This window comes from Thermobia domestica, chromosome 7 (assembly GCF_964235325.1).
Source record: "Thermobia domestica chromosome 7, izTheDome1.hap1.1, whole genome shotgun sequence".
NCBI classification, from domain to species: domain Eukaryota; kingdom Metazoa; phylum Arthropoda; class Insecta; order Zygentoma; family Lepismatidae; genus Thermobia; species Thermobia domestica.
Window position 1 is genome coordinate 31,609,872 of NC_137460.1, and position 72,089 is coordinate 31,681,960.

The following is a 72,089-nucleotide window of genomic DNA, read 5'->3' on the forward strand; positions in this document are numbered from 1 at the left end:
TGATGTAGTGTTTACTATTAAGACCAATGACGTTAAAAGAGGATGCTTCAGATCAATGAAGTTTTGAACTACAATGGTAATCCCCGTAGATGTTTGTCTTTTCTCAACCAACATTAGTAAATCGTCCCCATGATACCTTCCTTCCACCTTCTTAATAATTGCTCATATAATATGAGAAATCATTCTCCGATTCTTCACCATCACTTTGTCAAAAAATCTTAGACTTGAAAAGGATTTGAAACTACGTTAATCAGCTGTACTACTTACAAGTCCAATACGTTACCTCTACACTACTTTACCACGTAAATTCGTAAGTCGAATATTGTTATGTTCAACCCTGATATTTGGAATAAACCGGTAATGTTCTTCATGTAATTATAGTTCCACCAAAGTCCATGCGAAAACTCATTTATTCGACGACCTGGACAGAAACTAGTGTCCACTACTAAACTAAATAATATATAATACAGGAAAAACTACAGAAATGACAACGTATTATACAGTAATTTTGAAGTGCATATTTAAAAGTACCTTAATAATAATAACAATAACAATAATAAATATAATAATAATAATAATAATAATAATAATAATAATAATAATAATAATAATAATAATAATAATAATATAATTACATTCACTGTATCATTTTAACTACAACAAACTACTTACTTCTTCGTGCGAGTGGAGATTGGTTCGAGTCTGTTGGGGACTATTGTACACAATGGTTCTTAACTTAGTTTGGCTACAATTGTAAGTCTCGTCGTTAGAAGTTCAGCTGTTTGCTTTAGTCTTTCGTGGCAATTATTATTCGTAATGTTTAGTACTGGTAATATTTTTTGTCTTTGAGTATTGCTTTTATTCCTCTCTTCATTTCGAAAGAGAAGAATATCCGAACAAATGCCACCATAGTTCATCATATTTTGGATATGAACACTACTTGGAATTAGTTAAGAATAAACAATGAATGTTCCGACTTAGCTGCAAAGAGTAAAAATGGAAGGGGAGGGGTTCGAACCCGTACTCATGGTCATTAAAAATAAAATCACTACATGTCCTAAACTTATCGACTACGATTTCTACGTTGGATTCTAGGGGCGGTATTCAGAGAGAATTCGTTAATCGAAGGTTAGTCTCAGACTAGTTAGTAAGCATACTAACTCTTTCCTTAGGAAGGTGCATTTTTTGGTATTCAGAGTCTACTTTTAATACAACTAAAATGATGATTTAGGTTTGATTAACTTATAGAACCCCAATGCATCGGTGAGTAAAATAAATGTGGCAACTACGGAAAAGTAGATGAGCGCATGCGTAATCTGTAAAAATGAAAATACATGTATTACGAAATACGAAATGTTGTGTCGCACTCTAAAGCGTGGGTAAAATATTACACACTGCTCTAGATTAATTAGTCACATGTGATTAACTTCGCCCAATACTACGTCCTAATCAGAGACTCTGAATACAATGTTGATAACCATCCGTTAGTCAATTCCGTAGTAAGGTTTTAATCAGACGTCAAAACGACTCTGCATAAGGCTCTAGAAGACTTGTGTTTGGTTAGGGCTGGTCAATACGTTTTGCAAGGAGGTCTGGTTTAGCTTTGAAGCAGCACAGGTGAGAGAAGGAAGAATGTGTATAAAAGAGAGAAGTAATCAGTAAGATATAAAGATTAATAGAGAGAGAAGAAAAAGAAACAAAGACATGATAAAGAAATGTCAAGAAAGACATGAACAGAGAAAGACGAATGAAGATATAACCCTATATTCACATTATAGTAAAGAACGCACACAATGTTTACTCGGATTTTTGTCAGTGATCGCGTAGTATCAGAACTATTTCCATATCTTCAACTCATTTGTAATAAGGAAAGGGAAACATTCGTATAAACTTGATCTAATTAAAGCAGTATAGAAGTCGAATAAGTTATATTTTACTCATCGTAGAAATCGTAATCAACGGATTAAAGGCGTGTGGTTATTGTACTTTTAATGACCATGAATATGGGTTCGAACTCCACCACTTCTATATTTTTACATTTTGCAGCTACGTTGGAACGTTCAATTTTTGTTCTTTACTAATTGATGGAGTTTACATTAAAAAAAAAAAAAATATGGTAGCATTTGTTCGGATATTCTTCTCTTTCGAAATGAAGACAAAAATAAAAGCAATACGCAAAGACAAACGTAATATAAGTGCTAACCATTAACAATAATAATTGTTACGAAATACGAAACGAACGGCTGAGCTCGTAACGACGGGACTTACAGTTGTGGCCAAACAATGTTAAGAACCACCGTGTTCAATAGTCCCCAACCGATTCGAACCAGTGTCCACTCGCACGAAAACGTAAGTAGTTTGTAGAAGTTAAAACTATACAATGAAGGTAAATTATTATTATTATTATTATTATTATTATTATTATTATTATTATTATTATTATTATTATTATTATTATCGTACTTTTAAATATGCACGGCGAAATTACTGTATAATATTTCTGTGATGTTCCTGCATTGTACGTTATTTAGTTTAGCCCAGGGATGTAATGGAGGGTACATGCGGGTATACGGCGTATACCCACCTCTAAGTTTTGGAAATTATCGCGTAGCCACCTAAAATTTAGGAAGTACGAGGGTATATTCTACATTCGATTCATAGTATACTGACTTGATTGGAAAATACAACTACTACTTTTCATGACTGTGTTTCAACACAAAACAAACAAACAAACAAACAAAAATCACTGAACAGCTGGTCGTCAGGCTCTGGTAGCGAATGATATTTATTTTTTAAAAAATGTTTGTGTTTTAGGGCTGTGGGAATCCAGTTTTCTGAGAACCTCTTCTATAATGGAAAACACCGCTCTGAACCTGCAGTGTTTTTTCCTTAAGATGTCACATGCGCTGTCCTTACCTTCTAAAAGATGACCTCTGGTACTATAATAAAATAATGCCAAGCTGTTTCTAATTTTTTTTTTTTTTGTTGGAAACTCATAGAAACTCTTTTATTTCTAAAGATCAGTGGAAGATAGAGTTGAGTGGTGAGCAGGGTAGAAAGTGGGGCCTATATTCAGGTGGTGACATTGAAGTTGTCCTGTTTTGACATAGCAATGGCCGCAATTTTGCACTCTTTGATCCAAATTCAAAGTCTACCTATTGGATGCAATTTGAGCAAGGCAATACGAGATGGAACCAGTTCCTTTCAAATCGTGTAAGGAAGTTCCGAAAAAATGAATCTTTACTTTAGTTCAAGGGTTAAGAGGAAATTAAATGAATATATTTGCGCCAAGAAATCGTTGGCCCTCACAAAAATAACAAAACGTGACCTATCGTCTGTCTAGTTGAAGCTTTCACCGTCGTCCTCAATACCACCAAATACAACAGCGAACCTCGGATTAGTACTGCTCATTTGTAGCTGCAATTGACATAATAGAAAGTGGCGATTGATTTTCATAAATACTCAGCAGTTAGTACTAGTAGTAGTTTTTCCGCAACCAACTGGGCTAAAAAAAAGTGGGGGAAAATAAACATTTTTCTTTGTTGTTTCGGTTTCGTTCAGGTAAAAAATATTTGAAGAAAATTTGTCAACAGGAGAAGGTGGAAAACAAAAGTCAGGAGAGGCCTATCGTATGAGCATGTCACAGCAACCTTTGAACATTTCAGTAGAGCCATCACTTGTAGTAGCCGAACTTCATTTGCTAAGTAGTTAGTAAACTTTCTTTTTGGGTTGACGAACTAAGAGTTGTTTCGCAATTTGCAAGATGTCCAAGAAGGTGTTAGAAAATTGGTTTAAAAGGGAAAGAGGCAATAACTATGTAAATTCCATTGACGAAAATGTAAAAACAAAGATATTGAGAAATAGGGAAGAAAATCCAAAGAACAAGTTCATTTGCCAACTACTACTTCAGAGTAAGACGTAAGAATATTTATTTATTGATTTCACATTGTAAGGGTTGTTACGGCATCTCCGGCTTGAGGACGAAGATGTCAGAAGGATAAGGTCCTTCGTTAAATGCATTGCAAAGGAGACTAATTGGGACCCATAAGTTAGGCACTATTCCGATATTTGCGTGGTGCGAATGAAGAAAAACCTGTCAAGATAGCTGATCTGCAAAGGAGTTTCCACACCTTCTTCACCGATTTATTGTTATTATTATTATTATTATTATTATTATTATTATTATTATTATTATTATTATTATTATTATTATTATTATTATTATTATATGAATTTACACCTGTGAGAACATCCCAAGTTTAAATTAGCTGGAAACAGCTGTGCGAGCAATTCTATTTAAAAAAAATGATAGTCGGCCATCCTCATTGTTCATTCTAAGTTTTTCCTTGATAGATTAAGTGAATGCTGGAATAGTACATCACTTTATGTTCGGACAGCGTTCTTTTCAAATCCTTTTGTCTGACAGTGTCCCAAGGTTTAATAATTTAATAAGCAGTGATGGAACACCTTTCAATGTCTGATCACGAAAACTGTAATCTACCTAGAAGAGCTAGACTTGCGGGTTTTCTTATTTGCTTCCTCGGTTTTTTTCTAAACAAAAAAAAAAAAACTTAAAAATTCAAATTTAAATTTGAAAAGTGGGAAAGCTCCCATTAGTTTACAGCTTTATTTCTTTTAGGAAAGACATTTAGGAGGAGAGCATTTTTTGTCCTTATCTATTTTTCGTTTTTTTCCAGGGTAAATATTTGTTTTATTTTATTCTATTTCATTTATTTAACAATGGTCATAATACGGCAAATTATAGATGCGTTAAAATATCGAATAATACTTTTGATAAAGTGGATACTTTCAAATATCTAGAATCAATATTAACAGATGAAAACCATATTCACGAAGAAATTAAATGTCGACTAAAAGCAGGGAATTCGTGTTATTATTCAGTTCAAAATCTCTTGTAATTTATACGGTTTACCAAACATAGTTAGGGTCATTAAGTCTAGGAGGCTCAGGTGGGCAGGTTATGTAGCCAGAATGGAAGAAAGTAGGAACGCTTTCAAAGTCTTAAGTGGAAGACCTTCCGGAAAACGACCATTAGGAAGACCTAGGCGCAGATGGGAGGACAATATTAAGATGGATCTCGCAGAAATAGGAATACAAAGTAGAAACTGGATACAGTTGGCTAAGGATAGAAGTCAGTGGAGAGCTTTTATGAACGCGGCATTGAACCTCCGGGTTGCAAAGGCCATAGAGTTAATTAGTTAGTTATTTAACCATCACGAGATACAGCTAAGATGCAATTTTATACTGGATACATAACAACAATAATAACATTGGAAAGGATTTGGGAAGGTATCGGCCATGGCCTGTTTAGTAGGTACTATCTCGGGATTTGCCTGACAGGACTGAGGAAAAGCCCAGTCAGGATAGTCGGCAGTGGGAATCGAACCCACGATCTCCCGAATGCGAGGTGAACGCTCTAGCAATTGAGCTACTTCTCTAGGTAAGATTGTCATTTTTTGTGTTTTTTTTTCTTTTTGAATTGCTCCTGCGGGAAACTTGAGTCTCGACCCGAAAGAAACTATTGGACTAAAGTTTTAGATGGGTATATCGATACTACCCGACTATAACTTCGGGGCTGGCATCAGGATTTAATTCAGCCGTAAATTGGCCTCGAATTGGAAGTACTTGTACAACAATTTCTACAGCCTGACTTACTTAACGCAGAGAGTTAAATAAGGTCTTAAATTAACCTGTGGCACTGTAAGTGATCTTTTTCTTAGTCCCTGGTTGATAGATTAAACGGTTATATAACTATTCTCCATAATGTAGCTCTCCATCCAGGTTTTTATTTTTGTTACTTCATATACATATAGCCTGCTTGTTCGAACCTCAATGGCGCAAAGCGTTGTGGTGAATTTCAGAGGAAATCATAACTGTGTTGTCAAGAAATACCAAGTTCAAGAGTATGGAGAAAGTAGATACAGAATGGCACAAATAAAGTCAAGCTCTCATAGATAATTGTGGATTAAATGTAGCAAAGTTTAATTAAGTATTACGTAATTTACCAAGTATCTTGAATGTGACATTTTTCAAAAATACAAGTATGGTTTCCTCTGAAATTCACCATACAATAGCTTCTAACACTATTATTCTTTGAGCAATAATGCTCAAAGTTCAATTTTCTGGACTTTCCGGTGCTCGTAACCCAAAAAGGGCACCGCTTTCGACTTCGGTGTAATAGTTTTTTTTATTGTTTTCGTGTCTAGTTTTAATTTCCAAGCGTTGTAATAGGAATTATGAAGCACCCTATATATATATATATATATATATATATATATATATATATATATATATATATATATATATATATATATATATATATATATATATATATGCGTGTGTGTGTGTCTGACAAAGGATGGAGAGTATACCCACCTAAAATATTAGCATTACATCACTGGTTTAGCCCTTCCATGCATAACGTCCACTGGGTCCACTGGAGTGGACACTGCTGATTGGTTACGATTGTGTTCTGTCGGAACTCTCTACCCGCAACCCAAGTGCATTTTTGTCAATAGAAGTTACCTGGGTGCACTGACGATTTGAAATTTTTCCTGGAATTCTGGAATTTTTCCTGTTTCACTTTCGGGATTCCGGAATTGGCCAACGTTGGTCCCATCTCATTATCACCTACTGTTCTCTCACTATAAATTATTGACATTTTGGCTGTACTTAAGTACATTGCTCTCCCGTGGCTCCATGACTCCCCATGACAATACCTCTTCGTTCCTTTTTCACTGAAATCGCTTATTTTTCTATGAGTCCTATGGTGCATACTGTCCAACGATGCTCCCAGCCCTCCACCACCTCCCATTCTCTCGACATAAATTATTTATATTTTACCTGTAAGGAAGATATGGCGTTTTAATCATTACATTTGGTGACGAATTGAGGCAGATATTGCGTTGCCAGAAACAACACTTTTCCTAATAATGTATATATATATATATATATATATATATATATATATATATATTAGTTATTATTATTATTAATTTACTTTTGCTTAACACTATTTTACTAAAAAGCAATGAAATAATATTCCTTGCCATTTACGCTCTTGAACTAGAAATACATGATTTACAGTTCTCTGTGTTAGGGGAAAGCACATTTATACTATTCTTTCAAATAAAACGTTTCACAAGTTACTTCACTTTCAGCGAGTAATTTAACATCATCATTAAGAAGCCTGACCGTAGCGAAAGGGCGTGAACCGTTTTAGGTGATTAATGCGGTCCAATATTTAGATAAAAGAGAAAAGTTCCTGTACACAAATATTTCAGTAAAAGTTGAAAAGTCACTCAAATATTGTGAATATCCATTTATGAGCAAAGTTTTGTTTCTTTTGAACTTTTTAAGAGTTTAAAAGACCGCCATTTTGAATATTTTCATTTGATTATTCTGGCTAACGAACTCATCCAAGACATTTCAAGAATTAATGTTTGTGCCAAGTCTAATCTCAATCCGCTGAAAGTTATGGCATTCACAAAAGCGTTATATAGATAGTTAGCCACACACACACACAGAGAACTTTCGAATAGAGGGTAGCTTTCGTCTCAGAAGGTAACGATCGGCAAAGTGTCTAGAAATTTTGCGGCATTTCTCACATGATGGTCTCTGCAATAGGCACATTTCTGAAGAAATTTTCCTATTGTAGAGACTTATATGTTCGAAATACGCGAAAATTTCGTTTTTCCGATCACCGCCCTCTGATACATACCACTAAATATACATACCCGCTTCCTCGCTTATATGGTTTCACTTCTATAATAAATGCCACTGAAATTTTTATGTCGTTTTCACTTAACATAGGGATGCAAATAACCAATCGCCCGGGCCGAACGGTTCATCAGTGCGGGTGAGTATTTAATATCATACCGAAGGTAAGTAAATAATATCTATAGTGGTATAGGGCTAGTAGTTTTTTTCTTGGGCTAGTAAAATTTTGTTGCTTATTTTGATTTCTGACATAACATATTAAACGGATAATACGATCTCTTTTACCATCTCTCTAAGGTGTATGCATTATTAACAAAAAATTAAACAAAAAAGTTCTCCTTCGAGTGGATTCGAACTGACGTCTTTGCATTTGTAGTCTACCGCCTTAACCACTATACCAAGACCATCGCTTGGTAGAATTTTAGTTGTCGGCGCAGTTGTCTGTATTTGTATTTTATGTTCCCACTTCGACAACTTTTACTCTATTTTCTCCGTTCAGCAGCTGTTTCTGGCTTTCTATTTGATGTCGTCCTTTATTTACACTGTCCACTATTCGTATGCACACCTTGTGCCTTTCTGCAATGCCTTATAAAAATTAGAGTTTTGTCCTTACCCTTGCTACTTATCTCATTGATATAATTCTCATATTCTTCATGGTTAGAGCGCAGGAATGCTAGAGTAAAAAATTGAAGTACACTTACTTTCTTGAAAGATGGTACAGGAAGTGTATTGTATGATTAGTAATTTAGGATATAGATTTCTGGGCTTTCGGCAGCTATGGCCCTTTAGCCCGTCGCGTTTAAGCGATGATGTCGCTCGGTGAGCACACTGTCCACGGAAAGGAAAGGAGGAAATGATTGGGAAAGGAAGGAAGAAGCTTGTAACCTATAAGTTAAGTACCACACCAACATTTTTCTGGTGTAAATGCACAGGAAAACCTCATTCATTTTGGCTGGCATGAAAAAGAATTTTACACTAGTTCGACCGAATGTTTCTACCCTGAATCGAACCCAGGAATGCTCGCACTGAAGGCGAGAGCGTTAGCGACCACGCTACGCGAGGCCACAAAAGTATAATACGAAAACTGTTACCACTCATACACCATGACAAGAAAGACAGTTCCTATGCTTGGTTGCTTTGAGGGCTCAGCTATGCACCAATTAAAGCGTTTAATTACATAATCTACAACATTGCCAGATTAAATGTTCTACAACAAGTAACTCTAGTCAAGACATAATTGTAAAATTTGTCCACAGACAAGATACGGACGGATTTATTCAAGCGAAAGGTAAAACGTACTCTTTCCTGTCTTGATATTCGATTGAAGGTTATTAATCCTATCCATATTAATCAGAAGTTACTGCTTACAGGCGAAACTTTGTCAAGAAGGCGAAAAAGGTGAAGCTTGGAAATATTTATAAACTTTCTGTGGATAGATTGGGCTTGTAAGATTAAGCTTCGAAAACCACCCAATGACAGAAATATATATTGAATTTAATGCCAGATATACAAGCTCTGTCTCATATGTAGACGTGTTTAGTGAGTACGATCTATCCATTTATTATCAAAATATACCTAGTACTACTAATAATAAATCATGTGACTTGTATTTTGGAGTCTTGGTTTAAAATTATGATTTATTATTATAACAGAAAATGGCTTACAAATAATCTTTATAATAATGATATATTAGATAAAAGGTATATAATTTATAGACAAGATATATTCCGAAATAGAGCAGGTGTAATCTTGGACATTCAAAATAAATAATATACTTCCCCATTAGGAAGTTGCGGTCGGCAAGAGAAATTGACGCCGTCGAAGATGGCAGGCCGCCGGTAGGGAGCCAGCACCCATCTGCGGCGGCACGATGATCTACTTGTTCAAAGTTGCCGACCCTTACCCGAGGCGACAAGCGGCCGAAATTCGTAAAAAAAAAAAAAAAAAAAAAACCTTTGTCAACTGGTGCCGACCGTCAGAGTCGGCAAAACAGTCAGAAAGGCCACTTTCTGAACCTCTGCCGACCTCTTTCCGACGGCGAAGCCAACGCATTTACTGCACCTTTACTGCTGTTTCCCGACTGCTCGGCAAGGCAACTTTCCGACGACGGTGCCGGCGCATTTAATGCTCATTTCCGGTGTTTGGCGACTGTTCAGAAAGGCAACTATTCGGCGGCGACTCCGGCGCATTTTATGCACCTTTCTGCTGTTTGCCGACTGCTCGGAAAGACTACTTTCCACCCACGGCGCCGATACATTTTATTCGTTTTTCCAGCTGTTTGCCGACTGCTCGAGAGGACCTCTTTTCGATGTCGGCTTCCCGATTCTTCCACAGGTGGCATCCGACGTCTTGCCGCCGGCGAAAAGTGGCCCTTTGCCAACTGGAAATCAACCCTTCACGAAGACAAAATTTTCCTCACCTTTTAAATTAGTCTTGCCTAAGTCTTTCCCCATTCTATGATTTCTCGACAGGGAGCACTCTTGCAAGTTCTTCAAGTATAATACTTGCATTTGCTGTGTGTCCAAGTATAAAATTTCTTCCTTTCAAATAAAAGGAAGTAGAAATGCGGCGAAAAGTGATTTTCTAAATTTTGTAAAGTATATGGGTCCCACTCCCTCTGGAAAATGAGATTTGAATACAAATTAATGCAGTAAACTTTATAAATAAAAATATTATAATAAACGAACGTGGTGGCGGAGAGATTCAAACCGGGCCTACCACTCACCGTCTTGACGATTTTCCCCTGAAGTACGGATTTCTGCTTGGAAATAGCGTTCTTTTGATTGTATTATACGGGTGCAGACTGTATACCACCTCGTTTTCATAAGTATTTTTGCCATAATGAAACGTTGAAAGTCACATTTTTACTCCATTATGCAACAACTATTCACAAAAAGACAAAATAAAGTTATCACCTCTAGCATTAAGGTGTTCGGCACCTGCAATCAGACCGCGGCATCTGGTCGGCATGGACAAATTGTTTGACTAGGCGGCAGGATCCTGATGGGGTTATTCTATTGATATTTGTATTGATTGCACTCAAATTGTCTGTATACAAATTATTATTCGAGCTACAAGGATAACGGTTATTGCGCTTTATATACTTCCTGGCACAAGTATTGATATTTACCAAGAATTATGTCCGAAAAAGAAAATTCACTCATTAAGAATAATTGGCGGGTTCCCGGGCAGGATGATGCCAACCTAGAGATACAAGTTTCAACCAAAAGGGAACATGAATAGCGTGCATAGGGATTCGAATCATAGCTCATTAGCATTGGATCAATTTAGTGATTATGATACAGTATATTCCTGTTTCCACGTCAGCTGTATCAACTGATAGTTCTCTATAATGGTAACCCAGTTTCACGGACAGAAGTTCGGGGAACACCGGGCTAAGTATAACTGAGCCCATATCACAGTATGCATTTGTGTACTTTCAAGTAACTTATATGAAAGATTATATTCTTCAAAGCAGCGATCAGGCTCTTGGTAACATAAATTCCACTCCAGACATTTATATGAGACGAATGATATTTCCTTGCACTGTACTGAAACCAAAACATGATTTTAATCTAAAAATAAGTACATATATTTATATGGACATATTACCAGAAAAGAATATATTATTAAACAGAAACAAAACACACTGTATTCACTAAATTACCTATAGACAATGATTACTACCGTATTCACTTTTGATGTATTTTTGATTATTCTTTTATATTTCAATTTTCTTTTTATTAATTTTTATGCACTAGAAAAGGAAAATATTTTAAAATGACCATTATTTGACCCAACAACGGAGACACGGTAAACGTAAGTATATATACACGGAATACGTAAATGTTCATGATCATGAGAAGTTATCCACCATTTCGCATTGGTGCTTGTTCCCTTTTGGTACACTACACAAGCTGCATGCAGTTGTATCACATCACAATGACGTGACAGCGAAGAGTTAACAAATCCACTAACAGCTTCATATTGCTTGATTGATTTATTTTTCTGCTTATATTTAAAAACAGAAGCGGCGTTAGGCATAGGTGAAGTAGGCAACCGCCTAGAGCTCCGCGCTTTAAGGGGCCCCGCATCGACACTTGTAAGAAAAAAATACCATTTTTCTTAAATGAAGATGTGTTAAAGCTCAAGATTCCGCTCTCTTTATAGCGGAAAATAAGTTAGGAAAAGTGTATCCTAATTTAGAGGTGGCTTTGCGGGTTACTCTGACTATGCCTGTGTCGGTACCATCAGCAGAAAGAAGATTTTTGCGTTTGAAACTGATTAAAACATACTTGAGGTCGACAATGAGTCAGGACACACTTTCTTCATTAGCTATATTATCTATCGAAAACGACATATCTAGCAGTATTGATATGACAGAAGCGATCCAGGTGTTCAGCAGTAGGAAATTTCGTAAGGTTCCCATTTAGATAAGTTTAACAATTTTTAAATATCCTTTATGAATCTAATTTGAAGAATCTCTCTGTAGACAGAATCAAAGGTATTCTCCCAACATTTTTTTAACATATTGTCGTTATAATTCAAAGTACACTCAAAAACTGCCGAAGAAATTCTCCGCAAAAGGAAAGTCAAACAAGAAAAATCGAACGATTATGATAACGAGCTCTATGAGGTGAGGTTAACAACCAAATGATGATGCTTGAATGAATAGAAACTGATCTAGTTTTGTTGAAATTACGATGTAAATATTTCTTTGCAATTACTGTGTATATATATATATATATATATATATATATATATATATATATATTTTATTCTGGATTAGTGTCTGTAATATTATTTACTTTTGAATATATAACTGGAAAAACACAACTCCATACATCGTAACCCTAAAGTGCATATTCGAAAGTGATTTTGCCATCTTATTAAAATAATATAGAAAAATCTTCCTTGTTTTATAAAAAAAGTTAATGGGAAATTTTGGAAAACAACAAGAAATGAAAGACTTTTAAGAGAAAACTGTTTTGTATAAATCTTATTCGTATGAAAGGACTAGGAAGATCTAGGCTGAAAACATTTCCCTAGAACAGTAGGAAGAGAGACAACAAGATGTATGATTAAATAGAATAAAGGTTAAATTTCTACTTAAGTGTATTTGTATGTGTAAACAGATGTTAGTGGCTTTATTTAAATATTGCGTGTTATTATTAAGAACATGTTGGGTTTCGCCTAGGACTTATGCAACCCGAGCAGATCCTTCCGAAACAAAACCTTCTGGGTACGCAACTGTTGTTAAACACACGTTCTCCATCGCCTGGCACTTATGTAACCAGTACAGTTTTCGCCTGGAACTTATGCAACGTGGGACGGTATTTTAGGAGGCCTCGCTTTAGGGTCTCGCGAAACCTAACGCCGCCTCTGTTTAAAAACACATTGAAAATATATTGATATGATGGTTTTTCTTAAATATTCAACGTAATGATATATATTGTGGATCCAATGATGCTCTTGCGCTGACTATAAAATCTTATATTAATTGTAGTTTACGATTGTCAGGGAGTGATATATGATTAGCTGTATGTCTGTTACCTCTAAAAGTAGAATTGTTATTGCCCGCTCAACGCGAGCGTTTCTTTCTTGGAGACAATAGATAGGCGGAAGAATAGAAATGTATACGTAAATTTATATATATATATATATATATATATATATATATATATATATATATATATTTGTGTGTGTGTTTGTACATCCTGCATTTAATTCTACAAACTGAGGGAGTTGGCAAGGGTCAAGTGGTGACCCTAATTCAGTCACTACGTAAGTATTCAAAACACTAGTCATGTGGTCCTTAGAAGGATCCTGAAAAAAACATACGTACTTAACCAATTATGGGTATTACCTTCCCTTGCTTGCCATTATCGAGGTTGGTCCCAGACTGTTCCTCTAGGCGAATCTTCCTTAACCCTTATCCGGGCAAAACATTTTTGTAACGTAAACGGCAACCGGGGCCTGTGAGGCCCAGTATATATTTTAAGTGCACAATACAAAAAAACAATGCCTATTGTCACTTACTGTTCAGACTAGTCTAGAATGTACCGGTATATATTTTTGTCAAGTAGCGAAACTTCGTGTCACGCGTTTGTAAGCCGACCAAGCAGAATAGCAAATCCGGTCCAGACATTTTTGTAACGTAAACGGGCAACCGGGGCCTGTCAGGCCCAGTATATATTTTAAGTGCAGAACACTCAAAATTCAATGTCTGTTGCCGCATACTGGTCTGACTAAAGGTTACAATAGTCACGTCATTTTAACTTCGACGAAAGATAGAAGAATTCAGTATTTTATGTCTTCGAAATATGTATGGTTACTGAGAAATTTTAGAAAAATGAAGCTACTGGGCCTGGGAGGTCCCGGTTGCCCGGATAAGGGTTAAACAAGTCATATATTGTTGAGAATGCTTACAGAGTAGGTGTCACGAGAGTAAGTCGCGAGAGTTTCTTTCTTTTTTTTTAACATACGTCGTCTGACGTAAGATTACCCACCCAGGAACTGAGTCGGTAGAAGCCGTTATTGTTTTTTGATCTTGAGATAAAACTGCACAATTTTATCAGACACAGTCATTCCCTTCCTTTGGAAAAATAACGCAAGCCAAGACTTCTAGGATGTGCAGGGACATTGATGAATTTAGAATAATTCTGAGAGTCATACTAGAGGAAAACTAAATTCCGTAATTTTCGTAATTGCATAGAATAGAAATCTCAAAAAAGCTATGACTTCAGTTCGTCACAAACTTCAGGGAATTGTTTGTTGATAATTTAGTATGAGTTTAGCATCGGCTACTTATGTACGCCTATCCTTTCATCTTGGCTTGCTCTGTCACCTTTTCCAAAGGTGTGGGAGAATAATAAACTAAAAGAAAATAATAAATAACAAGTAATCACGTTGACATGGTGCCTACCAAAATCAAAATTCAATAACGATCCTCTACCGATCTTCCCCAAGATTAGGGCCACTTCACGGCAGTAGTGGCCAAAATAAATCAGTGTCGGCTTGAGTCTGGTTCCTAGGCCAGCCTAATGTTACACCGTAATAATATATATATATATATATATATATATATATATATATATATATATATATATATATATATATCCCAGACAACACGTACGTGTACGACACATGTGCACTATCCATGCATAAGCCGTACATTTGCACATGTGCATTTGTGTGGATGATGAACACATACATAACCCGTGCATAAGCCGTACACGTGAATTTGCGTGGATGAAGCACACATACATAACCCGTGTATGTGCACATGTGCATTTACGTAGGTTATGCACAGGTACATAACCAGTGACTAAGTCGTGCATGTGAACATGTGCATTTGCATGGATAAAGTACACATTTACATAACCCGTGCCTAAGCCGTTACATACACATGTGCATTTGCGTGGATGAAGCACAAGTACAGAACCCGTGCTTAAAGCCGCTATGTGCACATGTGCATTTGCATGGATGAAGTACACATTTATATAACCCGTGCTGTAGCCGTTATATACACATGTGCATTTGTGTGGATGCAGCGCACGTACGTAATCCGTGCTTAAGCCGTTATGTACACATGTGCATTTGCGTGGATGCAGCGCACGTACAGAACCCGTACTTAAGCCGTTATGTGCACATGCGCATTTGCATGGATGAAGCACACATTTATATAACCCGTGCTTAAGCCGTTATGTTTACATGTGCATTTGCATGGATACAGCGCACGTACGTAACTCGTGCTTAAGCCGTTATGTGCACATATGCATTTGGATGGATGAAGCACATATTTATATAACCCGTGCTTAAGCCGTTATATACGCATGTGCATTTGCATGGATGCAGCGCACGTACGTAACCCGTGCTTAAGCCGTTATGTGCACATGTGCATTTGCATGGATGAAGCACACATTTATATAACCCGTGCTGTAGCCGTTATGTATACATGTGCTATTGCGTGGATGCAGCGCATGTACATAACCCATGCTTGAGCCGTGCATGTGCACATGTGCATTTGCGTGGATGAAGCACATTTAAATTACCGGTGCTTAAGCCGTTGTGTGCACATGGGTATTTGCACGGCTACTGTACGTGTGTATGAGACGTCCATAATACCGTGCAAGTGTATACTTTTACTTTCATTCTTTTACTCTCATTCTCATCAACAGAAAGTAACCTCCATTCTGTAGTAAAACAGTAGGTGTCGTTTTTCCTCCAGGCGGTGTTATAGAGACTTTTCGACGAATAACAGCTGAATGATTGTAAAATCTCCATAACGTCCACTGAGCTAGGATACAAGATAAACAGGTGGCAGCATTGTACTGATGTAACTATAGTCAGGCAGTTCATAGGTTTACAAAATTATTTTCATGACCGATCAAAGCAGAGTATGTTGCGTTATTTGGTACTTGGCAAACATGTCAAAGATACTACCTAAAGCTTTGCTCGTTGCAAATAATAAACTCCAAACCTAAATTATCACTGACAATTATTAGTTACTTGTTATATACCTTGAAGGTGATGTCTTTGCAGTTATAGATGGTGTTACTGCGTAAGATACCAAATATATAAACTCCTTTTTTCGTTGCATCTCGAATTTGCTTTTACATCAACTCTGTACTACGAGGAAATCACCTGTGCACTACATGTAAATCATCTGGGTACTGCTTCAAATCACCTCTATCGTACATGTAAATCATCTGTGTACTGCGTGTAAATCACCTCTGTCCTACATGTAAATCACCTGTGTGTTACGTGTAAATCATCTCTGTCCTACATGTAAATCATCTGGGTACTGCGTGTAAATCACCTATGTGCTACGTGTAAATCACCTCTGTCCTACATGTAAATCACCTGGGTACTGCGTGTAAATCACCTGTGTGTTGCGTGTAAATCATATCTGTCCTACATGTAAATCACCTGGGTACTGCGTGTAAATCACCTGTGTGTTAACGTGTAAATCATGTCTGTCCTACATGTAAATCACCTGGTTACTACGTGTAAATCACCTGTGTGCTACATGTAAATCACCTGTGTACAACGTGTAAATCACCGCTGTCCTACATGTAAATCACCTGTGAACTACATGTAAATCGAATACGTGCTACTTTAAATCACCTGCACGGTAGGTGTAAATCACTTGTGCATGACGTGTACGTGTGCATTGCACATGTTCTGTGCACGTGAAGATGTTGAATAGAACCTGGCATGTATATGTGCATCACATGTACAGGCGTGCATTTATACAGATGATGCACATGTTGCATCCGTGCAATTGTACATGTATTATACGGATATTGTACGTGCATTGTGCTGTCTGGGATATATATATATATATATATATATATATATATATATATAGATATATTCCCGCTGGAACACACAGTTTATAGGAAAGCAGAACTTTCATAGAAACTAATATATGGACTTTTACACAGTGGAATGATTATCACAGTCACACATAATATGCATGAAATAATATTAATTAATTGTTGATAAAAGCATGGCCAGATCTACGGGGAAACAATTTGGGGCATTTGCCCCGGGGCGCAGCTGCTTGCGAGCATGTAGGGGACGCCATTTCGAGGCAATATTAACGCTGGTAAGTTTGGAAGGCGGTATGGACGATGATGGGATGGTTGGTGGAATATAGAAAGTGGGAGGAAATCTGAGCTGAAAAATGTTCTCGCAGTATTTTATGAAATCATAGTCACTTCCTCTAATTCAGAAGTCAAATTAGTTGCCGAAAACTTAAAAAAATTAATCAAAGATCCTCAATTTGTAATTAATTTGGTATTTTGGGACTCCGTTTTGCATGAAATAAATGGAGTTGACAAAGAAATACAGAATAAGCAGTGTTTCTTTAAAAAAAATATGTTCCTTGGGGGCACACTTAGTATTCGGAGGGGCACATATTATTTTCTCACGGTACTATTATATTTATTATTAGACCTATATTATAAACGTATTATTTTGGTCTCCTCCGCGAGGCAGTGCCCACTAGAGACCAGTCTGGAAGAAACATTGAAAGGAAGGATATGCTTTGCAAAGGTCTTTTGATTTCTTATCTGATCTTTTGAACACCATCTTCAGGTTCAGAATTATGGATTTTATAGATGCATGTCGGAAGCAAAAGCGTTAATTTGATAGATGTGGAATATCAGTTCAGAGAAAAGTATATCTTTAAGGAGAAGAGAATGTCAGGCGAGGATGAAGCAAGACTTTTTATTGAAGATGATCGCCTTAGACAATCTTCCTTCAAAATTCTTGACCTCCTACGGGAAGAACTCTAGTAGAGTGGACAGGCTCAAAGAAGTAAGCAAGAACTTCAGCTTCCTCAAAGGAAGCTCGTTGTGTGAAATGTTTTCGGAGAACCTGAAAAAACCGTGCGCCGATCTCACTTGAAAATATCAAGGGAATTTGAATGATGTAGAGTTACATGTGGAAATTGAGAGTCTTAATGACCAGGCTATTGTATTCTTGCCGGATCTCAAGAAGTCCACCCCAAGAAACATAGTCGATATGATTACCAAAAATGGCCTTCAAAATGTCTGTCCAAACGTCTCAGTGGCTCTTAAAATTATTCTTATTCTTCCATGCAGTGTGGCAACTTGTGAGAAAGTTTCAGTATAGTAAAACTCATTAAAACATACGTACGTTCAACCATGGGACTGGAAAAGATCTCAGATTTGGTATAATTTTAGAGAACAAGGTTGCCCAATCAATATCTTTTCAAAAAATTATTGACAACTTTGCATAAAAGAAAACTAGAAAACTATTTTTCTGAAAGCATGTTACAAAACAAGAAGGAAATTACCTATATATAATACCCTTATTAATAGATAATATAAATAAAAGTACTTGTCCTCTATTATGTTACACATAAATGGATGTGAAACGTGTGTAACTTTCTACCTTAAACTTAAGCATGTTACTAAAAGAATTATTTAGACACAGGTAAAAGACCCATACATAGAGTGAAACCAATATACACATGCGAGGAAAATCAATATAGACACGCAAAGAGCTTATATACACACATGAGAAAAGCTAATATCTATATATACGATAAACGCCAATACAGAATGAGAAAAGTCAATATACATAATCATCTACATGCAGGTAGAAGGACCGCACATAAAGTGAAGCCAGGCATACAACTGAAAAGCCAATATAAACCCATAGGAGGAATCATAAAGTAAGTCATGAAGAATTTTCTGAGCCAACAGAAGACGAGGAAGCTGCAGGTTGTCAAGTTAAGGGTCCGTATTTATAGAAAAATGATTCTAAATATAAAGGTAACAAAGGAGGTTCTGTCGCTTTTTCACTCAGCACTTTCGAACATCAATATGTCACTTAAGACGTACCTAGAAGATCAAAAATAGTACTCATCAGCACCGACGACCTTCACAAAACATTCTAGAAGGCCATGGATTTCATAGCGGTAGGATTTGGTAAGCCGTGAAGCGAACAAGGTATCAAGTGAATTTTGCACCTCTACTGGAGATTTGAATTGCCGTCCTCAAGGAATGGAACAGGTAATAATTAGACTGCGCAATGTCCGGAGAGTATGGCGGATGCAATAGTGTTTCCCATCCAAGGCGTAGAATGGTGTTCCGGGTCATTCTAGCCACGTGGGGTTTAGCGTTGTCCTGTAACAGGAGGACTCCTTAGCGATTTAGAAGTGCTGGCTCCAGAGTTTTGAGTTTTGCTTCAGCACGGCTCAAAGTCTGACAGTACACAGCTGCATTAATTCTCAGACCAGCTGTTAGCAGTTCCCGATGCATGATGCTGCAAGCAGTCCACCAAACACACAGAAGGATCTTCTTCTGATGCAGTGTTGGTTTCGTTTCTTTTTGAACCGGTCCATGACAGGGTTTGAAAAACCCGGGCTTTTTTGAAAAAGCCCAACCCACCTGGGCCCATATGGGCTTTTCCGGGTATTTTCGGGTTTAATTGGGTTTATTCGGTTTTTTTCGAAATATTTCAATGTCTTTGGATTAAAAGTTTTAAAATGTAATTTATATTTCAAGATTGTCATTGTCACAACTTGCAACAATTTTCTATTCACTGCTGTTATGGAAAAGTGGCCGCCATTTTGAAATTTTTCATTGGATCACCGAGAAAATCCACACAGCAAATTTAGCGTATCTCGTGCTTCCACCGTCAAACTTTTAACTTAAAAGACTGCAAATTGCGCTTTGTAGCGTGGATATTTACTATTGTTAAAAAATGCCGCCATTTTGATATTTTACGTTGGTATGCCGCCAAAATCTATACAGGAAATTCAGAGTGTCTCGTGCTTGTACTCTGAAAATTTTAACTTAAAAGACTGACAGTTGTATCCTGTAGTGTGCGTAGCAGAGGCAGACAAACGAGTTGAGTTGATTTTGTGTTTAACGTCCCTTTCAGCAGCGAGGCTATATGAGACGGGACCTACTGAATAACATGTAATCCGAACCACATGAGCTCCCGCCGTGAATCGAACCCGGGTCGCCCACGCCGAAAATGCGTACGCTAACCGCTTAACCATGAAGGAGCTTGGCAGGCAAACGAACAAATGTAGATCAAGTCATCCAGAAGCCTTACTGACTTTCCCCAAATATGAATATCCAAAGGGGTCTATTAATTTAAAACAAAGATACAATCCATGTTGTATAAAATAAATACATATTTCAAATTATCTTATATGAAATAAACATCTTCCAGCGTAAAATAAATGGCTTTCTGTTGAAGTTCACTTCCGATAACTTGTGCGTTCAATTACGGGGATTTGCCGAGCACTTGTTGCAAGACGGTTCTTTCCTGAAAATTAATTTAAAACAATTAACAAAGATATAATTCATATTTTATAAAGTAATTGTTCCAAAACGTTCTAAATGAAATTAAATATCTTCCAGCGTAAAACAAATAGTTTTATTGTCGAAGTATTAATTTCCGATGTTTCTGCGTTCAATTGCGGGAATTTCCCGAGCGCTTTTTTCACCAGGTAGATTTTTTTTTGTTTCGAAAATACAGGTTTCTTTACTGAACATCGAAACTTCCACCAGTAGGGAAATTTGAATTCAGCACTTAAAATAGCAAGCGTTACATAGTCTTTGGAACTTCGAGCATTAAGCTTCTTAAATTTGAGAAGAATTTTCACGCTATTCCTTGTGTTGACTCTACAGAATGCTTATTTGGAGAGTAGCAACAAATTACTGAACTAAACTGTTCTTGTTGGAAAACCAAATTTAACTGAAGAATACTTGTGTTTTACATCAAACGTAAAAAATAATGATAATAGTTTTACCAATCTATTTATATATTTACTATTAGTACCGACACCTATGATCTTAAACCCGTCAAACATATGAGTGATAACGTTCCTCGGTGTTGCCGAGACCACGAGAACACTATTTGCGGAAGTATTTTCTAAAGTATAAAACTGCATATTTTACATCGAATAGGCTGTAAGCATAATCCATACATTAATTTGTTCTATAACTATCTGAGGCTAAGCTTTTTTTAAAAAAAAATCATTCAGTGCATTTGGAACTTTATAAAGGTCTCATGTTAAATGTTGTTGTATACCTTAACGTCAAAGCACCTAATTCTCCCAAAGAAAGTTTAAAATCTGATAAAAATCATTTTCAATGTGATTACCTTAGTTGTACCAATAATACACTAACAAAAAGCTCAAAAACCCAGGTGGGTCCAACCCGAAAAAACCCTCCGGCTTTTTTCGGACTGGGCCCACTTGGGCAAACCCTGGTTCATGGGAAGCTAACCAATGATGACGACAACATGGAGCCTCGAATAAGACCCACTATTCATCACATGTCAATACCCTGTCCAGAAATTGCTCCTTCCTCAGACGAGACAGCAAAAAAACACAGGTGTCTGCTCACGTTGCCTTCTGGCCCGGAGTCAAATCATGTGGGCCTCATCGACCCAACTTGTAGTGCTTCCCAAGTTGATAGAGGTGCTACCGAATTGTTTCTCCAATCACACTGATTGTACTCCCAGTTCCTCACATGCTTGGCCACTCTTCGCCTCAGTTTTAGCCTGAAGATCTTCATTTTGTACATGTGTTGGTCTTCCGGCATGTGGTGAGTCTTCGAGTGTTTCGTCACCGTCCTTAAACTTGTTATACTGCCACTGTGCTGTCCGCGTAGTCACGACACCCTCACACAAAGACCTGACATATATTATTCCCCACTGCAGGGACGTTTATCTCCAGTTTGAACTCGTAGAGGATACACGCCCCTATAACGCTGTATGGAGGTTTTATGTTTACTGTGTCCTTACGCAAGTTGACGGTGTAACTGAAATGTCACAACCATGTAGTATGTTGGATATACCCACACCAACAACCGACCATCGCCTTTTCTCCATTTGCATCCAACTCAGGATGTGAGGGCCAATGGGACACAGACCTCCACAAAAAGCGACTGAACTTTCTTGGTTACTTTTAGAGCTTGTGTGAATTATGTATTTCTCTTTTCCCTCTTACAACACTAATGTCACTTTGCGTTAAAATCCGAAGGACATTTCACAATAGGCCCCAATACATGTATATAACAAAGTTGCATCGTCTACAAGTATATATTTTTTTACGATGAAAATTTTGAGAATTTTGTTTTCAGTATAACAGAGTATTTTATTTTCGAAATAAATAAGCTTGAACATAAGAACCGATTTCAGAATTTATTTAAAAAATATCATAAATAAATAAAACGTAAACATTGCATAATGTGTCGGTTTGTGTTTTGATTAAACTATCAAATTACTTTTAATACTTCTCACTTTGTAGCTATTGGGTACGGTCCGTAATTAGTTTCAAGCTCGTTGTGTACACAAATTTGAGTAAAAGTTATAAATATAGGTGTAAGATGACAAATAGTTTCAATTGTTTAAATATATACTTTAATCTAACATTTGTTCCAATTCCTAACATAAAGTATTAAGACTTAGGAGGAAGCGGGCGCCTGAAAAACTTCTTTGTCCCGGGCGCAATATTTCGTAGATCCGGCCCTGGAGAAAAGTCATAAAATGTAGGCCCAGACTGCATACTTTGAAACGTACGTAGGGGGTATGAAAGCCACACTTCCAAACACTTTACCAAAAGCGGCTATACAAACGGCGTTGTGGGCGTCACACACACAGAGGTACTCTTGAGAGAGAAAATTCCCTAGATCTGCTCTTCTGTGAATTACGTCTGGCAGAGCGTTGCTTATAAGAAAATTTTCTGTATATATGACGGTTGTATAAAATGTTTTGATTCACATCTTTAACGTTATATCATATAATAATGTATAATTTTATATCATTAATAAAATCAAATTAGAGAACACTTGATTTGGTTTTATGCAGCTGTGATTATGCAATTAAAGTTATGTAGCTCATCGCTGATATCACCATTTCTGTACATCACTTATCATTGATGTTTATTATTCCTTGTAATTACTAGGATAGGTATAGCCGAAAGAGATGTGACGTCTCTTATTATTATAATTACCGGTTGCAGAGTTTGGTGCTATCTATAGAGACTTAAAGAATCAATCATGGAATGACTAAAGAATGTTTGCTTTGGATATTTTCTACGATAAATATATAAAATTATGCATTCACGTACCCACGTTCAATAATAGAAATAAAACAAAATTTCCACCCTGGTTTGATGCTGAAATAGGTCATATCTAAAAGTAAAAGGGAATCATAGGTGACGCCGAAAAAATTCAAATTATCATGGTGTGCAATACAATTAATTTCATAGATATTCGAAAAATGTGATTAAAAACTGCTTATAATAACTGTGTTAAATCTTTTCAAGAAATAATCTTTAAAAAATTGGAATTTATTAAATAGTGAAAGAAAAAGATCTAATTTTACTTTAGTGTAATGTATGAATGGCTAATTAGATTAACCTCATGAAATCATGTCCCATATAGTCATGCTGCTGAACGGAACGTTAAACTCAAAATGTACTCAACTCAACTCATCTCAAGAAATTGCAAATGGGTTAGCTAGATATTTCAGAAGAGTTTACGATCCTAGTCCACGTACATATTCTTCGAATGAAACATATGAATCGGTTATAAGTTATAAATAGCAACAATACATATTTTTAAAAATGAAATTAAAGAGTCAATAAAGCAATTAAAATTCAGTAGAACTAGTTCCAGGTAAACTTCCTACACATTTGTTTAAAGGTTGTGCTGAACTTTATTATTTCCACTTTATTTGACATTTAATTTTGAAAATTCAAACGTTTCCCGATAAATGGAAACTGAGTAAGGATATAGTATACGTCACGCCTCGCCACTTCCCGAAGACGCACGAAGTGCAGTCTTTTACAGATTATTTATTAAACATTTAGGAACTTAAAAATGGGGTAAAAAAGCGAGTGTCGTTCACTTTCGTGGTTATACGAATATAAAAAACAACATATGTATTTCACCTTTGTGATCGTACACCTTGTTTATTTTGATCCACGGCGAACTTTCTTCAACTGTTTGAGAGTTGTATGTAGTAAAGTCTTTCCAGCCTTAGAACAAAGTAGACGTAAACAAAGCGAAATGTATTACTCCGCGGCTCACACGTGTTTCGGCAGTGAGAGACGTGAACAACAAGATCGTCTGCTAGCTTACTGTTGTCGCATAATTTCCGAAGTGTAAGGCTACGGTTGGTTGGTAAATAATTAACGCACTGACACTGACTACTGCTATGCTGGAAATATTATTTCCTCAAATCGTTATATAAACGAGATTGTCTTTGTTCCTGTTTTCCTTTTTTGTGTTTTATAGCATGAGACGAAGATGGATTATTGTCACTAATCGTCGCCATGAAACTCTGCATTATACAGTTTCAAATGACCAGAGTCGATGCGCGAACGCATACGCATGCGCAGTAAATACTATATGTCCAAGTTGGTTGAGCTTGAAATAAAGCTACATCTGTTGTTAAATATTGCATTTACTGAGTTTCTTATCACAAAATAAAGGATAAATTCAGATATTTTTATTCAAATTAATATTTTAGTAGGGATTATATTGCGGTAAGATACTAGTGCATTGAGACCAACAACCAATCACTAGTCATCGACCCATTGGTAGTCAGGTGGGTTTGTTTACATCTACTTTTTTCTAAGGCTGGAAAGAGTATAGTAGCATGTCTAGATTGCTCTGATTGCTGTAATTGCTCACCGGTTTTTGTGAAAGGGTTTGAGGGTTTTTTCCGTAGAGGTTTGCGTCAAGGTATACAAAAACCCTCCCTATACGTAAAAAAGGTCCCTCTGTAGAGGTTTTTGTGAGCTGAACGCAACTCGAAGTTTGTTTTTATGTTGTTTACTGGTAATTTGCATTTTCGGGAATTTTCTTCTGGGCTATATAACGTCTTGCAGTTCTAGCTAGAGGTTCCACCTACGTGGAGTTGCCATTTTTTTTTATGGTTTTGCGCACATTGACGTAGCCTGTGTTTTGTTTTCTGAATGTAGATGAAGCACGCTGTGAGGAAGTACGGGAAGTAAAATGGCAGTTGGAACACATGTAAGTAAGATGTACAATTTTTATCTGTATTTATATTCGTGATTTGAAATGTTACTAATAGTATGTTTTATTCTACTTTATGAGTCATTCTTTTCTGTGGATATATATTTCATTAAAATTTCATCACGTGGGCGGTAAGCACTTGTATGTTGCTCTGTAGGACATTGTAGGCACTAACTTTGGCATATATTCCGAAGTTGGGCGTCCGCTTTCGTCAAGTTTTTTCACTGTATCTCCTTTCCACACTTTCTGCAATTTGTTATTAGGTTCATTAATCCGTGCTCTTCACAAACTTTTAAAAGATTTTGCTCTTTATCAATGTATTTCTTCACAAATGTTAAAACTGCTAGTTCATTGCCCTTGTACATTCGCCATGTTGGTAACATAAATGCTCGTTTCTTTCCCACAATTCAACTGTTCGGTTACCTAGCGCCAAGTAGTTCCCTCCGCTCGCCATGTAGTCCCATGTTTAACCGCTTATATATAACAAATAAACAGATTTTTCGAGACTCTTATATATTATCAAGCACACAAACGATCAAATTATTTATATATTTTCTGTAAATTTTAAAAATTTCGCTGGAAACGGACGCACAACTTTGGAATTTAACCCCTAACTTTTAGAGTGATTTATATTTCTTGATAAAGAATAATATGCCCCTTGTACTTAGCCTGTGCGCGTTTTCGCTTGGTACTTCCTCCCTTATTTTTATTGCATTCTTGAAGTGGCCCTTGTACTTAGATGTTTTTCTAGTATTTTTTTTTAAATATGGTATACGAAGAATAATAATGTGCCCTTGTACGTTGTGTATATGTGGGACATTTGAAACACATATTGCATGTCACGTGCACGTGGATGCTTCTTACTGTTGCACTACGTATAAAAATGATTTTATTTGATGTAAAAGTGGTAATGGAACACATAAAAAACGCAGATCACGGTGTATTCACACTTCATGTTGGAGTGTGAATACAACCTGATCTGGGTTTCATGCGTGTTCTATTACCACTTGTAAATGTAATAAAATCATTTTTATACGTAGTGCAACAGTAGGAAGTATCCACGCGCACAGAAGATGATGAGGTCCCGTTGTATACTACTACTCTATGTAAAATAACACCGATATAAAAATAGGAAATTCTAGGAATATAAAAATTACAGATCTGCTGCCCTAATTTCAGCTCCTGTCTTCAGACTTCAGACAACACCGATATAAAAATAGGAAATTCTAGGAATATAAAAATTACAGATCTGCTGCCCTAATTTCAGCTCCTGTCTTCAGACTTCAGACTTTCAAACTTATTTTATTAAATACAACCGTACACATTTTGTTTGGATTGCTCATCGGAAATCTTCATGGAGCATCAAAACAACCAGAGAGGGAGAGAGTCCGGAATACAATCTGTTTGTTTTGTGCTGTTTCTGCATAGATACCTACTCAAGTTTCAAGTACTTTCCGTATCTGAAACTAGTTTCTAATTATCTAATACTAAAATAGAACGCAGCAAAAATTTCCAAAGCGAGTATTACCCCCCCCCCCCTCTGGTATAAATCAATGTGTGCTCACCGTTTTGTTGATACGATAGAAGTTCGGGTACTGAGGTAACATCTGTGCAGGTAAAAAATTAAAAAACTATAAAATTTGATTTCCTAAATGAGCTAGAGATGTGAAATGTAATTTAATTCCATACATGCTAGTTTACTAAAACTGATGTGCTGTTTTCCAGGCACATCGTTTTCTGTCGTTATAACGCTTATTTTTCGTACATTTTACACCACTGTAATCACGTTCCAAGGTTATAATTAACACATTGTCTTTGTGTTAGTAAATTTAAATTCTGATTTTATCAGCAACTTGTACCCAATACCTTTATAGAATCCTTCAATTTACAAAGTGTCCTTCATTTTCATTAATGTCTCGTGTTCTAAATCTGCACGCATATCTTACTGTAACTTATTAATGGAACAGAAGTGTTGATATTGTTTATCTTGAACATCGTTTATGAATATTGTTGAAATCATAGTTCATATGCTTATCTACTGTATATTTTTTTATTTTCAATGTGGTTCATTTTAAGTAACATGTCTTCAGGGATTCCGACAAAACTGTGCAGATTGTGTAGTCTAGAGTGTAACATGTGTAATAATTTACATTGTGGTGCTGAGCAAGTGAAATTGATTGGTGCTTTGGTGTTTATAAATCGTAAGATTTGTACTTACCGTACCATCAGTTGAAACAAAAAAGGCCAACTGCATCTGAATCGATGGATACGATATTCGATTTTCAAAAAGGAAAAAAATTAAAAATTTATTGAATAAGTTTGTATTCAAATCACCAACCAGAACACTTGCTGTGATTGACTTTAATCTGTTAATATTACCAAAGACTGAATAAGAATATGAATAAAGTGAAAATAAAATTGCCCCTAGACCTGAGCCTAAAGGCGGGAAGTTAAGAGCAAGAGATAAAGATATATTGAAAAGGAAAAAAACAAACCTTTTTCTTTGAGTAACTTTCCAGATGCAACATAGTTTTTCTCAATGTACCATCATATTCGTGGTCTTCTGGTATTCCATTTACTTGTTAGCATCCGTGAAATCCTTGACAAAGCCTTAATGGCAGTTCTTAGTGCACAGAAATTCCTGTAACAAAAAATGTTCATACGAAAGTGCTTGTGCCAAATTACGTAAGAATGCTTCTGAAATCACCGGCGTCTTAGCAGTACCATTACGAGGAAGGGAACGTCGAAAATTTAAAGGAAACGGGATGAGTTTTCGTCATAGAAACAATTGCAAAATTGTAAACAGCCTGAGGAGAAACCCTTTGCCATGTCTCTTACAAGTTGGTAGCCACACAAGCTCATGGTAGCTACACAGGCTGAATAAGGATATGGATAATGTGAAAATTAAGTTACCCCAAGACCTGAGCCAGAAGACAGAGAGATGAGAGCAGGAGATAAAGATATTGGAAAGGAAAAAAAAAATCTTCATTAAGTAACTTTCCAGATGCACCATCGTTTTTTCTCAATGTACCACAGTTCGTGGTCTTCTGGTATTCCATTTTCTTGGCTAGCATCCGTGAAATCCTTGACAAAGCCTTAACGCAGTTCTTAGTACTCAGAAATCCTTGTAACAAAAAATGTTCATACGGAAGTACTTGTGCGAAATTACATAATATTGCGGAAGGAATATTTTAGAAGGCCTTAGAAATAAAAAGACGAGGAAGGAAACGTCGAAATTTTAAATGAAACGGGCTGACTTTTCGTCATTGAAACAATTGCTAAATTGTAAACAGCCTGAGGAGAAACCTTTTCCCGTGTCTCTTACCAGTTGGTAGCTACACAGGCTTATTAATAGATCAACGCGAGGATATCCGCATCCAGCGATTCAAAAGAAATAGTAAATAATTGTTTCAAACTAGTGAAGTACAAATTTGTACACATAGAAGTAAACTGGGCAACGTTGGAAAACTGGCTTCTCTGAAAATCCTCTGTTTGGGCTGCCAACTTCAAAGTACCAAACAGAAACAAGAGTTAATTTCGCTTGCGTTGAAAGAAACTCTAAATATTTAATCATATTCACAGACAGTTGCGCATAAAAGTTTGTACCGTGTAGTTGCTAGGGAACCTTAGTAGGTGAACAAAAGCAAAATGATGAGGTAGTATTTACGATGCTAGAACAAACCAAGTAGAAAACAGTTGGTCCAGAAGAAAGAAGTAACGAATGTGCTGTTGTCGATAGGTTGAGCAAAACATGGGGTCATTTTTCTGATTATTTACAATAGAACAATTTCAAAAAACAGCTTAAATAGCTAAAAAAAATGTCTTACCTTCTACATAAGGTAGTAGAAACATCCTTGTCTTCACAAATAAATAACGTAATGTTCACAAATAGCAATACAGCGATGTATTCGCTGTATATAACTGCGAGCCTTGGCTTCAAGGTCGTCCATGTCGATGTTCCGGAATTCGGTTGTAATGCGTTGTTTAATGCAGTTGGTCCATGGAAAAAAGTATTTAATTCGACCTCAGATGAAGTAATCCATTCAACTAAAGTCGGGAGGTATCGAAAAACAACTGATAATAGGAACCTCTCCCTATCTAGCATTGCAGAAATAGGACATTTAATTCTTCCCTACTGATGCAGCATTATGTGCTGGCGAGCTATCTAATTGAAACCACACCATGTGATGTGTAAGGAACGGTACGTTTTTCAATGGATTTTGTAGGTGGTGGTGCAAGAAATCACGAAATATTGCCTGTGTTAAATGACCACCAGATAACCATGGGCTAATCATGTGCTGTTTGATCCAACAACATAGCGGGCCACAGAACATGCTCCTAGCTTTGTGACGGATTGCATATTGGATATATATACAATGTACGTTGTGTCTCAGGTTCATTGTTGGGTCTAGGCTACCTTTGGCCGAGGCTGTAATTTTGTGCGGAAAAGGCGTAGAAAGATGTTTCCAAGGACTTAGAAGGCATCCTCCCACATCCGTCTGGTATAACCGCAAAAACACAGACAAATATCGCAGATGATCGTTCGCTCGGATCGATTCCAGGCGGCCCAAACTCTGCGAGATCTCTGTCTATTTTACGTTTTGAAATTGGCTGCACTCCAATAGAAGTATTCCCGAGACTCCGCTGTTTTCGAAAAGTGCACTATTTGATTACGCACGTGCATTGTTGTACTTCGCTTTAATCTCAAACTATTATTTACTATTCCTTTCGGTTTGCAGCATACGGAAACCCTCGTACTGATCTATTAATGAGGCCTTGTAGCTACTAAATGGCAAGAGATACTGCAAAGTATTTCCTTTTAATTTTGCTCTTAATTTAGTGTATGTTTTACTTAGTGACAGTGCTTATGAACTGCATGAATTATTTATTCCTCCTCTACATAGATAGGCCCAAGATGCGCCCGAAGAATGCTTTATTAGAATAAAAAAAAACAAAGAAAAAGTTCTTTGTTTGCCTTCATTATCTAAAAATAGTGCCCAAACGAAAAAGTTTGCAATATAGTATGAATGTATTGTTTCCAAATTAGAAAAATGATTAAATGACAAATATAACCTTGGTCGGGATTTTCTACGTAAAGAATGTTTGTGGGGCGTAGGTCTAACGCTATTTAATCTGATTACCCCATTACAACGTAAAAGGGTATTTGTATATATGGGTGATTCCACGAAAAAGGGAAATTTTCACTTGGAAAATTTTTGTTCCTTTGATGGTCGCCTATTTCGATAAAAATATCACATGCACTTACTACTACTAAGTACATGTTAATTAAGTGTTCAGCAGGGCTGAATCGTTATTGGCGTAGTAAATAAAAAATATAAACTTTTCAGCACCCACGGAGTTGAGACCATAGGTCACGGAGTTGAGATTAGTTAACACGGAGTTGAAAATTGCTGTGGAGTTGAGAAACGTGATACATCTTGGTGATAAGTTTTGGTTTATAAGTGATTAAGCTTATAATGTACATAAATATTGAAATAATTTTCCAATAGTTTTTATAAGTTAGAATTATTCCCTTATGTTGAATAAAATTCTAACAAACTAGATGACACGTAATTTGTTATAAAAAAATACTCCAGAAGATACTGCAAACACTTATCGAATATAAAAAATACTCCAGAAGATACTGCGAACACTTATCGAAGATACACTTATCGAATATTGAAAAATTATTGCATTTTCAATATGTTGACTTATCATATGGAGAGGACAAACTTTTCACATAAGCTTACGAAACAGACGAAGTAGTCACTAAACCTGTCTATTGTCTACTTCATTTGTTTTCTGAGCTTATGTAAACCGTCTGTCTTCTCTGTGTAATCAAGTCAACACGTCGAAAGTACAATACTTTATCAACATTTGGTAAGTGTATTTGTATATTTGGTGTATATACAAGGTGTTTCAAAACAATACACACATCGTTTGGGAGCTGATTCCTGGCACCAAGATAAGACGAAAAGTATAGACAACTGGGTGCACAAATGCTTCCTTTCGGAGTTATAGGCTGCCGAGAACATGAAAAAAAAAATGAACTTTAAAGGTCCATAGCTCCAAAACTATGAAACCTGCCGTAGTCGGGTCACGACTTCACTTAGGAACTAATATGTGCACTATCCAAAAATATGTTTCAGAATCCTGAGGTACTCACGAAGCAATTTTTATAGAGGGAGTTTGGCTACGGGCGTATAATCTGAAGTACTCACCAACTACTTCTATAAAAGTTGTTGTGGAAGTACCGCAAGATTCTGAAACATGGATATTTGGATAGCGCACATACTAATTCCTAAGTGAAGTCTGACCCAACTACGTTAGGTCCCATAGTTTTATGCTATGGACCTTTAAAGTTCATTTTTTTCATGTTTTCGGTAGCCTATAACTGCGAAAGGAAGCATTTGTGCACCCAGATTAGTCTATACTTTTTATCTTATCTTGGTGTTAGGAATCACCTCCCAAACGTTGTCGGTATTGTTTTGAAACGCCCTGTATAATGCACACTAAATGACAGTGTAAGGCACTCATCATTTCTGTCTTCTTTGGATAATTCGATGTTCTTTGTTAAGTAGCCCTCATTTTCCACTCCAATGAAGGAAATGTCTTGAGGAAACAGGGAAGGGCTATTCTAGTCTACACAGAATGACAACTGCCAACGCTTTTTAAACGTGAGGTTTAGTAAGCCAGGAGAAATTTCTCCCGATCCGCGTCATAAAATTGACTGTCCGTATATGCCCTCAGACTCTTCGACAATCCCTGAAAAGAAAACAATTAGTTGATCATAAGATTGAGACGTCAATAGGTTAAAAACAGATACCATCCATCTTGACTTGACTGAAGTTTTACCTCCGGCTACCTGACAGCCCCAAATCTGAACTTCCGCGAAACACTCCTTAAATGGGCTAGGACCCACCAGCCGGCCTTTGAGTGTGAATGACACGTGGTCAGCGTATCGGCTCCTACGACCGTTGCTATGGTCTGCGAGATCAGGTTTCAGTACATCTCTACTCAAATGAGTTTTTCAATTGCCTCACTGTGCGAAGTAAACACCATTATTTTTTGAGCTTCCGCCGGGAAACAAACCCAGAACCACGCACGAAAGGCGAGCATACTAGTCACTAGACCATAAACGAGCTTTATTTCTATCAATATATTGAAAGAACAAATATTTGGAAGAGCATGAGCATGACAAACACTATAGGATTATCAACTCCGTGAACTTGTCTCAACACCGTGGATTCCTTAGTTTTCAGATGGACATGGAGTTGAGAAAATCTAATATAATTTATCTTTACCGGTCCACTTTTTGACCAGTACATGTGAGTAATTGTGTACGAATTTTCTACGTTAAGGCGTAGGTTCCTCAAGGGAAAGAAGGTATATACCATACAAATACATTCAGTAATAAATACCATGGTGTTGAGTATCAATTAATATACGCACCTGCTTTCCACACACAAAAATATTTTTCCTATAGCTTTTAACACATGCACACAACTTTTTCTGTTCTTCAGTCAAACATGTCTGCCTTGTCTTCTTGTGGGTATTGCCAATGTGGACGACCATGCTATCGGTTGAGAGCAATGACATTTTTTCTCATGCCATGGAGTTGAGACGAAATAGAGGTGACAGAAACGAAGCATAGTCAAGCTTTCGAAAATAATCGTTATAAAGGTTTACTTTCCACAAAACCGAAATATTGAAGTGTTCTCTTCCATTTAATTAACATTAAATGATGTTTGATTTTTGACTTCAGTTGTAATTTATTGATTAAAATCAGTCAACTGTAGTCTGTGACAGCCCACGGTGTTGAGAAATTGGGTAATAACTAATTTTTTACGTATGTTTCGTGTTATATTTGCAAACTGTTATACATGGCATACCAACTTTGTGACGGTTACTACCAAACAAAATAAAAATGAGGTGATTCTTTCTAGTAGTAGTTTGAAGAAATGCCCGTGACAGAAAATTTCCCTTTTTCGTGGAATCACCCATATACATGGGAAATGCGCAACTAGGGTTTCAGTTGTATGCTATCCCAATATGTATTGCCTAGTGCAAATACAAATTGACCTGAAAAAAATATGATAGGCCATGCCTGAATCTACGGTATGTTGTATTAGTAATGGGTATGAAATCGTTTCCCGATGCATTTTTAGTTGGTGACAGCGCTTATGGATTGAAGGAATGGCTTATTCTTCCGCTGCATAGAAATGCACAAGATGCGCAATACTTAGTAAAGCCTACAGGAGTACACTAATAATTATATAAAATAGTCACTCCTTTACAAGAAAAAAGGCTCGGTATACCTCTGGAATACCACATTCGAATGAGTCCACAAGAGGCTGGGAATATAATTCTAGCAGGTGCTATGTTACTAGATCGTGAATGGCTTGGTTGATGGTGATGACCGGAACACTGACATCCAGAAAGAGAACACTGCTCAATCGGCAGCAATTTGACGTTTGATTAAGTTAGTGTCATACTTTTCCTGTTCTCTTAAATGGTTGAAAAGCATGGTTCGCTTTTAGATCCATATGTCAAGAACAAAGTTGTTGCCGTAGATTTTTTTAAATACATAAATGAGTACAAAAGGTTCTTTAGGTTCGCCGTTGCTCTTTAACTTTATACTGACTGCAGAATTAACATTGCACAGGCTTAGTTTTAGAAGCTGTCAATCAAGCTGGCTCTGGCCATTCCCATGTGCAGTTGGTGCTTACAAGCACCCCGTCCCTCCCCCCCCCCCAAAAAAAACTTTCATGATGATTGCAAGTAGTGATTGAAACACGTGCACTTGGTGCTTACAAGCACCCCGCCACTCAAAAAAAAAAAAAAAATCTTTCATGACGATTGCGTGAGAAACCCGGTTTTGATTCCCGGCGGTGGTTCATATATTTCGGATTCCACGTTTATCTGTAAATCTACGTGTCATATAGCCTTGATGCCGAAAACGGGTTGTACAAAACTGAAGTATTTTTCTTATTCGTTTTGTAGAGAAATGAATGTCACTTATTTTATAATTCCCTTGAATATTAATGTTATTTGTGAATAGTAACGGAGACAAGAGACTGCTAGAGGAAAAGATGAAAGATTGGAGTTAGAATGTTAGGAAGGGAAAATCTTCGAATGAAACACTTGAACAATGTATAGTTTTGAAAACGAATAATGGGATGAAACGAGATGTGGTTGCCAAAACAGAGGGAAATCAAGTCATTAAGAAAAATTTATCAGTTGTTCATTCAATAAAAAAAAAAAAAAAAGTGAACGCAGTTTAGGTGAAGGAATCCTGTGATAACAAGAGTAGATTAATTTTAAAGTGTCGGAAAAGCCTGAGGAAAGAATCCTGTGATCAGGAAAAGAGTTACTTCCGAATGAGGTAACGAAAGAGAACCTATTATCTCAATTAGAGACGAAGGGATGAGAATAGAAGAATAAAGATTTAAGACATGAAAGTGCGACAGTCTAACCGGAGTAGAAAAAAATAAGTTGGTAATCTGATGAAAAGAATAAGGAAAACGATTATTATTAGCTAAATGAAAGAGTTGTAAATGTAAGAGAAAGGATGAATACAAAATTATAACATTGAAATACTGGAAAAAGGAATGATATGTGAATAAAATGGCGTGAGGTCATGGGTTATATGAGAAAATGAAGTCTAAAAAATGAGTGTTCGGGATAGAAGGAGACGAAAACAAGAAAAATTCTATACTTTTGATGTAACCTTTCAAAATTTTGTGATGTTTACAAAGTTTCAGAATTTTGTGAAGAGTGTGAACACTTATGATAATTTTATTTTAATCAGTTCTTAATGTTTTTTGTGTTACAGGAAGTTCATATATTTTTTAATAATTAGATATTTCATTTCACCTTGAGGACGAATTAACCTATAACGGACAGTTACAGTTGTATATATTCTTTCATATGTTACTGCGTTGTTGTTTTACTTAATTTATATGTTTCTTGTTTTAACGTCATTTGTTTAAACGAATTATTTATAGAGTGAATAATTAATCTTATGGATTTAGGGTTTTCAAACTATGTAGGTTTGTGCTTAATCAGCAGCATACAACAAGTTAGGAATATTGACGTCAATAATAATAATTTTGCTCTGTCTTTATACATGTACTTATGTGTTGCTTGGTGTTGGATTTTTTTTTTTTTTACCTTAAAATTACATCACAAAAATTGTTTGTCTTAATTCATTTTATTAAAATGAAAAACACAGTTTTAAGACACAAAGTTTATTGTGTGTTAATAGTAGAAATACTTGTTTCTCTAAAACTCGCTATTAAGGTCTGACTTTTCATTAAAATTGTATCAGCTACTATGTACTAAGTATTAGGAGGTCACAAACACATGCAACTTTGCGACAACTAAATTTATCAATGTTTACTGGCAACTAAACTAACTAAATTTATATATTTAAAGAGAATTCTTGAGAAGTTATATCGTAGACATATCTCAGAGGACTAATTCTAATGTATGTAATTATGTCCGTGTGAAATCGTAAGATATGTATTTCTTCGTTGAATGTATTAGCCAACTAATCATAAATTTAAGATGGTAAGATAATCCCGACGTGATTGTATGAATTAAATCAATTTATATTTATGGTAGCCGTCGACGAGTGGTTGTTGAAAAGTTTCAAATACATTCCAAGGTTAAGTTTGAACGCTGTTTCTCACCAAATTTGATTTAGCGTCCTGTTGAATATTGCGATATTATCCACATGGTTGATCTACTATCGACGTTCCTTCAACCGAAAATACAGTTAAATAATTAAATAATACATCCAGACTTCGTTTTAAACCTTTTACTGAGAGAACGTATGTACATTTGTATTTTCAGAGTATATAAACAGACTGGAGACTGACTTGATACAATTGTAATATCTTTTTTTAACTCTTAGGTACCGAAAAGTATTTGCAATATTCCATTCAGTTTTACACTATCTTGACATTGGATGAATCTATAAAGGTCTCTAGCAGAGCTAAATTAGAGGGCAAGGCAAAGTATGAACCCTAGATCCTTGTTTATTATAGACCAAATTAAATGCTTCCTACCATAGTCAATTCTAGATTTACCTTGTGTTTTCCTTCCTGCCGACGTGTCCTTGGTAAGTTCTCTGTTTATTAACAGAACAGTCCAATTGATATATCTATTAGGCCGATGTCTATTTCCTGTTCTAACCTCGTTCTAAATCTTCACAATTGTTTATTAGCCTCCGCAGCTTGAAAACTTGCGGGAACCTTAGTAATAAAGGCAATCAAAAATTTACATAGGTTTCATCACGTAGAACAGGTGCTGAATTCAATAAAATAATATTTTCCCTACGTTTTTGTTGGCCTATTTCGCAAATATAGAAGTTTCTGTATTTGCCGATTAACTTCTATATTTTTCCGTAAAAGATTCTGGACCTTTCAGCCTTCATAAGGTTGCTTCTTATAGACTGTTTGAAAATTCAAATTTTTTATTGGCTATCAACTTTCTTATTTCTATGCACCATATCCTTAAATTTTTGTTTAATACGACCTGCTTTATTGTCTCTATATTACTTTTAATATGTTATCTGTTTACTGGCAATGTCATTTTGTGATTTGTCTAACTGTGTCTTTTCTAGAGTCGATTAGGTATCGTTAGCCTTTCACTTCCTGCACTTCGTTCTACGTATTGTTATGCATTACTTTCCACATTGTTTATAGAATTCGTTATTGTATCTGCTAATACAGAAGGCCATACAAAGTATTGAAAAACCGTGTTCAACCATTATAGCAATTGTAACTGACCATTGTACGTGTGAACAATGGCGCTGACAACACACTCTTGCAAATAATCGCCAAGAATTTAAGTGCTTCCTCTAGTTACTACAAGTCTCCTTCGGGTTATTCGGGATAATCGTGTTATAATAAATACATACTCAAATATATTAGGTGTGGATTTGCGTACATTTAAACTATACAATTGTTAATAAATGCATGTGGTTGGAATTTAATAATGTCGTTGATTGTACATATCACTCGCAATTTATTATTTTGTTTTATCGAGCCAGTATCGTCATGAAATTTTATCCATACATGTCTTTTCCTTTAGGGATTTAGGAAGAATTAACTTTCTTATCTGGAAACACCACTTCGTGTACTTTGGCCTATTAATTAGGCACAAGAAGATGAAGCCTGAAAAACTTCAGATAAATTGTTAACAACTGCTTGTTATCATGACAGAAGATGAAAATAGAATTACTTGTGAATTAATATCTATGTTATCTGAAATTGTCCACAAAGCAGAGAAAGGTAAATCTTTTGATGGAAATCTAGTTGTGGACAAATATTTAGAATTAACAGACGACAACGAAACTAAGCTGATAGTGGTCAAAAAAGAGGACCCAATAATACATGAAAGAGTTACATTATCTTTGGTTTCGGAATTACCATCCTTAATAAAGCCTGAGTCTGAAGTGAAGGACGATGAAACATATTTAATCAATTGCGTTAAAAAATTGGAAGTTCAAAAGTGTGCCATACAATCGTCTGATTCATTTTCAAGTAAGGAAATAGAACATCGAGAAGATGAACCTGAACTCCAAAGGTAATATTTTATTTTAATTTTTTGTGCGTCTTTGTATACTCTGTCTTTATCAGAGGAAAATTCACCATATTTTTTTTAAATTGGTTTTTCAGATTACATTATATATGCCAGTTTAATCAGAGTTCTAAATTGAATAATGTTCATGTTCAGTTTTTGCTGATTCCGAGTTTTGTGGAGAACTAAGTAGGCAGTAGTATCATCTCCGTACCACCTGATCATACAACTGCAAATATAATGTGACATACATGTGGAATTTAACCCATTAACGCCATGAGTGATAATATGATCACAGCAATTAGTACTTATCAAAACAAGTCTTATGTAGCTTGATGTCAGTAGTATTCTTTACATGATATGCATTGCCTACTAGGAGAAGGTTCTGGTAACACATTTCAAACAAATTAAGTTCCATATTTCAGCTTCAATGCAATCTAGAGGCACAGTTGTTGGCATTGCACTAAAAATATCATAAAAACGGCATTGTCTTCACAGTAGATATTACAATATATTCTTATATTTTATCCTTTGCAATTATTTTGTTCTTGGTTATATTTTAGAGATGCCAAATGTTGTAACACTGTATATTTCACTCATCTGAAAATATTTGGGGCATGCTTAATCAAGTTTTTCATCAGTGTGATCGTATGAACACGCAAGGCGTTTAAATAGATTTTTCTCTCTTACGTTTGTATATAAAAGTGTCGATAGTACAGTAAACTTTTGCAGATAAATTAATTTAGAACAGTTTGTACATTCTTATATTTCACTTCCTTTACTCTTTTCACTTTATTATTATTATTATTATTATTATTACAATATGACTTTTGGTACTACTGTTATTGTTTTTTTTTTTTTTTTTGCTTTCATTATAGAGGTGTTTTAGTTCAACAAATCCTTGATATTTTGGAATCGAATGACGTACAAGACATAAAGTCATATATCTTGAACCTCCGAAACATAACAACTTTTCGGATGAAGATTTAGGAGAAGAGAAATGCAATGATTCAAGAGGAAGATTCAGGAGTATCGACAACCTTTCAGGACGCCAATTTACCAATCACGCTGAAGTTGTTTTCACAGATAATACTGTATTTGGTGAAGATGATGTGTCAACAAAGTGGTCACAACTGCGTCTGTATGTCACGGGGCTCAGTCTGTTTATAATGTTGAGCGTTATTTCCATTGTGAGAAGAAGAAAACACGCGTAAATCGTCTATATTTATTAGAAGAATACAACAAGCACATGGAAGATACTGATCAAGTAGACCAGAATATCTCATCGCATTGAAATCAGGTCCAAATGGTGGTTGTGGGCACTTTTCTCTTGGATGATTGAAGAACCGGTGCGAAATACATGGTTTCTGTTGAGCAAACATAGGATAAACATCTCACGTTTATAATTTTGAACTTATTTGCAGAAATATAAAGCCATTCCCTTAGGTGCAGGAGGTCCAACTAAGAAGTTGCGCAGTGAGCAATACTGTGTAAGTGGTTACTTTCATTCTGATGAGATAGGCCACTTAGAGGTTCACTCTAATCGTAAACGTTGTGCATATACCCTGTGTTCAAGCACAGTTCCTGCGAGATGGTTCAAATATAATGAGGGATTGTACGTACAGACAATAACTTTAAAAAACATCTATAGAGTCCATGTACGTCCGAAGGTGGGGCCTGGTTCCTCCATGGCTCACGAAATATATACATAGTATAGCAAACTACTTATATTCAATACCAGACTAATATAGCAACCATGGAATGCACCCCCTAGAATTTTTTCGGGTCCCCTTCAGAAAATCCCTTTGATAATGAAATTCAAAACCTACAACTCCATAATCCCAATACTGTCTTCTAGATTGTAACAGTTTCTAAGAATAAACTTTTTTCTTTTACGTGTGTGTGAATAATTTAACGTGGCATTCATATATTCATGCTATCCGAAGGTGCTTGCTTAAACGCCTAGCGTGTTCATATGATCACGGGGTCCCCCAACGAAACAGCTTACGTCACGAACTTAAAATTTCTCATACGTGGTCTTCACACGCAAATAAGCCAAAATTACCAATTTTACCAAAATTGAAAACAAAAAATAATTCCGGCGTTAATGGGTTAATCATAACACGCCTTTGATATACAGTATTACCAATTTTGTTCAAAGATTCCAGTTCAAAATTGATTGTTTGATTGGTGTTTAAGTGAGACGTCACTAGCGACGTCGTACATTGCTAACATGATGATCAACAAGTGCTTATAAAATTAAATTAATTATATCAAAATAAGTCTTTTAAACGCTTAAGTTAAAAATGTGTTCGTTGAAATAATATAAAACAATATTTTATTTGTGTGAGAAAAAGCAGGTCTTGAAGTGGGTAAAAAGTGAAAAAGAAAAAAAAAGATATAATAAGAAAACGACTCATATTCAAATAGCAATAATATTCAAACATAACATAACAAAAGAAATATTTTAAAACAGAAATTACAGATCGTTAATAATGCCATACAAACAAATGTCAAAATATGATTACTGAAATCAGAATTACCTCTAAAATTCATAATGTTAGATAGTCTTAAACGGTTTGAAGTCGTATTCATATGGACATTTTTTTTTAGATTCGCCGATTTACGACATACTCTTCATTGTACAAACGGAGAGTTAGTTGTGTGTGAGACTATGATACGAGTAGGTTCAGGAATCACGATATCTCAGCGTTTAGTCCGTCAGTTGTTAAAAACATTTTATGAAGTGGAGGTTAGTTTCATGTACCGCATTTAATTCCACTTGCCAATGAGAGCGTATTTATTATTAAAAGAAATTAATGATATCAGGTACCGGAGGAACTGCTCTAATGCAACATCTTCCAATGCCTCGTTCTTGACTTGTGTCAACAAGGAGACAACAATCAAGAGAGAATGCTACTATTGTAATGGTCCTGTTCAATAAGATGAATTCTTTCAAGACAAAGTGTACATATTTAGTTTTCTTAGTAGAAAGTCATACTAAGGAACAGTGAGATTTAATGTCAGCTCAAGCTGCCGGGCTGGCCTTAGATAGGAATATGTCGTTAACGAAAGTCTTAATAGAGAAAGGATCTTCGATCTGCTTCAAAAAATACAAGAATTGAGAAAAACAAAAGTTCGGAATATCCCAATCAATGTGAAAGCTCTGCTCATCCTTGTATTTGACTGGGATGGCGTAATCATAAACTATACCGTCCCCAAGGACACACCATTAGTTCAGAATAATACTGCAATTTTTTGCAAAACAATCTGCGAGCAGCTGTAAGGCGAAAACGACGCCACTTCCTGAAGAACCCACCCTTCATTCTGCATGACAATGCAAGGGCGCATTCAGCAGGTGCGGTCACTAATTTGTTGCATCATTAGGGCTGGAAAGTGCTGTATCAGCTCCCGTATTCCCCGGATTTAAGTCCCTGTGACTACGACCTCTTCCCGAAGACGAAGGAATCACTTCATGGGAGACGCTTTCGTACAGTTGATGATCTCCGGGCGACCGGTCGCTCCATCCGCACTATCCAGATTAGTCACTGCCAGCGGCATTCAGTGGCTTCCGCATCGCTGGGAACGCGTGATTCACAATGCTGGTGATTACATCGAGGGCCTGTAAAACCTCGAACTTTGTAAGTACTCTTCTTCTCAAAATATACCGTTGTTGCCATTACTAAAAATTTAAATCTTGTGTTTGTGGCGATATCAAATAGTGCGACACTAAGAACACTGCTTTCTGAAATACTATATTCTTGTAAAAATTCCTCATGGATTAAACCCAGACACTACCCAAAGAAGTATTCGTAAAAATGTACTGTAGTATTCGCCACATGATCACTCCATGGTATCGTAATCTTGTTTCAAATCAATTAGGATGCGTGCGGTTAGGTAAGTCTCTTTAAATCTAGCTGTCGAGGTGAACAAGATTGGTGAACAAGGTTAGCTGTAGACCACATTGAAATTTCCTCAAACGAGACATTGATTTTGAATGTCTTACCATGTTTTGTTTACCGTGGTCACGAAGGACTTAGAGATAATGCGTAAGAGGACTATTCGCTTAGCTTGTGGTATTAAATACGACTTCCTTTGGTTGTAATATTAGAAGGACAAGAGCCTCAAGCGATCGAGGTTCGGAAATCTCATCTTCCCAGGTACACTTATCAAAATATAATTGCCGGAATAAATTTCTTAAGTCCTTTAAAATTGTCAGTTGGCAACAACGCATTCGATACAATTGGAAAGAAAGTCATAAGAAAACATAACGTGTTTTCGTTATTTGCAATATTTAGTTTATCTCTTGTTGGCTAATGTAATAATACTTTCAAAACAAAATTGAAAGAAGAAAAGTTGTCTGTAGCCAAAACGCACTTTTCGACCAAAAAAATCGTTGAAAAACAAGGTGAGTTGTTAAGATATTCTTTATCAATTCACTCAACTGGAGATACCCTTTGTAGTTGTTTCGATAGTCATTCGTGTTGTTTTATTCATTCAGTATTTGTCAACATGGGTTCAATCCCATTTGGTGATTAGCGTATCAAATAATAGGTCGCCAAAAGTTATACCATATCTTTATATCCCAGTGTGCTCCTGTTTAGTGCAAGACACTTCTTCCATCGATGGAACGTAAACCTGAAAGTAAATCCGAAGTTCTAGTGTTTAGGAAATCACTATCAGCAGTAATAACTCCTTCGTCACTACTAGAACGTAGTTCAGTCATTATTATTATTATTATTATTATTACTACTTTAAGGAGCAGAACTAGGTTTAAGGTACTAAATTTGATGAAACATTTTATTTCTTTGCAGATTGTTGTTACAGCTATGAAGTTTATGTTGCTTTGTGCATCAGACTGATTTTAGACAGCTTTTCTCGGCTATTTAATATTTTACTCTATTTATGTCACTTAAACGGGGTGACACTTCTCAGTCGTTTGCTAGTGGATCCACCATAATAATGCTATCACAGTTCTATAAAACACTTGCCATCACTGTACCCTGAACCATCTCACATGAGTTTTTTTGGTATAATGATGAGGCGTGTTTTCTACTGACATGAAACCTGTTTTATCGCATGTTTAAAGTGATGGATGGATGGATTTCTTATTTTACTAACATCAGCTTGTACCATGTTTCTAACATAAATGAGGGCCGCGGTGGCTCAGTGGTAAAGCGTTCACCTCTGGTACGTGGGGTCCCGTGTTCGATCCCAGCCACCGCCAAGTGAACTTTGTGATGGACAAACACCGTGTGTGGGGGTTTCCTCGGGGTTCTCCCGTTTCCTCCCACTTTCTTCATTCCACCATTTCATTCATTATTCATCATCACCGTCTCCTTCAGCTTAACCGGCATAATCGTGGGACGTAAAACTCAAAGATTTCATTTCATTTTCATTTTCTAACATAAATGATGCACTCGCACGCGAACACTTGCACAATTTTTCCTATAGCAAAAGTTTGTCCGAAAACTTGCTAACATTTTCCTGTAGAGAAGTTTGTCCGAAAAGTTGCTCACGTTTTCCTATAGAAAAGTTTTCCGTAGTGAAATCAAAATGAGTTGGGGGCACTGTTTGATATATTTTAGCTCCGGTGCAAGACGATGTTTCAATTCCGAGGGGTAGATGGGGAAAATGTACCTGAAAAAGACACTGGACTCACTAATGACTGTTCAGCATTGAAACATGTAGGCACCTTCACTGCTACATCAGAGGGTGTTGTATAGGCTCTTATACGGAATTCCAATTGTTTCTATAACATTAAAAGTCTTTGACTCTGCAATATAATCTCATTTGTGACATCCATATTTTCTGAACCAGTGTTTTTGAAAGTGCACCGGAACGAAGTTCATCATCAATGATCATCTGACACGTTTTGAAAATCTGAAACTCACTTTCAGAGTAGCATTAGAAGTTGAACGAATGACACATACCAAGATCGTTTTGTTAGGCTCACATCCTTCTTGTAGAAGTATTCAATAACAGCTCGATTTTTCACCCACTGTTTCTCGATTATACCTAGTCAGAGTGCCATTCAGTTGATTTACGGGCCTTCGGGAAAGTTAAATTTTAGGGCTACTAATGTAAGTTAGAATTCTGTATTGATCATGAATAAATTTGTATGCTAGCTTGAAATATCCATATCAATTACAGTAATATTTGCTATGTATTTGACACCAAAGGATAATAATAATAATAAAACATCCATTGCATAACTTTACAGTTCAGTATTTGGTATGTGTTGAACCCCATTCATAATTTTTTACGCGAGTTTTCTTTTTCACTAATTCGATTTAAAAGAAGCTGGATATTTGGACTCAGTTTCGTAGGAATAAGTTCTTTTTCCGCTCTTTGGACACTGCAAGCTTTACGAATCTGTGACTTCCGTCAATTTTCATCCTCTTCAATCACGAGCAGTAATATATTAAGAAAATACTTTCGTATGGATTCAACGTCTGAAGAATAGGTTTCATCTTTAACCTTGTCCTTCTATTGCAACCGAAGGCTGTCTATCTAGATCTTTCGGTTTTAATATTAGAACCTATAGTTTCGAAGTCTACTCTTGTTTCACAGTACGCCAAGCAATCTACTCCCTCATCAAAATGGAAAAAATGACCAATAACTTATCACTTAATAGTATTGATAGCAGTTGAAAATATTTTATTTTACACGTAAAACTATTACTACTTTTATAATCACAGTGTACTTTTTATTTGACTGAAGACGACAACGCTAAAAGAAAGGAACTTCTCGTCGTATTCGTCTTCTTGTTTTTAAATAAATCCTGCATTGAGTCGTATTTGTGACAGCGGGGTCCGGAAGAAGGCGTACCTCTAATTGGTGTTTTCTGACGGTTTTAGGTTTTACCTACATTTGTTTGGTAACATCGCTTGACACTGTCGGGCAATATTGCTATCCATGCTCATATGTTTCCTGCTGTTTTTTCTGCTTGGTAACAGTTATTTGCACTGAAGTTGGAGTAATCAACAATGTGTGATCAGAGTCCATACAGCATTGAACAAAAATTAGTTGTTGCAATTTGGCTTCACGAAAGGCGTTACACAGGTGACGCCATGGAAAGTGTTAAAGCAAAATTTACAGACCGCTTTAGTATTAATCCACCAAGAAAAGCAACAATGTTGGAGTGGGAAAAACGTGTATTTGCTACGGGCAGTGTGAAAGACCTTCCCCGAGGCGATCGACTGATAAAGCGGTGGGAAACGTGCAGTGAAGTGGAAGCATCAGTGCAGCAGTCGCCTTCAAAAACAACACGTATAAGGTCTTCGGAACTTGGTATTCCTCGGATCGCCATGATGAGGCACATAGAATAATATCTAAAATTGAATGTTTACCGTCCAAAGCATGTGAATAAACTGAGTGACGCCGACATGGATGCGCGGAAAGAAGTATGCAGAACTCTACTTAAGGAGTTCCCCTCCAAACGATTACGTGGTGCAGTCCTCTTCACAGACGAGTGTGCTATCTACAGAGGTATGCATTCTCAGAACGTTGGAATATGGTATTAGGAAAACCCCCGGTTTTACAAAGAGATGGAGAGAAACACACCGCGTGGGCTGGACTGAGACACATTTTGGGCCCTACTTCGAAGACAGTGTTAATGGATATTCTTACCTGGAAATGCTTAATGAGTGGGTGTTACCTTAACTGGAACAAAATGGTATCAAAGACACCGCAGTGAAACAGCAGGATGGTACCTAGATCGGACGTTTCCTGGCCGCTGGATTGGAAGAGGTTGTGCGTCTTCACCAGCTCCCTTTGCCTGGCCTCCAAGAAGGTCCCGAGGTGACAGACACCAGACAATGCTCTCTGGGGTTTCATAAAGCAACAAATAAAAATACTCAGTATCACACAACGCAGGAATTACGAGCATCTGTGGTACACAACTTCACTCACGTGGCTCAGGAGTATCTCCGCAAAACATCTGCGAGAACTTGGCGCAGAATTCAACTGTGTTACGACGTGGATGGTGATAATACCGATGTTTATCATTCTTAAGTCTTCAAGGTGACTATGTGCAGACATTCTACCATAAGTAACACTATACTGTTGAAACTCATGGGGGGGGGGGGGGGTACGGCCACTTCCAGACAACCCTGCATATGTAGATAATGTAGATGATTGTATTGAGTTCTACGAGCAGACATACACTTCTTCAATCTCAACATACCACCACATGAAAAAGTGGTTTTTGTGGGGAATATTTTCTGGTTGAAACCGGAACTACTTATTAGATTTCTACCACTTCTGGTTGTAGTAGAAACATCAGAGTGATGATAAAGTATATTCTTGGGGTTTATAAATAATTGCATAAACAAATTCTTGCTGTCTATTACCGTTTTTACTCTGTAGCCAGCCGCTGTGTCTCGCTCGTAGAGCGTTCACTTCTGGTATGTGGGTTCCTGGTTCGATCCCTAATCGCGACACGTGGACTTTGTGGTAAACAAACAGCTTTTGCATGGTTTATTTGGGTATCTCACGTTTCGTCAACTTTCATCATTACCCCATCTCATTTAATTCTCATCGTCACCGTCTCCTTTAGTCTCGCCAGTTTACTCGTTGGTCGTAAAACTGTTTTATTTTATTTTATTTTTACTCTGCACCAGTCACCGTTAAGACCAAAAATGGTCAATTTTCTCTTACGGCAAACCGCTTCTCGTTATCTATTACAGTTTTATTCTGCAGCTGTCCACATTGAAGTCGATTATGGTTTATATCTCAAATTTCTAGTTTGAATAGAAGGTGAAGACAGAAGATATTTCCTGTTCTTAGAACACTAAATCCATTTTTGTAAAAAATGTTCTTATTGTTATAATTTTTGGTGTGTGTAGATCAATACTTGAACCGAAAATTGTATGGAATTCTATTGTTTCCGATTTTAGTAGAGGGTATAGGATATAGATGAAACATACCTGGTCTGGGGTGCTTAATTCATTGCAGAAAATCGCTTTTTCATTTAATAGCGTTTTTGCTCTATAATGATCAACGTAAAATTCAACAGTTGTTCACTTCTATTATTATCAGTTTGAATTCCGTCTCAATAGTCGAACTCGATTTCTGATGTTTCACCCTCTACATACTAAACAGATTTTGGTAGCTATCCACGAAGCAATCTTTGACATGTTTTCGTCTTGCAGATGGATGGACACATGGACAAACAAAATATAGCGGAGTTTTCGTAAACAACATCTCAGTTTCTAATTGTAAAATTTGCTCCTAATTGTAGTATTTTTATGTACAAAATAAAAGTTGTTACCTGCGTCTATCCTCATGAAGACTTTTTTTTTAAAAAAAGACAAACTTAGAGACCGAGAAGGTATCCCTGTCAAGGATGATTTTTTTTTCTTCAAAAGGGCACCTATATTTATAAGAGAAATCCCTAACATCCATCCACCAATACGCGCACTGGAATTACTGAACGCCTTAACTACCTTTCGTGACAATTCAGGGTCACCTGTGTATTCTAAAAGAAAAGAAAAAATCATCCTCAGAATCATTTCCTTCGTGTTTGGGAAATCTTAGAATATACACGGCAATCAGTTATTGACTTTTTAAAGAATGACTTCTGAAAAAACGAAAAAAAAAAATGAATCATTTACTCAGGAAGTGAACTAAGACCAGTGAATAAGGTTTCTTTTAAAATAGAACCACCCAGCGGAATTCGATCCATGTCTAGAAGTTCTTAATTCCGAAAGGAACAAACAACTAAACACGTAAGGCTATCGAAAGAACGGTAAAGTTACCTTTCAGTTGTATTGATAGCGAGAATTGAATCCTTAAAATCTTTTCCAACGTTTTTCTTTTGGGTGAAAAGCAATTATGTGTTCTGTAACTAAATAATGTTTTCTGCATTTATGAAGGTACTATTTTAATCTGGAACTAACATTACGTTATGTAATGGAAAGGACCTCAATATTTCAAACAGCAAACAACACAGTGCGTTGGGACGCTTTTTCAGATCTTTCTTGTTATGACTTCCTTTTATTACTTCGAATCTGTTGTTGCCAAACCCGCAGTTTTAAATGACAGATAAATTTGGGTAAGCAATTATATTTTGGAGAATTGTACAATTGAACAGGTGCTATAACACAAGCCAAGTATCACTAGAGACATTACGTATCATTTCAGAAGATATGCAATTATTTCCGAAATTAGTACTGCACAACTCACATAAGACAGGATTCAAGGTTGAGGGCAGGAAATTTGACCTTCTATTGCTCAATATTAACGTTTCGGGCTCTAATAAGTTCCTCTCGATAAATATACGAAAATGATGTAACTCACCACAAAGGTTTACAGATACAGATATAGTAAAAGAATATCGGCTGCAAATATTGGCTTCCCTGACGGCTTACACCCGATAGTCCCGTTTATTCATAACGAAACGAAGGCAGTAATCGAACAGTAACCATTCGTTGATGGAATTCTACACTACAGAACAGTCATAATTGCTCAACTGTGGCGAAACAAACAGTTTATTTCAGTTTTCGTACTTTGAGTATTTAATAAGATTTTGTGCACTAGCACTCGTCAGCTATCTCAGCAGTGAGATCTCCAATAAAAGTAACAAGCACGGCAGCAAGTCAAAATAAAATAACGGGTATTAGGCGATAACCACAAGTCTCACCGTGTTGAGCAATCGCCTTCGCATTCTGGAGTTTAACCTCGGGCAACATCTAATAATAATTTTCAAGATCTCATCGGGAGAGTAATACTCATTAACCACCCGAAAAATTTTACACTCAGTATGCTTTAGGTCAAAACGTGTAATAGGATTGAAATCTGCATCAGACAGAGCCTACATGAATTTTAAGAAATGATTACTGTCATAGAGATTTGGATGTGCATTGCATTATATTTAGCCAGTGAAAACCATGTGACATGGAGAAAAGTGAATACACAATATGTTTTATGGCCAGTAGAAATAAGATATACACTGCTGTAGTTTACATTAAGTACCTAACTCCCGTAGAGGAATTAAGGAAATGAACTTAACTCACAGACACACTCTCCCGTAAAAACGGAAACACACAAACAAAGCAACAAATACAGATCTCTAATAATCTTCGTTTTTTGTCGGAATATCACTATGCTCATCATGTTTAAACTATCATAAGAGGGATCAAATAACAACGCCGACTAGAAAGTGTTCATAGAGCGTTTCTCTTATTCCCGAAAGTGACTCTTCGAACCATTAATATACTGTAATAGAAACACAATATTTGGAAATATTACAATTTTAAGACAAAGGTCGCCCTGAAATTCAGTTACCATATTCCCGCAGAACACGAATTCATTTTCCGCGTATCAAATTTCAGGAAAATTAAGCTTTCGAATTGATTTGGGCTTCCTCTGATAGTCGACAAGGTCACTAAAACAACCACATATGCTCTGACTTGATTATATGATGAATACTGATGTGTTAGCGTTAATTTAAAATACCGGCATGTAGAACATGTTTCGGGGAACTTCATTAATAGTGGAACGTGTATAGATCTTATTTTCCATAGAAATTACAGATACCTGAGTTGCTACAGATTTCCGAAAAGTGTCGCCAACAGGAATATTCAAAACAGGAAAGTAGATCAGTATGTTTTCTTTTAAGTGATATTTAACCCCCACAATGAAAATACTGAACAATGACTTCGCGAATACATTCTTCTGTTTGAAAACTTGGTATTTTCTAGTCCAAGCAAAATCATTACACACTTGACACAAAACATCTTGGTCACCCTAAGGCACTCTGCATGATAGCTTCCTTTGTCCCACTTCTCATAAATACAGCCATCACATTATACAATGTTTCATTGGTTTAGAAACGCTGGCAATTGAAATAGAAATGAAGACAGGGAATGAAGTTTCAGATGATAACATCAAGACATTATAAATTTCTGAAACGTGTATGAACTGAAAATAAATAAATAAAATAAAAAAAGAGCTGAAATTCGTTTATTCCTTTTGATCCGTGCTACTTCGACGATACGTTCGTCTTTAATTTTATTCCTTTGTGCCTAACTTTTATGCTAGAGAAGTATTTATCAAATAACTTTTTTCGGTAATTTAATATATAAGATAACCCAAGAACAAATAGTGTATCATAATAGCGGAATAGACAACAAAACTTATATTTCATATATATTTAGTTTATTCTTTATTCCAGCCATTAGCCTGTATTTTAAACATGTTCCTAGATATGTATAAATTTCAACATCACTCGCATATATCACTCGATAACTTATCGAGCAATAACATTTTAGGTTCACTGTTAACTGGGAGATAAATAGTACTACTTTACTGCTTCATTTTATGCTTCTTATCAGCTCTTACGAAAAAAATTAACTGCGTGAAAAATGAAAACATGTCGACCATACGAAGGATGTAGCAATGGTAACCTGCTGTGCCGAAACTTACACTTTCAGGAGTAAACGGTTCAATTTACGAAATCGGCACACAACCGACATTAGATCGGGTTAGTCTTGTAGGTGATATTTAGATCCCAACACAAAATTAATCCGTGGGTAATATTTTGTACATGGTGACTTCTTTTGTGAATTCAGGTGGTCGAGTGCTGTGTAAGTATTTTCCCTATCTACTTCGCTTTGACAGTGTGCATTAACAATACAACATTTTGTAGTTTTTGATGTATTCTTCTTGTGTTGTAATATAAACAGTTACAACTGTAAAAATTACATAAAATGTCTATATCTTAAATCCACCTGGACACTTAAACTGGTTATTGTTACTTCTGTATGTCTGTAGTTACAAAAGTTGGATCCACTGAAGGAGGGGCATATGTTCTCTACTATGTATTTAAGGTCGAAACATTCTGCTTTTAGGCGACTTTCAGATAAATTTCTCCGCACAACTAACCCAAAATTTTACACATGAATTATTTTTGTTTAACGCTTAATTTACACAGATGAAAACAATTACGGGAGCAAAGATAAATGCCGAGATAAATATAAGTTGTCAATGTATTTGGTTGGAGAGCTTGTTGTAGTTGTCACAGCAATACTTCTTTGCTGGGGATCAAAACAAATGAACTCTTGGAGTGACTTATGCACTAGAATGTAAAAAAACATACAGAAAGTCATAAACATTAACAATACAGTAAGGCGACAGAAATAGTCATCTTCACAACAAAATATACCGCTGATAACATGTATAGCGTCCTCAAACGCCTACAACTGTTGCACATGATAGACATGAATTGGATCAAATTCTTGACCGTAGCCTGTGAGACAGTTCCTTACTCCTACAGGAGAGCCATTTCCAACTGTTGCAGAATTTCAGATGCTGCTGGCCTAGCAACAATATCTACCGGGTGTGCCTCACAAGTTTTCAATGTGATTTAAGTCTCAAAGACACTCTGCCCATACTATCGGTTCAGTACTCACTGTCTGCAGCATGATATTAACCAAATAAGCTTGATTGGGACGCATTATCGCTCACAAAATGAATCTGTTGTCAATTCCTGAGCCATCAGAAATAAGAAGATACCTGAGAGTATCGCGTAGCTGTTAGAATACTATCCCGGATTACCAGACTGACTAGGCATTGTTCGCTACTGATTCATTAACACCGCTCTTACAAGAGCTCCATATTGGGATACGACTTGCATTTGGAGTCAATCATTTCGAGATCTACCTTCCAGATAAGAGAATGTCGATAGTCTGATTGTATGCTTCAACTTAACTCGTCCGAGAACAGACAAGTACTCTATTCAACATGTCCTCACGTTGTACACCAACACAGTTTTTTTCTTTTTTCGAATTCCAGGTAATTCGCCAGACGGACACCTAGAATCGTCTTTCCGGTATACGTGTCTCCCTCATGTAAGTGATTGTGCACTCTTGCGACTGATACATTGCGCTCTATTGCCGTTGCAAGTCCATTGCACTTTGCCGAGCGGATAACACCGAGTAACGATCCCCTGGTGACGTCCGTGGGTGACCTTTGGCTCTCGACGTAATGTTTTTCTCTGTCAGAAAATGTCTACAGTCTGAAAATAATCTGCAAGATACGCCGATTTCCCAACTGCCACACGTTGTATCCAAGGCTTCCATATTGTTCATGTCTCACCGTGTTGCAGACTTCAATAAATCTTTTGCTGGCATTTTTCCAATTCAGCACTACAACACAGCTGTCCGCCCATGCTCCCATCCGTCACAGTTACTGCTGCTGTTCTTAGGTGGCCTAACAATTTCAAATAACGTCGCAAGTAAATCCTCGTGTCGTATGACATTCATCTTCAGATCAGGTGCATTGCAATGTCCAAGACAACAACTCAAACAATAAATTACGTCAGAAATTTTGATGTCCTTTGGTCATCATTGCGTTTACTGGCATGTTGCCCTGTTTGTTTTGATTAGCTGTTAAAAAAGATAGGATGATTGCCACAACAACATATTTGTACGTCAGCGTTTGTAAGTAATACTACTTCACTAGAACCCTCCCATTAGAGCCAGCGTGAGGCCTATGTCGTTAGGGAAAATGGAAGAAAATATTAGTAGCTCCGGGATTTGCAATTAAAATTTGGTTAGTGTTTTTTCTCTTTACTCTACTATCTTATATAGCTGGGCGGAGAAAGTTAAAGCAGCAGGCTCTTTTCGTTTCCACTTTCTGTCACTTTGCAGGATTAATGTTTGACTAAGTTCCATCATAACCCAGTCAAACAAAATGTTTATCTCGTTGAATAAGCATTTTATTTAAAATCTTACTAAGCATTAATTCAGGAACAATATAGTAAATGTTACTGTTAGAAGTCTAAAGTGTAGAAAAGCAATCGACAACATAATATCACACTAAAAGTTACCCCAGAAGCTCAAGAAGAAGTACAGCCACGTTTGTTATTTTCGCACATCTAATATGAATATCCAGTAAAGTATGTTCATTTATACCTCACATATTTAAACGATCTCTATAAGACTTTACAAATTTTTAAGTTAATTTTCATAACTGCCTAAGAAAATTACATTTCCAAACATTGCTTTATATATTACCGATTTCCAAGAATTATACCCGTTGTTCAGAGCATGGCTCTTCTTTGCAATTTTCCTGGAGTATAGCAACTCTAGTATGCATAAATTTATAATAATAATAATAATAATAATAATAATAATAATAATAATAATAGCTATAGATTGTCAAAGCATTACACAGTATTAAAGTATTACTCTCTTTATAAGTAATATCAATTTCCATTGAATTATTTTTATTGTGTTCTTTAAATCGGGTAGGTTGTGAGCACTATAACTACCAGAAAAGTAATCTGATTTACTAGTTTCTAACATATTTTTATTCATGCCCAACAATAGCAAAATGACAGTGAAGCTTAAGTTATGCTATTACACTAAGAACGAACAACGATTTATAGAGTCACATGCAAACTAATCGGAACAACTATTTTTTTTTCGTTATTTACAGGCATTTGATTTTTTCTGACACAATCTCAGATTTATCCACATGATTGATTTATTACGTGTAATTAATCATTCCTAATAGTTAGTATCCTCTACTTTCTTTAATAGTTCAATTACAGATTTTGACATAGATGCCATTCGATTCAATAATTGCTTTAAGTTCGTCATCATTAAGCTGTAGGCAGATAAGAGATTCAACTAAATAGAGATTCTTTTATAAAACTAAACTCATTCTTTCTTAGCAACTAACCTACAAGTTCTTGACACGGTAAGTTTATGGCGACTCTAGCACACGAATATTGCTTTTGCGCATGAATTTCCCTACTTTCTCAAAGTGTGGGAAGAAGCTAAATTTTGCTGGTATTTTCCATCACCGCTTAGAATCTCCTCCTGCAGTATGATAATAAGTTTCGTCCTCAGAATATCAGTGTATATGTCCTTCATAATCCCACCAACTGGGATATGGGATGCCAGTACTTCATATGTGAAACCCCAGAACGTATTTTATTCCACTGTCTTCCGAAATTTGCTGATGTTACTACTTCCTTAGATGATCAGCACAGATACCTAACACTGTGTCCATTGACCTCACAATGGATTTCATCAGAGAATAGGCTCTTTTTGGACTCTTCTGCTGTCTATTTTTTATGGTAACTGCCGAAATCGAGACGGTCTTCGTGCATTTGATCTGCGAGCAAGTGCTTCTAACTAGGCCTCCTGGCTTTCCTTCCAACTGCAGTAATCCTGCACCGCACATTCAACACATTGAAATCCACTCACTTTCCCTGAACCCCGAATCAAATTTCCTTCTATAAAAGTTTGATTCAATTTACCTTTTGGTGAAGAAATCTATCACCAGGTGATAAGTTTTTTTTTTCTATCAACATTTCACTTTATTTCGTCGAAGAGTCCTGTCTGTTTCTACTTCTTAATTTATCACTCCCACACTAAGAGAAAATGTTGCATCTAATTCTCTCTACTTATGGAAATAATTTTCCTTAATGACACAGTCGCACTTTGTGCACTAGGTGCTTTATCCATTGATAAATTTACAACTCGGAAAACATAAAACTGACTGCAATCGCCTGGAATATACATAGAGCACTGTGCTTAGTCAAAGAACAATCGGAAACTAAGCAAATAAAGCACAAGATCCGCTAAAGATAACATAAATAGTAGTTTGATATTTATAAAGATAAAAGAACCTTATTTTGATTTATTCATACGGCTGCACTAGTTTCATTTCAGTGATTAATTTTCTGTATTTTGTATATACAATATATTCTACGGACAAGTCATCCATCATATTAACTCAGAGCAAAGAAATGCTACACCCAATGGGGAAACCTATGTATAGAACATTTAATTTCGCATATAGAGAGTAGCTCCCTTTGCTGACCTCTCCGTGATGGGCATTTATATATTACATATATTTTGTCCTCTCATAAATATACATACAATTATGTAACGTATTGATACGCTCATATACAGATATGGACATTTAATTTCAATGTCATGTTTCACAAACCATGTCGCAGGGAATGAGAACTCTATAGTTAATAGTTATTTAGCACCAAAATACTTGTATTCTGTAATTTAAAAAAAAAAAAAAAATCTGTACTACAGCACACACACACACACAAAAAAAAAAGACTAGAAAAGAGTGTCCCGTCGTAAGTAAAATGACTACATCATTTGTTAATAAGACTAAAATAACTCTCGCAATTAAAACCTACAATTATTTTTATGCCTAGAATAGGATCTCTGGTGGAAATCTAAAAGTTACAATGAAATAAATGCAGTTCTAAAGCAATCAGTGTGCGAATGAAAGTATTTTTAGAAGGGGATTGATATTTTCTAAAATAAAATAACTTGTAAATCACCCTCACTGATTTCACTACATTTCTTCAGAAACAAAATAATGCTTCTGAAATTTTTCAGGTCGATTATCTCCTCCAATGGATGTCTATCTGTATGTGAATATTCAAATTTGAAAGCAGGTACTGAATCAAATAATAATCTGAATCCAAGGAATGTGAACCCGTATAGTGAAGAATATTTCTCCTCAGTACAGACAGCGAATGATAGAAGGTATTCGTCACACTTCTATTTTCCTGATGTTCAAGAAATCGCTCGGAAATCCAACATCGAAAATAAAACACTTGGACAAATTAGTAAAAGAGCACGTACTTATATTCAGTGTCGCAAATCATTTACTGACAAAAATAGTTCGTTAAGACATTTTCTAACTCATACAGGTGAAAGGCCGTGTACCTGCATCCAGTGTGGGGAAGCATTTTCTCGAAACGTAGATTTGAAAAGGCACGAGCTTATCCACAAACGGAAAGCACCACAACCTTTCATTCAATATGGCAAGGACTTACTTTTGAGAGGTCATTTAAAAAATCCGACAGTTCTTGTCACAGCGGAAAGACCTCATCGTTGTATTCAGTGCGGCAAAACATATATTCGGAAAGATCACTTGAATAGACACCTACTTACTCATACCGGTGAAAAGCTATATCTGTGTACTCAATGTGGCAAAGCATTTCATGCGAGAGCTGGCTTGAAAGCTCACACTCTTATTCATACAGGTGAAAGACCATTTTCATGCATTCAGTGTGGCAAAGCGTTTTATCGTAAGGATCATTTGACAAAGCACGTTCGTATTCATGTTCCTAAACCGTTGAGTTGACCTAATTTTGAGTTTCCCGTCCCTTTCAATAGTAAGGCAATATGAGACGGAGCCTACTGATTAACGTTGAATCTGAATCACATGAGCCTCCAGAAATCGAACCCAGGTCTCCCAGCCAAATTGTAAAACTACGTGTATAACCTATGCTCTGGATAAATTCACACGCCTCCTTGTTGAATAGATAAAAAGACTTGAATGCAAAGAAGAAGTTTTTAAAATTAAATGTAATTTCAAACCGAATATCCCTACTCAGTAATTTTAAGCCATATATAAGTTCAAGTTTTACGTCCCACGCTTATGCCGGTTAGGCTAAAGGAGGTAAGCCATATATATTTGCATTCAGTGTAGTAAAATTACTTTTTTATAGCTTACCTTAGAAACACGTACTCACTTATATGAGGTGATAGTGACATGGTTGGATTAGGTATAGGCTTACCTAGCTAAATATATGTTTGGGATTCACATTAAAGGTGATACAGTTGATGTACAATAGTTTGGTATAATTGGAGTAGTTGGTATAGTTTAGAATTATTAATGTGCTTATCATTTATCGCTACGCATACAAATAAAAAAAAAAAGGAAAGATACTTAAGTTCAGTGAAGGAAGTTTTACTTTAAAATATAATATCCGCTTCAAAGGTGCTGCTACAGCTGAACACATACTTTTTTGAATGTAGAAGTGTTGAGAAAGGTAGTCTATCTACAAACTCTTAATTATCCATATGATAATACACATAAATCCATTCCCTGTGATAACGTGTTTATGTATAGAGGCACTGTAAAATTGCTGATGGTTGCATATAGAAGCAAGATGCTGCGTACTCGGGTTTAGTGGGACAACATTCAGTGCATGGGTTATTAGTTACTGGTTTAGCAGTATTTCAATAAATGTTTTGGGAATCTTGTTTTGCACCGAAAGTGCTTTTTCAACTATCGTATTATTTTCGATTTTGTGTTTTTTGTCATCTGGCGGGAATCTCCAGCCCAATTGACAGGGTTCCTTCTGGCCGCTCATAGTTGTACTGGAATGTACGTTGGAAGGATATAGTGATGGGCAGTGGGAATATTCCCGTTGGGAACGAATTTAAAAAATGGGAATATTCCCGGGTTTTTTCTCTGGCCTATAAATTCCCGGGAAGGAATTTATTTCCATTTCTTTACTTTATCTTCCAAATTATAAGAACCATATGACTAATTACTTTATTTTAATATATTATGATTTTCTTCTAGGTTTTAAAGAATTTGGATAGAAAACAACGTGCCATGGGGGGCTCTAACCCGCCTTCATTCGCTAACGCTCGCTCTGCAATGCTGTCTGATTTTAATGTTGGTAACCTAATTTAACGTATGAAAAAATAAAACAACCGAATCGGAATAAAATATCGCTAAAAAGCAGGTGCAAAAGCTGGCCCACAATGCTAAAGTACAGCCAAAATTAGCAATGTACTAATTTACAAATGGTGAAAAGGAACCATTTTGTAAAGTAATTTAGAATTATGTAGAAATAGAGATGAAGTGCTATTAATAAACCCTGAAAGTAACATAGTACCGTTTAGAATATACATTTTAAAGAATCCTCTGTGGACAATAGTAATAATATGCTTTTATATAAAAATTAATTCCATATTGAAATCATAATATAGTAATAAAGTGCAATTTTCTTTCTATTTGTACCTAAATTCCCATTTTGGGAATCTTCCCGGGAATATTCCCGAAAAATATCTTCCTGGGAATTTACCCATCACTAGAAGGATATAAAAATGTAGTGGTCCGCTACTGTGGTTATACAGAGTATTATCATAGCCTAATCACCGAATTCCTAGTGAATTATGATTACTATAATATTTACGAATTCAAGAGATTAAGTAAATGAAAATCAGAAAATTCGCATATATGTAACAGTAGAAATAGGCGTTTGTAACTTCGCTGAAGCTACTTGTCCTGTTTCAATCCTCCATTGCATTCAAACGGCAGAAAATTTTCATTTCTTTCCTGTTTTGTTTTGTTTTGCTATAATGCTAGTAATGTCCGTATTCGTTTAAAATATCTTCAAAACTTGCAAGTAGCTTTCTCTAGTTTAATATTTGAAAACATAAAATTTCTGGCATATTACTAGGCATGGAGTGAGGTGCTAGAACAAAATAGCTGCTTACGGCACAGAACAGCAAATACATTTGATTGGTTAATAATTTCATAATTTGACCGGATCAAATTATGAAATTATTGTTTCCTTTAATAACTAAAATGTCTTGTTGCATTGTTATATATAATTCTTGTTCAGCGAATATTTTTAAAGTCAAATGTACGGTTTGTTTAATTTAAATTGGTTGGTGCTCCCAAGTATTAATTTACAACAATTCTACCCTACTATTAATGTGGAGACGTGATCAAAAATATGTTTTGAATTATATATACATATTTATTAATTCCCATAATTGAGATTTTATACTAGAATTATATATTGAACGTTAGAAATTTTTCATATTAATTAGTATTACTTACCAGTTTGTTTCTCTAATATTGCAGTGCAATTTAATGTTTTTTCATTAAACATTCTATCAGTAATTCAAAATAGTTTTGGTCGTTGAACCCACGTTGAATTCTGGCGGGCACCAATGGATTAATGACAATTATTCTGCTCACTTACTAATATATTTTAAGTATGAATAACGAAGGAATGATATAATCTAGGGAGATTTTTATTTCTCTCTGATACAGTATGAGAATTTGTGTCAGTGAGATTTAGTATATTCTAGTAACACTAATTTATATTATTATCCACAGTCACGTACTTTTCTGAAATTCTTGCAAATTCCCACTTCGATTGGAATCAAGAATTTTTTTTAAAAAAATGAAGGATTTTTTCATTGACTGCTGGGTGAAGACGTAATATATAATCCAAAAATTATTAGTTGCTGGTTAAATACGATTTGAATAAATATTTTGAGTATGTTGTTTTGCACGGACAAAGCTTTTACGATTATTGTATTATTAGTGTCGTCTTTGAGTGTGCCATCCGGGGGCAATTTCGAGCGCAACTGATGGTCTCCCTCTATAGGTGCTCATAGTTGTGCTGTGATGTACCTTTTGAGGAACTAAAAGTTTACTAGTTCGCCATTAAGGTTATGTAGCGTCGTAGTTACTCAATTCTTAAGTGAATTAGGATTTTTATATATAATATCTACGAATCATATTGAAGAGATTAAAAACAACATAATTTTATATATATATATATATATATATATATATATATATATATATATATAGAGAGAGAGAGAGAGAGAGAGAGAGAGAGAGAGAGAGAGAGATAGATAGATAGATAGATAGATAGAGATAGATAGATATACACTGCCGGTCAAAAGTTTCCGGACATCAAAATCGGAAATACTAAGTTAGGCTTGCAATACGATGCAATTTTGGACAGGATACTTCATAGTTAATAAACACAGTGATAGTTATAACATCAAAATAACATAATAACGTTATCCAACAACGAGAATTAGCAAATACTTTAAATGTTCTTCACTCAAAGAAACTGCCCTTCGCCGTTATCACTCGTTTCACTAATTGGGGCATGCGGCTTCCAAGTTTTTGAAGATTTCATCCGAATTATTATTCCAGACGTTCTGCAGAATACCAAAAACATCATCAGGAGATGTTAGACAGTCTTTTCGCATACTTCTGCCAAACTCATTTCAGAGAAGTTCGATGGAGTTAAGATCTGGAGACTGGGGAGGCCATTCCATGATACAAATATCTTCTTTGGCTTGTTTCTTCTTAAAATAATTAGAACAAAGCTTTGACGTGTCCACCGAATGAGTATCGTGCAGAAAAGTGATTCTTCGACCAATCAAATCGAATCCTGAGGAAATAGCATGATTCCTTAAAATGGAATGATAACCATTTTTGTTCAGATTCCTTGTATTCTGTGAATACAACCTACACCAGAATTTGCGAAACACCTCGAAAGTATCACAGAACCTTCTCCATGTTTAATAAACAAGGTTACGTCCCATGTTACCAAAAATGGTTGGCCCAATATTGATTTTTAGTTGACATCACCAATTATCAACCGTTGAAACGATGGTTGGGCATGTCCGCTTTGCGTTTGTTGGGCCAACTCACCATTTCTCAACGTTGGTGCCACAAAGAAAACAACAGTTTTTCAACAATCTCCCAACCGTTGATGTCGCGTCAACCATTTGTTCAACCATGTTTCACCCGTTAATGTTTATGTCAACGTTGGGCCAACAAAAGATCAACCGTTACCGCAACCGTTTGACAACGGTTAGCATTTTACAACGTTGGCCCAACAAAAAGTCAACCGTAATTACAACCATTATTCAACTTTATACACATATCAACTATATATCGACGTTGGGCCAACGACAATAGAAACAATAACACAACCGTTAATGCACTTCAACCATATATCGACATTGGGCCAACGACAGGACACATGACAACTCAACCGTTAATGAATGTCAACCATTTATCAACTATAGATCGACGTTGGGCCAACGACAATACAAATGATGACACAACCATTATTCAACTTCCAACCAGTTATCAACGTTGGTCCCACGTTGGGCCAACGATAGGTAACAACGATATTTCAACCAACATGGACTGGATGGCGGGGATGGTAGCTTCCTTTGTCGCAGCAGGAGAATAACGGTATTGTACCTTGTACAGAACCAGACAATACTGACGCAGCCAATGGTGTACGGGTAGCAAGCCTGCTTGCCAAGTGGCATTCGGCTAGATCGAGCGTAACTACGAACCCTTCTCCGGCAGGGCTTTCTCTGGGTTTCCTCAGTCCCACCTGGGGAATACCCGGATGCTGAGATGTGCAAATCCAGAGCCGCGCTACCTTCCCACATTCTTGTCCCTCCTATATCGGCCTAAGCATTGATATCTAAAGGTTATAAATGAAGTTCAATTTCACTAGAAAAGAAAAGTTGAACTTTATTTATAACCTTTAGATATCAATGCTTAGGCCGATATGGGAGGGAGAAGAATGTGGGAAGGTAGCGCGGCTCTGGATTTGCACAACTCAGCATCCGGGTATTCCCCAGGTGGGAGTGAGGAAACCCAGAGAAAGCCCTGCCGGAGAAGGGTTCGTGGTTACGCTCGACCTAGCCGAATGCCTCTTGGCAAGCAGGCTTGCTACCCGTACACCACTGGCTGCGTCACTATTGTCTGGTCCTGCACAAGATACAATGCCGTCATTCTCCTGTTGCGACCAAGGGAGCTACCATCCTCGGCAGTTTGTAAAAAAAAAAAAAAAAAAAAAAAAAAAAAAAAAGTCATATTTCACACATGACTGGTGAAAGGACTTCAAGGACCAGAAGAAAATCAAAGAGGTATATTTGAGCGGACAGTTTTTATTCAAAAATTTGAAGGAAAAAAAAAAAAACATACACATACACACAATGTAATTTATACATGATGTCAAATTATCGTACAATTAGTATTTATAACATGTTAAACAAACCTTTAAAAGCTATAGTTATGCTTTGAAGGCCATTACGCTTATTCGGATAACCAATGAAAACATTTGTTTCTTTCATTGATAACCATTTACATTTTCGTTTTAGTGATAACTATATACATTTTGCTTATTACTCAGATGTCCTAAAACTATAATGTTTTACGATAATTGTATAGGAAATAACTTTACTACAAATAACAGTGTGATATTTTGTATGTCATTTTACAATATTTGAAAAGATTATACGGATGGTCTCATTTTTATTTTTTAAATTCTCAAATGCGAGAAAGGTTTCCTGATAAGTATTGAAACAACGTGAAAACAATTCGTGCAAACAAGGAATAAAAAGAGTCTTATTTGAAAAATAATCTTATATTACACTCATAGAAACTACCTGTATAGATACATGAAACGTTCCACAATTATGCAAGAGGGCACAGAACTCTGCTATGGCATACCAAGAAAATATTAAATACTTTTCATTTCTTATTAAATACTGATACGATTTAGACAAGAATGATACATCACAAAACTGAAAAAAAAAAAAAAAAAAAAAAAAACCGCATTGAAGGCATTAATACTAGGCCAAAAATTTCCGAAATCTGGCTTTCAAAAAAATCCGTACTTAGATGAAACAAGCAGTCTGCGTTTCGAGATTCTGATTTTTGTTTTAAGCCGCGTGGTGCTCTTGAGCTCACTGTCACAGCCAGGAAGGGGGGGGGGGAAGAAGCCATGTTGTAGAGGGATATTATGGCGCGGGCCATATAGCCAATGGCATCATTGCATGCACCTTCGGCTTCTGCTACGCAAGGCCATTCACATGAAACAAGTTACCTAACAATGTATTTCGGGCCGCCCGACGCATCCGTGTATCCCATCGGTGATATATCCAACATACGGAAAGTAGAAGCAGATGCGATCGAAATACAAAATAGAAAATTTCCGCGTTTTGCTTAAATCAGCGACAGAGCTTTTGACAGTGTCGGGCAGCCACTTGTTTCATTCGGGTTGCCTTGAGTAGCAGAAGACGGAAGGCGACAACAATGATGTAATTGGCCAGGTGACGCGCCCCAATATTTCCTGTTCAGTAAAATGGCTTGTCCCTATCCGACTGCGGCGGTTTAAGCTAAAGAGCAACAAGCCCACAACACGCGGATTCAAGTTGGACCAAAACTTTGAGCAGTATTTACGAACTGAAAGCTTTTTTTTTTTTTTTTTAATATAATTTCTTATGTCTATTTATTCAATTGGTCGCGTGGGGAATTGCCATACTTCACAAAAGCTGGTTTTCCATTGCCTTAACACACACACACCAAAAAAACTGGAGGTTGGTTAAACACATTCACTCAACGTGTTGACTCTTGACCTTGGGAGAAAAAAAAACTGGATTATTTTCTAAACATCCGTTTTTTTTTTTTTTTTTTTTAAATTAAGATTTTCCGACATTCGAAATTTTCTATTTTATTTTCCGGAATCTAGAAAGTAAAATTTCCGAAATTTCCCATCCCTAATTAATACTGTAGTACAGGCTTGGATCAAAATATGTCTCCTGTATGCTTGATACGAAAGTGTCCCAAAATTCACGCAAAAAGTACTTGTTACATTTTGACTTGAACTGAAAATGAGCCTTATCGCCGATTACACTTTGAGGGCTTCGTTAATCAACAAAATCGTTGCATTCGTAGTTCAGAAAATCGAATTAACGCCTTGGAATGCCAACAAGCGTAGAACTACAAGGAAAATGAACGCTATATGAACGAAAGTCAGCCAGATTCATTTAAAAAGGTCATGGAAAATTTCAACAGTGTGAGTATGTGGAAGCTATTTACCCGATGTGTTGTTCCATGCATAACCGTATACTGTATAGTTTATGAATGAATAAATAAATAAATACAATCAAGTTTTAAGTATAAATATGTATTTTATGTCAAAATTAATTCTTGCGTGAAGTTTGGGACACTCATTATTAGCGTCCTTTCTAAAAGAATTCAGTGGTCTTCTCTGCTCACAATTTTTTGTCTCTTGGAATACCGTTAAAACCAGATTCTGAAAAACAGACAGCAGCTGTATAGCTCCAAAACCAAACGTGTCTCATCGAAGTGAAAAGCCTTAGTCATGATTTCACAACGAAAACAAAAGCTTTTTTTTTTTTTTTTTTTTTAACATACAGAAAGAGGCATTTTGCAACGTCATTAATTTTGGTGCTAAGCCTAAAGTTCAGATCAGCGCTTGTTATACAAGGACTGTAAATATTTACATTACTAGCAACACTTGTACCTGAGTGAAAGTTCACAAAATTAGTAGAACATCCTGCAACCTGTTTCCCAGATGAACGCAATGCCTCAAGAATGGTCCATTCCTCCTTCTCGATTAGTCTCCTCTTGTGTCTCTTGGAAATTAGATGACGTACGCCTTCGTTCCCTTCCTCCATTTCTATCTCTTCCCCAGCGGAACCAGTTCTGAATCCTTTCTTTTATTTCCTGGTCTGTTGCTTTCCTGGCTACTCCATTAAGACGCACAGCCCCTGAAATGAAAATAATTTGTGAAGTCAACAGAACAATACTAGATATACTACAAATAGAGCCAATAGATTACATCAATTCTTTATTATCCGTACTTCAGTAACGGTTTTAAAACACTTGAAATATGAGCACGCAAACTTACTACAATGTTCTATGTAACAGACTGGCGTGACTGAAAACAAAACCATTGTCTTAATGATAGTTGATTTTAAAAAAATACGATTCTACACAATGAAATAAAATCTGAGCATTCACCACACAGAAATAGTAATTTTAACAGCCTCACATCATAATATTTGGTTGTAATTAAGTAAAGAAGAGAGGTCAAAAACAAAAATGGGTAAAAATCATGAAGGAAATTTCAAACACTTTAAGTCAGAACATTGTATAAGCTATGCACGAATACCAGAGATAAGTCACAGTCTACGTAAACAACTGCAAGAATCACTGCTATGCTTTCTTCTCAGATATTGGCAAACTGAAGGAAATTCGTGTCAAAAAAAAAAAAAAAAAAAAAAGTTAACTACGTTCAACGTTGATAACAGTTAATTTTTATTCCCAAACTCTGTATCAAGTTTTAATTCTTTACAACATAAAAATTGATGATAGGTCATCGAGTTTTCTTTCTTTCTTTTAAGTGGTGGGTTTTAAGAGGGCTCTCGACGCCGAAATTAAATTGCACGCATGATTTTACAAATGATAGCGTAGTTAAAACTTCTCTGAATATTTTCCGTTGTTTGAAAGTTAGGAAATAAACTTTTTAACGCGAAAAAACAACTCATTCCTCGCTTTTTACATAACCAAAACATTCAGAGGAGTTGTAACTACGCTATCATTTGGAAAATCACATTGTTAAAAGAACAACAACTTGCAATTTTTCTCCTCTTTATAAGTTTATGAAATATTTAGGGAAACGTTTAAAATTTGCGGCAATTTAATTTCGGCGTCCAAAACGCTATTAACCTTTTTTTTTAAATTTGTTAAGTCGTATATATCATCTGCCCGCTTCTTCTTGAAAACACATTTCCTTTTACACCAGGTTTGCTTACACACAATCTTCTGTACAGTGAATATCGCATAGGGCTACGTGAATATCCCCAAACCGAATCTTCCATCTCCAAATACAATACAACTGTCAGTTCTCATTTCACAACATTGCTCTCTTCCGCATTGAAGAAAATTATTGAAAATGTACAGAACTCCCAGCAGTGAAGGCCGGTCTCGCTACTCTTGTTCCTTCTGGCGGCCCAGGCTAGAAGAGGGTGATGAAATGCGAAAATGAGCTTCATTGATTTTGCAGATATGCCCTTTTAACATGAAATAATTCAAATATATTTCATCAACCTCTGCTCCTTACATAGTAGTATCATTGAATTTCCTTCAGTGAAATGAAAGGCGTCAACACAAGTCGACTAGTGCCACTGCATCAAATTTACGAGAAGTATCGAGATAAGGTAATATCCTACCTATTATTATTCTTGAAATGGTCAACTTCTCCAGGGATCTCTTTTTACATTTCCCAGTCCAATTGTACAAGACCGCTACTTCGTCAGTAAAAACTCTTCTTAATATGTTTCTCACGACGTGGCCAAGATTTCTCCCACCAAAAGTGCCAAGGTACGTTTCCTGAAACACAATTATGAAAATAAGAAAAGAAATGAAACACTTCCTTCACGTTGTAAGTCAAGCAATTACAATATACCACTAGTGGGTCTACAGACCAATGGCCTCACGTCAATTGCAATAGCTATTTAACATCTAAGGGTGGATTTCTATAACATTACTTACGCACTGACTAGGATGAGGATTGTTTAAAAGTGCAATTTTTGTTGCAAAGACATCATTTAAGGAATGAGACGGTTCAGCCGTCGCTTGAAAGCCCAAGTAATCTAGTTACTGTTTGGAGGTGTTTAGTCGATAACTAAGATGCAATTTTTCAGAATGAACTGTTTAGTAATCAAATAACTTCGTATTTTTGAAAAGATAAAACATTATTCACGGAGAATAACTGTTCACAGATGAATAAAGGATTATTTCGATCCCATTCTTGCGTACCGATACAATCATGATGATGTACGGCTCATGCATTGAATTTGAAAGCACACAGCACACGAATCGGTTGATCTCCCATGTTTAGGGTAGTTCGACACACGGGATTGCCCATTGGCAACTGCTCTAAAGCTCTAATACTTTGTGGGAACTACTTATGAACAGGGAGTGCTCAAAGAACATCTCACACACACATCGCCGTTGTACTTAAGGTCGAAGTTGTAACGTAAGAGACGACGGTGTGGTTCATGTTGAATATTTTGAACCATGAATACGTGTCCGTGATAGAGTTTCGAATATGAAGGAAAAAGCCTCCTCTAGGCATTCCATCCGGTTAAATATTACCGGGGTTTGTTCTTCGTTAAGTGGACCATTGATTTTTTTTTTTTTTTTTTTTTTTTAAAGTTTCTAACCAAACTTACCGAGCAACATCTTTATTATCTCAACGTATAATTGTTTAGAAGCAGGGCTGCCACAAATAAACTACAATAGTGTGATCTACTTTGTGGGTACGAGTTTACACAATTTGGTACTTCAGTGTTTTCAAAGAAAAATGTTAAAAATTAAAATGTATTGCCTTGAACGAACTTTGAAAGTTGACGTGTTTTTAAGACGCGTAAACAATAAATAATGGGGTTCGGTAAACTTAATTCAACAATTCATGAACGTAGCACAACGAAAGGTTAAAGTCCTAGACACGTTTACACATTAAATTCATCTCTAGGTATTATTTTTAATTTGCCAAATTCTCCGTCATTCTAATGGGATTTTATTTTAATAAAAGAAATTTGAGGCCCTATCCCCTTGGTTTCAAATCTTTTAGGTATCCTTCCACCCAGCCCCCGATTTACTTTAACTTATTCTTAAATTCACTCTACTAATTAATTAAATGAAGTCCTCTTCAGTATTTCAAACGTACTGAATTGGCCTCTCTTCATTGAAGGGTGGGGGCTCCTTTCGCCGGTAGGATCCCTTGAAGAATCCACATTCGATTTTCATTCTTTCTTTTTAATCAACTTTGGGTTAACACGGGACAAGGAAGGGTGTAAGATAAAAATGACGGGCAGTTTAGTTGCAGGTCTGTTTCTGCCTACTGCACTGTTACCTTACATGAGTACGTCTTATTATGACTTCTTCCCTTCATCCACAGTTGCCTAAAATCCAAAAATAAATTTTGACTCTGGATTCTGTGAGCCCCCCTCCCAAGGGAAAACTAGAAATATCTTCCTACATAAACAATTTACGATATTCCGGAATGAATAAAGTATCTAAAATTGGCAAGATGTTCATTAAAGTAAACAGCTTGAATGATATTTAATTTGTCTCCTTAATTCAATTTTTAAATATTGATGTACGGAAACAAAATTAGCGTAAAAATGCAAATATACTATTATTTAGAACACAAGCTTACCAGCGTCGTTGCATTGTCACGTACTTGAAGCCATTCTTCCAAGTTTAACACGTCAACTACTGATGTACATGGAATTGCGCAGTTTTCCGGTAAGTTCACTTTTGCAGGCGATGTAGAATTTGCCGTTTTTAATTGGTCCTTCAGTAAACAAACATCATTGCTTAAATCTATTAGCATATTTTTCATTTCTGCAAGGTGTCTTGCAACTACTGCAAAACCTAGAATGAAAACAAAATGGGAGAAAATTAATACTCAAATTTTTGTAATAATTACTCTCAAATATTATGTTCTTGTTGTGTTTAAACATGACGTGTATGAATTTTTGGATGAAAGAAAATACTTGTTAGAAAAGATAGGCGGTGGGAAGGGACAGTAGGCCGAAGCGCCAGAATACCATAAACACACCATTTGCTGTTTAAATTGGGAATAAGTGACCTAAGTATATCTAGGGTTGTTGTATTTTAAAATAAAAAGAAAAAGAGATAGTAAATAAATAAAATAAACCTTGAGTACAAAAGAAATAAGTAATTTTTAATTTACTCTCACTCACATCTTGGTAAATACTTGATTTTTACTGAAACCCTTGACATTAAGTTACGTCCAAAATCATGTGAATATGTTGGCCCTACGTCCAACCCCAGAAAATGTTTTCTTAAACAAAGGTACTGAGAAGTTAATAACATATATTTTAACATTGTAAATATTTAATGTAAAATAACATATAGTACAGTATTCATATATGTTAAAATTGTACTACGTTACTTTGTACTACACGACTATTCTCTAAAAGTCGAAAGTAGAAGAAAAAAAGATAGCTACGGGAAGTTTTATTTCTCCAGATATTTAAGTGATTTTTATTATCCTCCAGTGTTTATATACTTATCAAGTGTGTCTCTTTGTTTTAATTACACTATTACATTCTTGTAATACCTACCAACTAGGTCAGCCTATATTCAGATCAAGCTGAAAAAACACGAAAATGCCTACCTAATGTAGATACGTGTTAATTTGCCTGAACTGGCATGTACCACAACTACTTTTAACAATTAAAACTTTAGAAGGGATTTTTCGAACAGAGCTATGCCTTTCATCAGGCATGAAGCAAAAGAAACTCAGGGAAAACTAAATTAAGATTAAAGGAAACGGACTATTTACATGGAGTCACCAGCGTGTCATTGTGCCAGCCAATATAATTGAGTTTGTACCCAGACTTCCAGAAGAGCAAATGCATCCTTATTCTGCACATTCTTTAATATTAGACAACAAACCATAGTGGGCGGTTTCAAGGTTTCAGAATTACAAAATATCTTCTAAAGCCTTTGTAATTCTTAAACCTCATATCATTCACTCATAGTTGGTTGTCTGATGTTAGATCATGTGCAGAATGAGATGGATATGCTCTTTTGGAGGCGTGGGCACATAATTGCAATTTCATTGCCATGAATAATGGGAATGCTTTGTAATTCAGCTTCTGTTCAGGCAAAATAAAATGGTGGAGAAACGTGAGAACAAATCTGTCACTTCATGAACTGTTACTTCATTAAAGTTCTGAGGGTGGTTGGAATCCAAAGTTATTCATTCGGTCCTGCGTTGCATAGCTGCGATGGTTAAAACGAACGTATAACTCGAAATTTTAATATTATGTAAACAACATGAAAAAAATAAAATTTTGGCAAAAATGCAATATTAAAATCAATCAAAGTAACTTACTGCACGAGCATTCTGAAACTGTGGACGACTGTGGATAGGTCGAGTTCGAAATTATTCTTGATGTTCCGCCTTCTAACAGCTGATTGTCAGGTGATGTATTTCCATCTGAACTTGGTCGACCTTCTGTAACTTCTGCTGAGAAAAAAAAATAAATAAAAAAAATAAACTCAAATGAAAACTTTCGCAGATTATTCAAAATATTAAGATCATATTCACCGTCATACATTAAAAAATACGCTTTTTGGAACAGGGCCGCAAAGAACAGGTAGATTCTTTTAACATTTCAAACGATCTCTACTTTCAAAGCAGTTTGTTGAATTATGCCGATTTTCACATTCAACTCAGATATCGTAAATATCTAATTTTTTGTACGAACTCTGGTCCCAATCAGTTCCTACAAGTACACGTGGCAGCCATTTTTTTAAAGAATTATTCTAAGTTTCACACTCAACCAACATATTGTACTGCAACTATCAATTTTTGGGCAAAATTTGGTTCCGAAACGTTCGTAATTGCGGCACTCATGTTTTTTTTAGACAATTAAATGCCAACTATTTTGGACTTTTTTTGATGGATCATTGTGATTATCTTGGTTAACTCACATATTACAAACACCCCAGCCAAATTTGGTTCTGTCTGGGTAATAATCGTGGAAATTAGTATTTTTTTTTTTTTTTTTTTTTTTTTGTTTGAATGCCCGCCATTTTAAAATTTGCCATCCGATCATTCTGGCTAATGAACTTATCCGGATTAAAAGTGTTGGACACAAAGTATGAGTATACTAATTATATTATCTAAAATATTTTACAAACCGACTTTTGAGCCAAGTTTGGTTTTAACCCGTTTCAAAATTGTGGCAGCTATGTCGTTCACAAGCAAAGTTTTTGTGTCCGGATGTGATCAAAGAAACTGTCTAGAAATTTTCCGGAATTTCAGACATGAAAGTATCTGCAATAGGTATATTCCTGAAGAAATCTGCCTATTGGCATACAATGAATAATGTTTACAATTTCAGCAGCTTTAAATTTCAGTTCCACTCTGCTTTTCTATAGTTGTATCTACGTTAACGCAGCTTGAAATGACACGAAGATTCGTTTCGTCAATGTATGCATATAGGGAAACAAACTCAATTTTAACAATAATACAGGGTGTCTACTAAAATTCCAAAATGAAATTCCATGACCTTTCAGACCAAATCACAATTTCCTAACATTCTCAAGAGCAAATTTGGGTACAAATTAGGCTGAATTTTCATCCATGCGATAGAAATGTACTTTACTAGCAATTTGGTAGCATCTAAAGCCGACCATAGACATTTTCGGTGATGAATTTTGACGTTTTATAAAACAAAATTTTCCAATCTGTACTTACATTTGCAGTTTTAAAAAAATCGTGACCCAAAAACTAAAGTTCGTGACTTTCGTGACCGATAGACACCCTGTAATAAAGTGTGGACTCTGCACGGAACGACTCTGAATGAACTTGTATACCACTTTGGAATATTATTCACTAAAAGCAAACATATATGACGAAAGCAATTTTATTTATTCCCAAAAATACCTTACTTGACAAGATGCAATTTGTAACAAGACCTTCCTCAGACGCACTGACTTGTCACGTAAGGGTGTGCGTTTTTTAAATAGCATTGCTTTGGTCTTTTTTTTTTTTTTTGTGCCAATACTCTGTATGGTGCAGATATTTATTTTAAAGAGTGAAAACTATGTGACAGGACCGGGAATAAACCCTGGTACATTTTAGATACCCTTACAATGCACTTCCAACTGCACAAATCAGTCATGCTGCACAGGTAAAAAAGGAAAGACTTATCGTCAAAATTGAATATTTGATCACAAACGGCAGGAAACTGCACCCTGTCTGCAACTGTGCTCAAATTTAACTAGTATGAAGGTTATTTTAACATTAGACCTCGCGATAAATCTGTAAAAATGTTATTCGGATTCATTTTTCGAGTATTCCTTTGCACCCTCCACCCCCACCCCCTCCCCTTCTTTGATTTAGCCTCCCTCCCGTCCACACAGATAGCCTGGAATCTCCAAAGTGTGTGTGCACATTTCTAAGGTTGTTCTAACAGAAGACAGTGCATTAAATTTGTGTTTAATAAAAAAAATTATTGTTTTTCATACATTTTTGTCCTTTCAGACCAGGGTTTCACCCTGCTGTCCGATTTACCTCCCCAACGAGCCTGACCTGTACTTTGAACAATAAACAATCTGTAAAAATTTCATTCGAATCAGTTTATGCATTCGGCAGAACACACAAACAACACAATGGCCGGCACTAATTAAGAGAATATAAAGAATACACACCTGCATCACATGAAGCTGGTTCTGATGGTAATGAACGAGGCGGTGAAGGTAAACTTAGTGATGAATTCCTGTAATTCGTACGACATTGCCCTCTTACATAAAATTCATCCTCACTATCATCATCATCATCACTAATTAATCTACTCGGACGCTTTTTCTTCCTCTGAGGTCGCCCTGTAATTTCGTTATCAGTTTCTAGATTAGATTCATCCTGGGCTTGTACCAGCTTTCTTCTTGCCTTGAGTAGGTCATCTGAAAAATAAATTTGAGTCACTTTATGTAAAAACACCCAAAACGGTATGAAGACGGTAATGAAATTCAGAGGTGTGAAAAACGTTTGAAATACTTTCAAGTGTTTCGTTATCAGAACAAATATGATACTACAGTGTTCATATTTTCAGAGCTGGGGACTAAATTCAGGTGTCGATCGCTGCCGAATTTGGATATTCGACGTCTTTAAAAGGTTAGATTAAGTTTGATAACAAGCTGGAGCTTCTCTGTATAACAATAAAGCAATTTTACTTGTGAATCAAAAATAAAGTAAACATTCGGCACAAATTGACACCTTGA

General features: G+C 36.1%; 2 protein-coding genes across 7 annotated transcripts in view; one reads left to right on the plus strand and one right to left on the minus strand.

The window, feature by feature from the left end:
- The first annotated feature begins 25,093 nt into the window (after positions 1–25,093).
- Positions 25,094–58,846, plus strand: LOC145689987 (uncharacterized). 2 transcript variants are annotated; one of them, XM_081764444.1, is made up of 3 exons: positions 25,094–25,280; positions 37,383–37,877; positions 55,253–58,846. In XM_081764444.1, the coding sequence occupies exons 2-3, from the start codon at positions 37,507–37,509 to the stop codon at positions 56,004–56,006; spliced, it is 1,125 nt and encodes a 374-aa protein (XP_081620570.1). In that variant the 5' UTR covers positions 25,094–25,280; positions 37,383–37,506; the 3' UTR covers positions 56,007–58,846. The 2 variants fall into 2 exon arrangements, with proteins under 2 accessions (XP_081620570.1, XP_081620569.1); XM_081764443.1 differs by lacking the exon at positions 25,094–25,280 and adding an exon at positions 26,656–26,898.
- Positions 58,847–61,377: 2,531 nt separating this feature from the next.
- Positions 61,378–72,089, minus strand: part of LOC145689986 (uncharacterized) — an 18,142-nt gene continuing 7,430 nt past the window's right edge. For 2 of the 5 annotated variants that reach the window (XM_081764437.1, XM_081764438.1), the window contains 5 exons: positions 71,520–71,771; positions 69,193–69,327; positions 67,483–67,700; positions 65,489–65,648; positions 61,378–64,024 (listed from right to left, as the gene is read on the minus strand). In XM_081764437.1, the coding sequence (XP_081620563.1) occupies positions 63,843–64,024; positions 65,489–65,648; positions 67,483–67,700; positions 69,193–69,327; positions 71,520–71,771 (947 nt within the window). In that variant the 3' untranslated portion in view covers positions 61,378–63,842. The remainder of the gene's footprint in view (positions 64,025–65,488; positions 65,649–67,482; positions 67,701–69,192; positions 69,328–71,519; positions 71,772–72,089) is intronic. The other 3 variants (XM_081764440.1, XM_081764441.1, XM_081764442.1) reach the window with 3 other exon arrangements.

Excerpts from the sequence above, each read along its gene's own strand:
- LOC145689987 (XM_081764444.1), top strand. The coding sequence starts at position 37,507 with ATGACAGAAGATGAAAATAGAATTACTTGTGAATTAATATCTATGTTA. Across the intron at positions 37,878-55,252 it reads GATGAACCTGAACTCCAAAG|GTCGATTATCTCCTCCAATG; the intron begins GTAATATTTTAT and ends GAAATTTTTCAG.